Raw genomic sequence first — 68450 nt, 5'->3', positions numbered from 1 at the left:
TGAAACGGGGTGGGAGGCCGGAGGGAAGTAGAGGCCAGAAAATAGTGGAGGCCAAAATGGGGTGGGAGGCTGAAACGGGGTGAGAAGTTGGAGTGCCGTACAGGCCAGAAAATAGTAGAGGCTGAAATGGGGTGGGAGGCCGGAGGGAAGTAGAGGCCAGAAAAAAGTGGAGGCCAAAATGGGGTGGGAGGCTGAAACAGGGTGGGAGGCCAGAGGGAAGTAGAGTCCAGAAAAAAGTGGAGGCCCAAATGGGGTGGGAGGCTGAAACAGGGTGGGAGGCCGGAGGGAAGTAGAGGTCGGAGAAAAAAGTGGAGGCCGAAATGGGGTGGGAGGCCGGAGGAAGTAGAGGCCAGAAAATAGTGGAGGTCAAAAAGTGGTGGGAGGCTGAAAAGGGGTGGGAGGCTGGAGAGAGGTAGAGGCCAGATAAAAGTGGAGGTCAAAAAGGGGTGGAAGACGGAAAAGGGGTGGAAGACTGGTGGGAAGTAGAGGCCAGAAAAAAGGGGAGGCCAAAATGGGGTGGGACGCTGAAACGGGGTGGGAGGCCAGAAGGAAGAAAAGGCCGGAGAAAAAAGTGGAGGCAGAAAGGGGTGGGAGGCTGAACGGGTTGGGAGGCTGGAGGGAATTAGAGGCTGTTGAAAAGTGGAGGCGAAATGGGGTGGGAGGCTGAAATGGGGTGGGAGGCCGCAGGGAAGAACAGGCCAGAAAAAAGTGGAGTCCGAAACGGGGTAGGATGCTGAAATGGGGCGGGAGGCTGGAGGGAAGTACAGGCGGGAGAGAAAAGTGGAGGCCAAAACGGGGGGGGACGCTGAAATGGGGTGGGAGGCCAGAAGGAAGAAAAAGCCAGAAAAAAAAGTGGAGGCCAAAATGGGGTGGGAGGCTGAAACGAGGTGGGAGGCCGGAGGGAATTAGAGGCCGCATAAAAGTGGAGGCTGAAAAGGGGTGGGAGACGGAAAAGGGGTGGGAGACTGATGGGAAGTAGAGACCAGAATAAAGTGGAGGCCAAAATGGGTAGGGAGGCTGAAACGGGGTGGGACGCCGGAGGGAAGTAGAGGCCAGATAAAAGTGGAGGCTAAAATGGAGTGGGAGGCTGAAAAGGGGTGGGAGGCCAGAGGGAAGTAGAGGCCAGAAAAAAGTGGAGGCCAAAATGGGTAGGGAGGCTGAAAAGGGGTGGGAGGCAGGAGGGAAGTAGAGGCCAGAAAAAAGTGGAGGCCAAAATGGGTAGGGAGGCTGAAAAGGGGTGGGAGGCCGGAGGGAAGTAGAGGCCAGAAAAAAGTGGAGGCCAAAATGGGGTGGGAGGCTGAAACGGGGTGGGAGGCCGGAGGGAATTTGAGGCCAGAAAAAAGTGGAGGCCGAAAATGGGGTGGGAGGCTGAAACGGGGTGGGAGGCCGGAGGGAATTAGAGGTTGGACAAAAGTGGAGGCTGAAAAGGGGTGGGAGACGGAAAAGGGGTGGGAGACTGGTGGGAAGTAGAGGCCAGAATGAAGTGGAGGCCAAAATGGGGTGGGAGGCTGAAACGGGGTGGGAGGCCGGAGGGAAGTAGAGGCCAGAGAAAAAAGTGGTGACTGAAACGGGATGGGACGCTGGAACGGGGTGGGAGGCCAGAAGGAAGAAAAGGCCAGAGAAAAAAGTGGAGGCCAAAATGGGGTGGGAGGCCGAAACGGAGTGGGAGGCCGAGAGAAGTAGAGGCCGGAGAAAAGTGGAGGCTGAAACGGGGTGGGAGGCGAGAAGGAAGAAGAGGCCGGATAAAAGTGGAGGCCAAAATGGGGTGGGAGGCAGGAGGGAAGTAGAGGCCAGAGAAAAATGTGGTGACCGAAACGGGATGGGACGCTGAAACCAGGTGGGAGGCCAGAAGGAAGTAAAGGCCAGAGAAAAAAGTGGAGGCCAAATTAGGGTGGGAGGCTGGAGGGAATTAGAGGCCGGATAAAAGTGGTGGCTGAAAAGGGGTGGGACACCGAAAAGGGGTGGGAGACTGGTGGGAAGTAGAGGCCAGAAAAAAAGTGAAGGCCAATATGGGGTGGGGAGGCTGAAACTGGGTGGGAGTCCGGAGAGAGGTAGAGGCCAGATAAAAGTGGAGGCTGAAATGGGGTGGGAGGATCACAAGGGGTGGGAGGCCAGAGGGAAGTAGAGGCCGGAGAAAAAAGTGGAGGCCGAAATAGGGTGGGGGGCTGAAATGGGGTGGGAGGCTGGTGGGAAGTAGAGGCCAGAAAAAAAGTGAAGGCCAATATGGGGTGGGGAGGCTGAAACTGGGTGGGAAGCCGGAGGTAATTAGAGGCCGGATAGAAGTGGAGGCGAAAATGGGGTGGGAGGCTGAAACGGGGTGGGAGGCTGAAACGGGGTGGGAGGCTGAAAAGGTGTGGGAGTCCGGAGAGAGGTAGAGGCCAGAGAAAAAAGTGGAGGCCAAAATGGGGTGGGAGGCCGAAACGGGGTGGGAGGCTGAAACGAGGTGGGAGGCTGGAGGGAATTAGAGGCCGGATAAAAGTGGAGGCCAAAATGGGGTGGGAGGCCGGAGGGAAGTAGAGGCCGGATAAAAGTGGAGGCCAAAATGGGGTGGGAGGCAGGAGGGAAGTAGAGGCCAGAGAAAAATGTGGTGACCGAAACGGGATGGGACGCTGAAACCAGGTGGGAGGCCAGAAGGAAGTAAAGGCCAGAGAAAAAAGTGGAGGCCAAAATAGGGTGGGAGGCTGAAACGGGGTGGGAGGCTGGAGGGAATTAGAGGCCGGATAAAAGTGGTGGCTGAAAAGGGGTGGGACACTGAAAAGGGGTGGGAGACTGGTGGGAAGTAGAGGCCAGAAAAAAAGTGAAGGCCAATATGGGGTGGGAGGCTGAAACTGGGTGGGAGTCCGGAGAGAGGTAGAGGCCAGAGAAAAAAGTGGAGGCCAAAATGGGGTGGGAAGGCAGAGGGAAGTAGAGGCCGGGGAAAAAAGTGGTGGCCGAAACGGGCTGGGACGCTGAAGCAAGGTGGGAGGCGAGAAGGAAGAAGAGGCCGGAGAAAAAAGTGGAGGCTGAAACGGGGTGGGAGGCTGAAATGGGGTGGGAGGCTGGTGGGAAGTAGAGGCCAGAAAAAAGTGGAGGCCCAAATGGAGTGGGAGGCTGTAATGCAGTGGGAGGCCAGAGGGAAGTAGAGGCCGGAGAAAAATGTGGAGGCCAAAATGGGGTGGGAGGATCACAAGGGGTGGGAGGCCAGAGGAAGTAGAGGCCAGAAAACAGTGGAGGCCAAAATGGGGTGGGAGGATCACAAGGGGTGGGAGGCCAGAGGGAAGTAGAGGCCGGAGAAAAAAGTGGAGGACGAAATGGGGTGGGGGGCTGAAACGGGGTGGGAGGCTGGTGGGAAGTAGAGGCTAGAAAAAAGTGGAGGCCAAAATGGGGTGGGAGTCTGAAACGGGCTGGGAGGCCGGAGGGAATTAGAGGCTGGATAAAAGTGGTGGCTGAAAAGAGGTGGGAGATGGAAAAGGGGTGGGAGACTGGTGGGAAGTAGAGGCCAGAATGAAGTGGAGGCCAAAATGGGGTGGGAGGCTGAAACGGGGTGGGAGGCCGGAGGGAAGTAGAGGCCAGAAAATAGTGGAGGCCCAAATGGAGTGGGAGGCTGTAATGCGGTGGGAGGCCGGAGGGAAGTAGAGGTCGGAGAAAAAAGTTTAGGCCGAAATGGGGTGGGAGGCCGGAGGAAGTAGAGGCCAGAAAATAGTGGAGGTCAAAAAGTGGTGGGAGGCTGAAAAGGGGTGGGAGGCTGGAGAGAGGTAGAGGCCAGATAAAAGTGGAGGTCAAAAAGGGGTGGAAGACGGAAAAGGGGTGGAAGACTGGTGGGAAGTAGAGGCCAGAAAAAAGGGGAGGCCAAAATGGGGTGGGACGCTGAAACGGGGTGGGAGGCCAGAAGGAAGAAAAGGCCGGAGAAAAAAGTGGAGGCAGAAAGGGGTGGGAGGCTGAACGGGTTGGGAGGCCGGAGGGAATTAGAGGCTGTTGAAAAGTGGAGGCGAAATGGGGTGGGAGGCTGAAATGGGGTGGGAGGCCGCAGGGAAGAACAGGCCAGAAAAAAGTGGAGTCCGAAACGGGGTAGGATGCTGAAATGGGGCGGGAGGCTGGAGGGAAGTACAGGCGGGAGAAAAAAGTGGAGGCCAAAACGGGGGGGGACGCTGAAATGGGATGGGAGGCCAGAAGGAAGAAAAAGCCAGAAAAAAAAGTGGAGGCCAAAATGGGGTGGGAGGCTGAAACGGGGTGGGAGGCCGGAGGGAATTAGAGGCCGCATAAAAGTGGAGGCTGAAAAGGGGTGGGAGACGGAAAAGGGGTGGGAGACTGATGGGAAGTAGAGGCCAGAATAAAGTGGAGGCCAAAATGGGTAGGGAGGCTGAAACGGGGTGGGACGCCGGAGGGAAGTAGAGGCTAGATAAAAGTGGAGGCTAAAATGGAGTGGGAGGCTGAAAAGGGGTGGGAGGCCAGAGGGAAGTAGAGGCCAGAAAAAAGTGGAGGCCAAAATGGGTAGGGAGGCTGAAAAGGGGTGGGAGGCAGGAGGGAAGTAGAGGCCAGAAAAAAGTGGAGGCCAAAATGGGTAGGGAGGCTGAAAAGGGATGGGACGCCGGAGGGAAGTAGAGGCCAGAAAAAAGTGGAGGCCAAAATGGGGTGGGAGGCTGAAACTGGGTGGGAGTCCGGAGGGAAGTAGAGGCCAGAAAAAAGTGGAGGCTGAAAATGGGGTGGGAGGCTGAAACGGGGTGGGAGGCCGGAGGGAATTTGAGGCCAGAAAAAAGTGAAGGCCGAAAATGGGGTGGGAGGCTGAAACGGGGTGGGAGGCCGGAGGGAATTAGAGGTTGGATAAAAGTGGAAGCTGAAAAGGGGTGGGAGACGGAAAAGGGGTGGGAGACTGGTGGGAAGTAGAGGCCAGAATGAAGTGGAGGCCAAAATGGGGTGGGAGGCTGAAACGGGGTGGGAGGCCGGAGGGAAGTAGAGGCCAGAGAAAAATGTGGTGACCGAAACGGGATGGGACGCTGAAACCAGGTGGGAGGCCAGAAGGAAGTAAAGGCCAGAGAAAAAAGTGGAGGCCAAAATAGGGTGGGATGCTGAAACGGGGTGGGAGGCTGGAGGGAAGTAGAGGCCAGAAATAGGTGGAGGACAAAATGGGGTGGGAGGCTGGAGGGAAGTAGAGGACAGAAAAAAGTGGAGGCCGAAATGGGTTGGGAGTCTAAAACGGGGTGGGAGTCTGGAGGGAAGTAGAGACCAGAATAAAGTGGAGGCCAGAATGGGGTGGGACGCTGAAACGGGGTGGGAGGCCGGAAGAAAGTAGAGGCCGGAGAAAAAAAGGGAGGCCGAAAAGCGGTGGGAGGCTGAAACGGGGTGGGAGGCCGGAGGGAATTAGAGGCTAGAAATAGGTGGAAGACAAAAGGGGTGGGAGGATCACAAGGGGTGGTAGGCCGGAGGGAAGTAAAGGCCAGAAAAAAGTGGAGGCCGAAATGGGGTGGGAGGATCACAAGGGGTGGGAGGCCAGAGGGAAGTAGAGGCCGGAGAAAAAAGTGGAGGCCGAAATAGGGTGGGGGGCTGAAATGGGGTGGGAGGCCGGAGGGAATTAGAGGCCAGAAAAAAAGTGAAGGCCAATATGGGGTGGGGAGGCTGAAACTGGGTGGGAAGCCGGAGGTAATTAGAGGCCGGATAGAAGTGGAGGCGAAAATGGGGTGGGAGGCTGAAACGGGGTGGGAGGCTGAAACGGGGTGGGAGGCTGAAACGGGGTGGGAGTCCGGAGAGAGGTAGAGGCCAGAGAAAAAAGTGGAGGCCAAAATGGGGTGGGAGGCCAAAACGGGGTGGGAGGCTGAAACGAGGTGGGAGGCTGGAGGGAATTAGAGGCCGGATAAAAGTGGAGGCCAAAATGGGGTGGGAGGCCGGAGGGAAGTAGAGGCCGGATAAAAGTGGAGGCCAAAATGGGGTGGGAGGCAGGAGGGAAGTAGAGGCCAGAGAAAAATGTGGTGACCGAAACGGGATGGGACGCTGAAACCAGGTGGGAGGCCAGAAGGAAGTAAAGGCCAGAGAAAAAAGTGGAGGCCAAAATAGGGTGGGAGGCTGAAACGGGGTGGGAGGCTGGAGGGAATTAGAGGCCGGATAAAAGTGGTGGCTGAAAAGGGGTGGGACACTGAAAAGGGGTGGGAGACTGGTGGGAAGTAGAGGCCAGAAAAAAAGTGAAGGCCAATATGGGGTGGGAGGCTGAAACTGGGTGGGAGTCCGGAGACAGGTAGAGGCCAGTTAAAAGTGGAGGCTGAAATAGGGTAGCAGGCTGGAGGGAAGTAGAGGCCAGATAAAAGTGGAGGCCGAAAAGGGGTGGGAGGCCAAAAGGGGGTGGGAAGGCAGAGGGAAGTAGAGGCCGGGGAAAAAAGTGGTGGCCGAAACGGGCTGGGACGCTGAAGCAAGGTGGGAGGCGAGAAGGAAGAAGAGGCCGGAGAAAAAAGTGGAGGCTGAAACGGGGTGGGAGGCTGAAATGGGGTGGGAGGCTGGTGGGAAGTAGAGGCCAGAAAAAAGTGGAGGCCCAAATGGAGTGGGAGGCTGTAATGCAGTGGGAGGCCAGAGGGAAGTAGAGGCCGGAGAAAAATGTAGAGGCCAAAATGGGGTGGGAGGATCACAAGGGGTGGGAGGCCGGAGGAAGTAGAGGCCAGAAAACAGTGGAGGCCAAAATGGGGTGGGAGGATCACAAGGGGTGGGAGGCCAGAGGGAAGTAGAGGCCGGAGAAAAAAGTGGAGGACGAAATGGGGTGGGGGGCTGAAACGGGGTGGGAGGCTGGTGGGAAGTAGAGGCCAGAAAAAAGTGGAGGCCAAAATGGGGTGGGAGTCTGAAACGGGCTGGGAGGCCGGAGGGAATTAGAGGCTGGATAAAAGTGGTGGCTGAAAAGAGGTGGGAGATGGAAAAGGGGTGGGAGACTGGTGGGAAGTAGAGGCCAGAATGAAGTGGAGGCCAAAATGGGGTGGGAGGCTGAAACGGGGTGGGAGGCCGGAGGGAAGTAGAGGCCAGAAAATAGTGGATGCCAAAATGGGGTGGGAGGCTGAAACGGGGTGAGAAGTTGGAGTGCCGTACAGGCCAGAAAATAGTAGAGGCTGAAATGGGGTGGGAGGCCGGAGGGAAGTAGAGGCCAGAAAAAAGTGGAGGCCAAAATGGGGTGGGAGGCTGAAACAGGGTGGGAGGCCAGAGGGAAGTAAAGTCCAGAAAAAAGTGGAGGCCCAAATGGAGTGGGAGGCTGTAATGCGGTGGGAGGCCGGAGGGAAGTAGAGGTCGGAGAAAAAAGTGGAGGCCGAAATGGGGTGGGAGGCCGGAGGAAGTAGAGGCCAGAAAATAGTGGAGGTCAAAAAGTGGTGGGAGGCTGAAGAGAGGTAGAGGCCAGATAAAAGTGGAGGCTGAAAAGGGGTGGAAGACGGAAAAGGGGTGGAAGACTGGTGGGAAGTAGAGGCCAGAATGAAGTGGAGGCCAAAATGGGGTGGGAGGCTGAAACGGGGTGGGAGGCCGGAGGGAAGTAGAGGCCAGAAAATAGTGGAGGCCAAAATGGGGTGGGAGGCTGAAACGGGGTGAGAAGTTGGAGTGCCGTACAGGCCAGAAAATAGTAGAGGCTGAAATGGGGTGGGAGGCCGGAGGGAAGTAGAGGCCAGAAAAAAGTGGAGGCCAGAATGGGGTGGGAGGCTGAAACAGGGTGGGAGGCCAGAGGGAAGTAAAGTCCAGAAAAAAGTGGAGGCCCAAATGGAGTGGGAGGCTGTAATGCGGTGGGAGGCCGGAGAAAAAAGTGGAGGCCGAAATGGGGTGGGAGGCCGGAGGAAGTAGAGGCCAGAAAATAGTGGAGGTCAAAAAGTGGTGGGAGGCTGAAGAGAGGTAGAGGCCAGATAAAAGTGGAGGCTGAAAAGGGGTGGAAGACGGAAAAGGGGTGGAAGACTGGTGGGAAGTAGAGGCCAGAAAAAAGGGGAGGCCAAAATGGGGTGGGACGCTGAAACGGGGTGGGAGGCCAGAAGGAAGAAAAGGCCGGAGAAAAAAGTGGAGGCAGAAAGGGGTGGGAGGCTGAACGGGTTGGGAGGCCGGAGGGAATTAGAGGCTGTTGAAAAGTGGAGGCGAAATGGGGTGGGAGGCTGAAATGGGGTGGGAGGCCGCAGGGAAGAACAGGCCAGAAAAAAGTGGAGTCCGAAACGGGGTAGGATGCTGAAATGGGGCGGGAGGCTGGAGGGAAGTACAGGCGGGAGAGAAAAGTGGAGGCCAAAACGGGGGGGGACGCTGAAATGGGGTGGGAGGCCAGAAGGAAGAAAAAGCCAGAAAAAAAAGTGGAGGCCAAAATGGGGTGGGAGGCTGAAACGGGGTGGGAGGCCGGAGGGAATTAGAGGCCGCATAAAAGTGGAGACGGAAAAGGGGTGGGAGACTGGTGGGAAGTAGAGGCCAGAATGAAGTGGAGGCCAAAATGGGGTGGGAGGCTGAAACGGGGTGGGAGGCCGGAGGGAAGTAGAGGCCAGAGAAAAAAGTGGTGACCGAAACGGGATGGGAGGCTGAAACGGGGTGGGAGGCCAGAAGGAAGAAAAGGCCAGAGAAAAAAGTGGAGGCCAAAATGGGGTGGGAGGCCGAAACGGAGTGGGAGGCCGAGAGAAGAAGAGGCCGGAGAAAAGTGGAGGCCAAAATGGGGTGGGAGGCAGGAGGGAAGTAGAGGCCAGAGAAAAATGTGGTGACCGAAACGGGATGGGACGCTGAAACCAGGTGGGAGGCCAGAAGGAAGTAAAGGCCAGAGAAAAAAGTGGAGGCCAAAATAGGGTGGGAGGCTGAAACGGGGTGGGAGGCTGGAGGGAATTAGAGGCCGGATAAAAGTGGTGGCTGAAAAGGGGTGGGACACCGAAAAGGGGTGGGAGACTGGTGGGAAGTAGAGGCCAGAAAAAAAGTGAAGGCCAATATGGGGTGGGAGGCTGAAACTGGGTGGGAGTCCGGAGACAGGTAGAGGCCAGTTAAAAGTGGAGGCTGAAATGGGGTAGCAGGCTGGAGGGAAGTAGAGGCCAGATAAAAGTGGAGGCCGAAAAGGGGTGGGAGGCCGAAAAGGGGTGGGAAGGCAGAGGGAAGTAGAGGACGGGGAAAAAAGTGGTGGCCGAAACGGGCTGGGACGCTGAAACAAGGTGGGAGGCGAGAAGGAAGAAGAGGCCGGAGAAAAAAGTGGAGACTGAAAAGGGGTGGGAGGCTGAAACGGGGTGGGAGGCTTGTTGGGAAGTACAGGCCAGAAAAAAGTGGAGGCCCAAATGGAGTGGGAGGCTGTAATTGGGTGGGATGCCGGAGGGAAGTAGAGGCCAGATAAAAGTGGAGGTCAAAATGGGGTGGGAGGATCACAAGGGGTGGGAGGCCACAGGGAAGTAGAGGCTAGAAAAAAGTGGAGGCCGAAACGGGCTGGGATGCTGTAACGGGGTGTGAGGCGAGAAGGAAGAAGAGGCCGGATAAAAAACTGGCGGCTGAAACGGGGTGGGAGGCCGGAGGGAAGTAGAGGCCAGATAAAAGTGGAGGCCGAAAAGGGGTGGGACGCCGAAAGGGGGTGGGAGGCCAGAGGGAAGTAGAGGCCAGATAAAAGTGGAGGCTGAAAAGGGGTGGAAGACTGGAGGGAAGTAGAGGCCAGAAAAAAGGGGAGGCCAAAATGGGGTGGGATGCTGAAACGGGGTGGGAGGCTGGAGGGAAGTAGAGGCCAGAAATAGGTGGAGGACAAAATGCGGTGGGAGGATCACAAGGGGTGGGAGGCCACAGGGAAGTAGAGGCTAGAAAAAAGTGGAGGCCGAAAAGGGGTGGGAGGCTAAAACGGTGTGGGAGGTCGGAGAGAAGTAGAGGCCGATAAAAAGTGGAGGCCGAAAAGGTGTGGGAGTCCGAAACGGGTTGGGAGTCCGGAGAGAAGTAGAGGCCAGAAAAAAGTGGTGGCCGAAACAGGGTGGGACGCTGAAACGGTGTGAGAGGCCGGAAGGAAGAAAAGGCCGGAGAAAAAAGTGGAGGCCGAAAGGGGTGGGAGGCTGAACGGGTTGGGAGGCCGGAGGGAATTAGAGGCTGTTGAAAAGTGGAGGCAAAATCGGGTGGGAGGCTGCAGGGAAGTAGAGGACAGAAAAAAGTGGAGTCCGAAACGGGGTAGGATGCTGAAATGGGGCGGGAGGCTGGGGGGAAGTACAGGCGGGAGAGAAAAGTGGAGGCCAAAACGGGGTGGGACGCTGAAACGGGGTGGGACGCCGGAAGGAAGAAAAGGCCGGAGAAAAAAGTGGAGGCTGAAAGGGGTGGGAGGCTGAACGGGTTGGGAGGCCGGAGGGAATTAGAGGCTGTTTAAAAGTGGAGGCCAAAATGGGGTGGGAGGCTGAAACGGGGTGGGAGGCCAGAGGGAAGTAGAGGCGAGAAATGGGTGGAGGACAAAATGGGGTGTGAGGATCACAAGGGGTGGGAGGATCACAAGGGGTGGGAGGCTGGAGAGATGTAGAGGCCAGAGAAAAGTGGAGTTGAAAAGGGGTGGGAGGCTGAAACGGGGTGGGTGGCCGGAGGGAAGTAGAGGCCAGAAAATAGTGGAGGCCGAAATGGGGTGGGACGCTGAAACGGGGTGGGAGGGCGGAGGAAAGTAGAGGACAGAAAAAAGTGCAGGCCGACATGGGGTGGGAGGCTTAAACGGGGTGGGAGGCCGGAGGGAAGGAGAGGCGGGAGAAAGAAGTGGAGGCCAAAATGGGGTGGGAGGCCAAAATGGGGTGGGATGCCAGATGGAAGTAGAGGCCGGAAAAAAAGTGGTGGCCGAAAAGGGGTGGGAGGCTGAAACGGGATGGGAGGCTGGAGGGAATTAGAGGCCAGAAATAGGTGGAGGACAAAATGGGGTGGGAGGCTGGAGGGAAGTAGAGGACAGAAAAAAGTGGAGGCCGAAATGGGTTGGGAGTCTAAAACGGGGTGGGAGTCTGGAGGGAAGTAGAGACCAGAATAAAGTGGAGGCCAGAATGGGGTGGGACGCTGAAACGGGGTGGGAGGCCGGAAGGAAGTAGAGGCCGGAGAAAAAAAGGGAGGCCGAAAAGCGGTGGGAGGCTGAAACGGGGTGGGAGGCCGGAGGGAATTAGAGGCTAGAAATAGGTGGAAGACAAAAGGGGTGGGAGGATCACAAGGGGTGGTAGGCCGGAGGGAAGTAAAGGCCAGAAAAAAGTGGAGGCCGAAATGGGGTGGGAGGATCACAAGGGGTGGGAGGCCAGAGGGAAGTAGAGGCCGGAGAAAAAAGTGGAGGCCGAAATAGGGTGGGGGGCTGAAATGGGGTGGGAGGCTGGTGGGAAGTAGAGGCCAGAAAAAAGTGGAGGCCAAAATGGGGTGGGAGGCCGGAGGTAATTAGAGGCCGGATAAAAATGGAGGCCAAAATGGGGTGGGAGGCTGAAAAGAGGTGGGAGGACGGAGGGAAGTAGAGGCCAGATAAAAGTGGAGGCCGAAATGGGGTGGGAGGCTGTAATGCGGTGGGAGGCCAGAGGGAAGTAGAGGCCGGAGGAAAAACTGGAGGCCGAAATGGGGTGGGAGGCCGGAGGGAAGTAGAGGCCCGAAAATAGTGGGGGTCAAAAAGGGGTGGGAGGCTGAAAAGGGGTGGGAGGATCACAAGGGGTGGGAGGCCGGAGGGAAGTAGATCCCGGAGAAAAAAGTGGAGGCCGAAAAGGGATGGGGGGCTGAAACAGGGTGGGAGGCCGGAGGGAATTAGAGGCCAGAAATAGGTGGAGGACAAAATGGGGTGGGAGGATCACAAGGGGTGGGAGGCTGGAGGGAAGTAGAGGCCAGAAAAAAGTGGAGGCCAAAATAGAGTGGGAGGCTGTAATGGGGTGGGAGGCCAGAGGGAAGTAGAGGCCGGATAAAAGTGGAGGCCAAAATGGGATGGGAGGCTGAAAAGGGGTGGGAGGCTGGAAGGAATTAAAGGCCAGATAAAAGTGGAGGACAAAATGCGTTGGGAGGATCACAAGGGGTGAGAGGCCGGAGGGAAGTAGAGACCAGAAAATAGTGGAGGCCAAAAAGGGGTGGGAGGCTGAAACGGGGTGGGAGTCTGGAGAGAAGGAGAGACCAGAATAAAGTGGAGGCCAGAATGGGGTGGGAGGATCACAAGGGGTGGGAGGCCAGAGGGAAGTAAAGGCCAGAATAAAGTGGAGGCCGAAAAGGGGTGGGAGGCTAAAATGGGGTGGGAGGTCAGAGAGAAGTAGAGGCCAGAAAAAAGTGGAGGCCGAAAAGGGGTGGGAGTCCGGAGAGAAGTAGAGTCCAGAAAAAAGTGGAGGCCGAAACGGGGTGGGACGCTGAAACGGGGTGGGAGGCCGGAAGGAAGAAAAGGCCGGAAAAAAAAGTGGAGGCAGAAAGGGGTGGGAGGCTGAACGGGTTGGGAGGCCAGAGGGAATTAGAGGCTGTTGAAAAGTGGAGGCAAAATGGGGTGGGAGGCTGAAATGGGGTGGGAGGCCGCAGGGAAGTAGAGGCCAGAAAAAAGTGGAGGCGAAATGGGGTGGGAGGCCGGAGTGAAGGAGAGGTCAGAAGAAAGTGGAGGCCAAAATGGGGTGGGAGGCTGGAGGGAAGTAGAAGCCAGAAAAAAGCGGAGGACAAAACAGTGTGCAAGGACTAGAAGGGGTGGGCAAAAAGTCCGGCAAATAGCCAAACACCTGAGCCCTGCTTACAGGGAGGTCACCTGGCACAAAGCCGGCCAGGGCACCAAAGATCCTGGCGACACCCTTGCGCGACCGCAGCCCCGGTGACAGGGAGTTCCCGTTGCCCAGAGTGTCCTTCTCTTGCCTCCACTTGTTGCCCAGACTTCCTCCACTCCTACCCCCACTCTTACCTTTGCAGGTCCTTTCGCACACGGTGTTTGTCTCTTCCTTTTTCTCCACCACCAGCTGCTGCAAGGCCAGGACACCGCCATCGGGTCTGAGAGGGACGCCGGCCCCCGGACAGAGCTTGCCACAGCACCACCCGAATCCTGGCTGCCCTCCCACCCGCAACTCTCTATACCCTAACACCCCCCAACGCCCTCCCACCAAAAAACCTCACAGATCAGCTTTTCTCATCCAATCGGTGCTCCGGGGCTGCCACGCGTGCAGTCCCAGCTGGCACTGGAGCTGGGCTCAGAGTCAGGCACTCTGGACAAATCGGAGCTGGGCACACAAAGCGGTGGCCAAAGAAGCTGCACCCCTGCTTACAGGAGGCTCGAGCCGCTGCCGGCACTGCAGAGTGCCCGGGCCTGCAGGTCACTGGCCAGCCCCGGACCTACAGGGCAGCCCCAGACTTATAGGGTAGCCCCTGCTGGCTGCCTACAGCAGCCTGCCCAGCCCTCATTACAGGGCGGCCGAGCGGCTCCTGGGGACAGAGGGCTCCACAGCTCGTGGCACTCGCCCTGAGTACAGGGCGGGCACGCTGGCAGGTCGCCAGCCAGGACAGGCGGCCACCCAGGCAGAGACCCGGGCCCTGACTACAGGCGGGTCGCACGTTGGCCGCGCTACAGCCACGCGGCATTGCTCTGTCCTTGGAAAGGAGGGGCAAGCCGGGACTCGCCCTCCGCTCACGGGCTCAGAGGGGACCGACCCCCTGTTGCTGCACAGAGCCCTTCTTTCCCTCCCGGGAAGTTTAAGCTAAGTACGCTGCAGTGATTTCAACAGGGGCCTAAACGAGAAGCTCATTCGCTCGCTCACTCGCACCGACGCAGACACAGGCAGGCACACACACACAGACACACACAAGGACAAACAAAACTTCCCGGAAGAGAGAGCGAGCTCTGCGCAGCCAGTGTCTGGGGAGCCATCCCTTCCCACGAGCAGGAGAGCAGAGCCCCAGACCTGTCCCCCAGGATGCACGGAGGCCACAGGGACTCAACGTGCCATGGGGCTTCACGGGTGGCCAAGGGACAAATGCCGTGACACGCCCCAACTCCAGGGGGCCACGCTGGCCAGGCTGCCAGCAGCCAGAAAGCCACCAGGGCCGGGGACACAGCCCTCCCCTGCTTACAGGGTGGGCGTGGGGTCTGGAGAGCCCCACTTCCCTCTCGGCACGGAGACAGCGCCGCTCACTCTCCTGACAGGGCCGCCCTTCTCTCCGGGCAGCCAAACCGTGGGGCAAGGTGGCAAAAGACCAGAGACCCGAGCCCTGCTTACAGGGAGGTCACCCAGCGCAGCGCCGGCCAGGGCACCAGAAGTGCCGGCAACGGTCTCGTGCGACCGCAGCCCCGGTAACAGGGAGGTCCCCTTTGCCCAGAGCTCCCTTCTCTTGCCCCGCTCCTCCCTTCAGCCCGCCACTCCTCATGATGCCTCGTCTTTCTTCTCCAGGAGCTGCTGCTCGGAAGGAGGGTGCAGTCAGGCAGCAGCTCCCCCACCCAGAGCACAGAGGGAAGCCGGCCCCCGGAGGGAGGTCCCCACAGCACTCCGTGCCCCTCCCCATACCCCCCCCCCCAGCCAAAAAAAACCTCACAGATTGGCTTTTCTCACCTAGTTGTTGTTTCAGTGCTTCCTGCAGGGACGACTGTGATGGGCACTCATCTGCTCCAGGCTCCTGGCTGCGTCCAGCGGGGCCTTGGACCCTCCTCAGCCCCTGAGGCGACGGCGCTCCCCCCCCCAGGCAGCTCCAGTCCTCCCCCACCCTGCCCCGCGGTGACGGTGCTCCCCTTCCCCTCAGGTGGCCGCTCCGCCCCTCACAGTGGCGCTTTGCCCAGAGTGCCCTTCTCTTTCCTCCACTTGTTGCCCAGACTTCCTCCGCTCCTCCTGCCGCTCTCTCTTGCCTTGCGGATCCTTCCGCACGCGATGTTTGTCTGTTCTTTCTTCTCCACCACCAGCTGTTGCAAGGGTAGAAGGACGCCGTTGGGTCTGAGAGGGACGCCGTTGGGTCTGAGAGGGACGCCGTTGGGTCTGAGAGGGACGCCGTTGGGTCTGAGAGGGACGGCGGCCCGTGGACAGAGCTCATCACAGCACCACCCGAATCCCGGCCGCGCCGCCGCCGCCCTCCCCCCCCGCGCCCCAAAAAAACCTCACAGATCAGCTTTTCCCACCCAGTTGGTGCTCCAGTGCTTCCCGCAGGGACAACTGCGACGGGCACTCATCTGCTCTGGGCTCCTGGCTGCGTCTGGCAGGGCTGGACCCGCCCCCTTCCCCTCAGGCGGCCACTCCGCCCCTCACAGCCACTTTCCCGCCCTTTGCCCTTCCCACAGGCAGGTCCCGCCCCCTTCCCCTCAGGCGGCCGCTCCGCCCCTCACAGCCACTTTCCCGCCCTTTGCCCTTCCCACAGGCAGGTCCCGCCCCCTTCCCCTCAGGCGGCCGCTCCGCCCCTCACAGCCACTTTCCCGCCCTTTGCCCTTCCCACAGGCAGGTCCCGCCCCCTTCCCCTCAGGCGGCCGCTCCGCCCCTCACAGCGACTTTCCCGCCCTTCGCCCTTCCCACAGGCAGGTCCCGCCCCCTTCCCCTCAGGCAGCCGCTCCGCCCCTCACAGCCACTTTCCCGCCCTTTGCCCTTCCCACAGGCAGGTCCCGCCCCCTTCCCCTCAGGCGGCCGCTCTGCCCCTCAGCGACTTTCCCGCCCTTCGCCCTTCCCACAGGCAGGTCCCACCCCCTTCCCTTCAGGCCGCTCTGCCCCTCACAGCGACTTTCCCGCCCTTCTCTCTTCCCACAGGCAGGTCCCACCCCCTTCCCCTCAGGCGGCCGCTCCGCCCCTCACAGCCACTTTCCCGCCCTTCACCCTTCCCACAGGCAGGTCCCGCCCCCTTCCCCTCAGGCGGCCGCTCCGCCCCTCACAGCCACTTTCCCGCCCTTCGCCCTTCCCACAGGCAGGTCCCGCCCCCTTCCCCTCAGGCGGCCGCTCCGCCCCTCACAGCCACTTTCCCGCCCTTCGCCCTTCCCACAGGCAGGTCCCGCCCCCTTCCCCTCAGGCGGCCGCTCCGCCCCTCACAGCCACTTTCCCGCCCTTCGCCCTTCCCACAGGCAGGTCCCGCCCCCTTCCCCTCAGGCGGCCGCTCCGCCCCTCACAGCCACTTTCCCGCCCTTCGCCCTTCCCACAGGCAGGTCCCGCCCCCTTCCCCTCAGGCGGCTGCTCCGCCCCTCACAGCGACTTTCCCGCCCTTCCCTCTTCCCACAGGCAGGTCCCGCCCCCTTCCCCTCAGGCGGCCGCTCCGCCCCTCACAGCGACTTTCCCGCCCTTCGCCCTTCCCACAGGCAGGTCCTGCCCCCTTCCCCTCAGGCGGCCGCTCCGCCCCCCACACCCACTTTCCCGCCCTCACAATCTATTACCTGGGCTACAGTACTTCATTTCTTGTGGCTCTTCTGAGATGTAAGCTGTATGCGTCAGGAATCTTTTTAGAGCCAAAGGCACCTTCACACACACCAATAGCGAGCAAAACTCCAGGAGATGAGAAATTTAGAGCAATGCAGGTTAAGGAGATAAGAGAGAACATTATTACACAGCCACAACTGTTGCGAGTGCAGTGGAAATCATATGTCAAAGAGTGAGCCAAAGTCAGACAAGTAGCATAATGACAGCTGGGAAAAGCCCTGCAAAAGACACCGAGGACGAGATGATTGCTTTGTCTCCCCAGATCGGTGTGTTGCTCGGGGGAATGTGGGTGGAATCACACCTAGCACCAAGCAGCCCAACAAGGAGGAGCGGGGAGGGGTAAGAATTGCACCACCACAATCCACCCCGTGACTGAAGTCAATTTATCTTGTCCAGAGAGTGGCGGTGTGGTTGCCTCTTGCCTCTATGCCTATAAACAGATGATGCCATAATCCAATTATAACTGAAGGCAAGTTTGTGTTTTATTAGCTTCTATTAAAAAAAAAATATTTTAGGGAAGTATACACACAGGGATACTTTTGTAACTGAGTGATCTGTTTAACCATCCTCCAAATCTTAATATACAATACTATTAGAAGTAGTAAACATAATAAAGTTAGAATTAGGAAAATCAGACCGAGTCCTGTTGGTGGTGGTGACCATCCAAATAAGCTTTCCCACCATCGATGTTCTTCAAGGAAAGAAAAGAGAACTGTCTCGGGGCGGGGGGGCGGCGGGGGGAAGACTTATTTACTTGTAGAAAACTGCTTAGACAACTTGTTTACTTCTAGCAAGTTATAGTATTACTTATAGTATTTTTTAATATTGCTAACAATCCTGCTTGCCCAGACTATTCTGTGGAATTTTACCAAGGACTACTGTGTTCATCAAAACAAAGCAGTTTACTGTGAAAATCTACCAAGAACTGCAGTGTTCAGCAAAATATCATGGCTTTGTCTTTGAGGATCAGGTGTGCTCTAACTAGTTGGGCCTCGGCAATGAGTAAAGATAGACATATACGGATGGTAGAAGTTTCATCGCTTCCCTTAAATAAGATAGCATGAGTAAACCCACTGAAAAACATTTTTGTTGTTCAAGAAATTAGCTAAGAGAATCTGCGCATGCTCCGGGGAAAACACAAGGTGAGAAAGACTACGAGCCTTCCTCCCAAAGACCCCGAAGACGCCCCCCAGGAGGCAATGCGCAGGTGCAAAGATAACATAAACTGCTGACACCAGCCTCTAGAACTAACCCAGCCTTACTCATGCATATGTATGTTTGTGTTATGTAATCCAGTGAATATGTATTTCCACACTCTGTAAGTTTTTGGTAAAATGTGCTGTTGATGTGCAAGCTTTGTGGAAAAATCCTCTCGCACCCCGGCCAGAGTAAAACATACCTGCTTTATAACTCCATTTCGAGTTGTAGAGTCTTTTTCCGCAAATCAAAGGCCACTGCAGATCCATTGCAAGCAGCAGGGAAAAACGACAGTACAGCGAGGCCTGTGCTGGTCATTATCAGCATCCCGTGGTGCTGACGGCTGCAGTCTCTGTTGTGGCATAACTTCGTCAGCCAGAGCTTTCTGGGGGGAGGCAGAGTAAAGTCCACGACCCCCACGGCTCCTGCAATGCTGACACAGCAGCTGAGGTACTGGCACCCATGGGCACACCGCCCCCCAGCCTGGGGCAGTCCCTTGCCAGCTCTAACCCCCCGCTTTCCTGCCTCCCTCCACCCTGCAAGAGCATTTCAGACACCCTCTCAGACTGTCCCTTCAAACCACACAACCACGCAACCCACTGAGCACGACCACTGAGCCCTAAAAGCCCTGACCACTGCAAAATTACCTTCTCCTCTTCTTCAGGAGCGCTGCGGCTGGAGTAAAGCAGCAGGCGCTCGGGATGGCCTTGAAGCCTGGGGCAACTTTCTCACGCCTGTGGTAGCTCACCGCCCTGGATGTGACAGCTGTGACTCCAGAACTGCAGAACGGTTTGAGGTGGGAAGGAAACTCTTGCAGGTCATCTGGTCCAACCACGCCACAGCGAACAAAAGAGGGGACGATTTAAAAAGACAGAGAGGGCATTAAGGAAAGAGAAGAACTCATTAAAAAGACATTGAAGGGAAAAAGAACATTTTAAAAGCAACAGGCATTGGTGAAATAAAGGAAAAAATGATCACACAGGGACACCGAACTAGAACAGAGGTACAGAAAAGAAAATTTAAAAAGCGACGGCCCTAAGGAAACACGAAATAGTGACAGCAAACTAAAAGACGTAGAATGAAAATTTAAAAAGCGACGGCACTAAGCACAGAGACAGAAGATGAAAAAAAGGAGGGAGAGGCAGGACAAAAGCGCAGAGAGAAATGAGAAAAGGGAGCAGTAGGACAAGAGAGAGAAAGTGAGAAAGGAAGGACGGAGGAGCAGGACAGAAGAATAAAGGAGAGGTATAGGAAAGGTCGGGGGGGGGGGGGGGGGGGGGGGCAGAAATAACAGCAGCATGGAAAAGAGAGAGGTCCAGGAGAGGGGCAGGAAGGGACCAGGACGCACAAGACGGGTGACAGGGCCCCGAAGGCCCAGGACTCACCGCAGCTCTCGCTCTCGGCACTGCCGGGAGAATTTGATGGGTCAGATGCTTCTTTCTCCTTCCTTCCTCCTGCCCCTCTTCTTCTTCTGAAAATCCAGTCGCCTGGCTGTCCTCCCCCTCAAAGAATACGCGGGTGTCTCTCACCTCTTACAAGACCAGGCTTCCGACACACACAGCCTCACTCGCTCGCACACTACGCGGCCGTACCACGCTTGGGGTGACGCACGCAGACCCTGGGTGCACGCTGGCGGCCTGGCCTGCTGCGGACTGTGAAGAGGGCTCCTTCCTCACCCAGAGAGGCAGGCTCTCTCTTCCTGCACTGGGAGGCGGGTGCTGCCCACATAGCCTTGATTTTCTCCTTCTTTCCCTTTCTCTGGCCTCTCCAGCTTCAGCTGCGGCAGCTCCTGGCCACGGTCCACAGCCGGGAAGGGCTCCGCCTGTCCCTTTTTGCCCCCGTGCTGTGAGAAGCACAAGGCCAGGCAGAGACACCCCACACAAGCCCGAGGTGGGTGCAGCGAACAGCATTCCCAGGACAGGAACAGACCAGCGCGGCCTCAGCACGGTCTCTGGAAGAGGGAAAGAAGCAGCACTGACCATTACTACCTTAGATCGCCCCTGGCTGGAGTCCCACCTTCCACAGGGGCTTCTGCAGATGCACCGAGGGCCAGCCTGCTGCCCTCACCACAGGGCTTGGCGGTGGCCTGGGGCTACGGGACAGGCTTCAGAGCAGGTGCTGGAGCTCGAGGCAGCTGCACCGGGTGAGCGGAGCCAGAGCCGGCTCAGAGGGAGCTCTGGCGAGTTGCGGAGACGCCCGGCAACTGCCCCTCTTCCCCTCTACCAGCTCTCGGGGAACTGCCCGGGGCTGCCCCGGCGCCTCACCTCCAGCGGAACGGGACCCTGCCGCAGCGGTGGAGTGAAGCTTCCCGTCCCGCCCCCGCCAGGCGGCCGGCGGGCAGCAGACACCCCCGCCCCACCACTCCCCTCGGCCCTCACCCGCCGCCAGCAATCTCACCCCTCCAGCCGCCATATTGCAGCGGCAGCACCGGGGCGCCACTGCGCATGCGCACTGCCGGGCCACGGGCACACCGGTCCTCAGGGAGCCGCGGGCAGCCCGCGGGAAACCGCACGAGCCCGCCACAAAACCGCCCCTCGCGCTGCGCCGCGGGGCCGCGCCGGTAGCGAGGACTGTGCCGTGCCGCGCGCCCCCGGCAGCGACGCAGCTGCCGGGCAACAGAGTGCGCGAAAACTACAGCTCCCGCCGAGCCCCGGGGGACAACATGGCCGACCGGAAGCCCCGCTCACGTGACTACAGCACCCCCGACACACACCGCCACAGGCGGCCGTCCCGCCTTTCTGACCCTGCGGGGACACCGTCCTTCCCACCCCCACCCCAACCCCCCACCGTCGCCCACGCACCCGGAAGCCCGGCCGAGCGCGGCCCCGCGCGGCTCCGGGAAGCGCCGCTGCCGCCCGGCCCCGACCCGGAGCGGCTTCTGCCGCCGGTCCCGCCGCACCGCGCGGCACCCCCCGTCGCGGTTTTTCCCGGCAGCCGCCAGGCAAACGACCGCGCGGCCCCGCTCACCTTCTCTCTGCTGCTCCCTCGGCTCGCACCGGCTCCTCCTCCAGCACCGCCCCGGACAGGGAGGGGCCTCTGCCCGCAGCCTCACTGCCCGCCCCGGGGGCTCCTCCAGCCCGGCCCACGCTCCCCCCCCCGCGGTAACTATAGCGACCAACACCGGGATTAACCGCGGCCGCTGGCAAGTGCAAAGCGCTTGGTAGCAATTCCCCCCCGAGAGGCTTACCCTGTTGTAAACAACGCAAGGCTCACACCGTTCTTTTCTAGGTTTTTTGTCTCCAAAGCGCCATACGCTGAATTAAGCAACAAGTTCCAATCATCAAGAACTGACGCTCAATACCATCTAACAGAAGCGCTCATAAACTTCCGAAGACTTCAATCTCCAACTCTGATGTCCATCCTTAGCACAGGTTAAATTCTCTGTACAAACAGGTTAATACGGCTATTCTCCCCACACTTGTAAGGATACAAACCAGAGATATTCTTTGTGTACAACCTAGATGAACCAATGTTTCAGCAGCATTGCAGGTGAATTTCCAAGGTCCCTTAGGTACAGACGCCCCAGCCCAGGAGGTGTTTCCTTTACCCTCGTGTCATGGACCCAGGGTTCCGCTCGTCCCAGCTTCACAGCAGCGCTCGCGGTTAGCAACACTCGATAGGGTCCCTTCCGCTGTTCATCAAGGGGATCGTCCTTCCACGTCCGTAGGCAGACCTGATCTCTGGCACAGAAAGAGTGTGCCGGGAAATCAAGGGGTACAGGTGCTCTTAAAAGGACACATTTGTGGATGGACCTCAATAACGTATTCGGTTCATACCTTTTCCCCTACGAGATGCAAGCGTTGGGCCCTCCCTGTCAGACTGACGTTAGAAGGTTTGCCGTATAGACTTTCACATGGGCTTATCCTTCCTCTAGTTCTAGGAGTCACTCTAATCCTCAGCGGGGCAAGTGGCAAAGCTTCAACCCATTTTCCTTGGACTTCCTGGCATAATTTAGCAATTTGTCAGTTTCGTGTTTGATTCATTCTTTCTACCTGTCCACTGGATTGGGGCCCCCGGGGGGGTGTGTCGGTTCCACCCCATCCCTAGTATTTTGCTCATATTCTTGACAACCTCAGCTATAAAATGTGGACCTCTGTCAGAGGACATTCGTAAAGGAACCCCAAACCTTGGAATAATTTCTTTTAGTAAATGCTTTGTTACCTTGCTGGTTTGACATGGGAAAGCTTCAGGCCAACCGGAGAAGGCATCCACCAGTACCAATAAACATCAGTACTGGTTACACCTTAGCAATTCTGAAAAATCTATTTGCCAATACTCACCAGGAGTTATGCCTTTTCTTATCTCTCCCGGAGGGTGTCGGGCTTGTATCTTTGGATCATTCCTAAAACAAATTTCACAGGGGTTACTCACACTTTTGGCAGTGAGCAACATTTTGACCCCGACTGCATAACGTCTTCCTGATCCGACCGCTGCTTCTGCTCCCACATGTGTTTCTTCACGGGTTTTAGTCGTTAACCTTTTCATGTTTTCAGGAGTCACTACGCATTGCCCGTGTGGGGTAATCTACCACCCTCCACCGTGCTTCTGTGCTTTAGTAACTCAGCCAATTTATTTTCTTTCTCTTTAGACCTCGGGGGTTCTACTTGCATTTCCCTTGATGGAATTAGAACACAAGGAGCACTGAGCGTCACTGGTTTTGCAGTTTCATCTGCCCTCCAATTTCCTTGGATTACATCCGCATTTCCTCTCTGATGTGCTTTACAATGTATCACGGTGACTCCTTCGGCTTCTGTACTGCTTCCAGCAAGTTTAAAATCTCTGCTCTGTGCTTTATAGGTGTGCCACTGGCAGATCAAAGTCCTCATTCTTTCCAAATAGCGCCATGGGCATGAACAACCCCAAAAGCATATTTAGAGTCTGTATAAATACTGACTCTTTTTCCTTTGGCTAATTCCAAAGGCCTGGTTGAGGCAATTATTTCAGCCTTTTGTGCAGAGGTATTTGGAGACAATGCTTTAGCTTCCCAATCCTCAGTTAGTGTCACCACAGCACAACCAGCCCTTCTTATTCCTTTCACAACGCAACTGCTTCCATCAGTATATACAGTTCCTCAGCTGGAGTTTGGAGGGGAGCATCTCTCGGGTCTGGTCTGCTGGCATACGCCTGTTCAAACACTTGTAAACAATCAAGGTTAGAGTCATTTTTCTTCTCTGTCGGCATTAAAGATGCAGGATTTAGTACCGTACTTTTTTCTAAGGTGATGTCGTCTTGCTCCAATAACAGGGCTTGATACTGTAACAAACGACTCGGCGCAAGCCAGTAACGTCCTTTGTGTTCCAGTGCAGTAAGTACAGCATGAGGGACGTGCATTGTTATCTTCTGCACCATAGTTAATTTTCTTCTTGCATAATGAGAACAGCAGCTGGGACTGCCCGCAGACAGCCCGGCCATCCTGAACTCACTTGATCTAATCAGCTCCACATACAACACACCCTGGCAAGGCCGGAGCAATTTCAACTCCTCAAATCACCAGCAAGGCCAATCGATACAATCCCGAGCACATTCTGCCCATAAAAGCAAATGCTCTTGGTGGTGTTGGAATGTCTCATCCCGTCCTGTGGTGGTTTAGCCCCTGCCGGGGTCTGAGACCATGCGGCCGCTACCCCTCCCCCACAAAGGGAGTGAAATACAAAGCCCCAAGACTGAAATAAGGAAAGGTTTAATACAACAATGCAATAGCAACACAACCAACAACAACAGTAATAGTGATAGCAATGAACAGAGCAAAATAGCTACCAAATACAGCAGTTTGAAGCACGATGTACAAAACCACGAGTGCACCGCGCTCCGCGCCAGGAAAAATGTGACCTGCCAGGATGTGACGTCCGCATGGTATCTGAATAACCCAGCTAGAGCTCCCCCCCACTGCTGGGGAAACTTAACCCTACCCTGGTTAAACCAGGACACGTCCTTACAGCAGGGCTGCAGGGAGGGAACCCTGCAAGGCCACAGGACGAGGTCGTACCGTCATCACAACCTACGGCTGATGGATCCGCCACGACAGCCGCAGCCCTTGCGCTGCTGCTGCTGCACATCCTGCTTGCTGGGTCAATAAAATCAGAAGTGAAGTGTAAAACTTTAAAGGGTAAAACAAACAATAAAGCTCAGTCCTTCACTCTTTAGTATAAAGGTGGGCATATGCTTATAGAAATGTTTTTATTAGATGTATAAGTATTTGATTTTCCTTTTGCATTCCCTGAACTTGCCCAGCTGTGAGCTGATACCATTAGAGTGTCTATCTCCAAAATACACCCGTACAACTTGACGAGGGGGGGGTGTGTTCCATAATTAGCAGGGATGTCGGGCCAGCTGCACCACCCAAGAGTACTACTGCCAAATACATCATCTCTGAAGATCCACTCTGATGGAGAGTTCATAAAATGAAACTTCCTTGAGAAAGGTTTCCATTTTGTAAAGTCTCTTTCTAACTGAAGTCAAGATTAGACATTGTAGGGCAGCGGTCCCTGATCCCTCAACTCAGCTTTCAGAGGGACAGGGGTCTGAATCCATCCTCAACAAAAACCACATCAGCTAACCGGGACATTCCTGCAGCTGCCAGGTTCCTCTTCATCATATGCAAAAAAAACCAGTGCCAGCAGTCAGCATCACGTCAGCTGACACACCTCTGTCACAACACCCTCCACCTCAACAGCCACGGGGCTTTCTGCTCAGCTGCTCTGCGCAGAGTCCAGTGTTGGATGCTGCGGCCAGCGTGGCCCGTGGCACCTACGATACCAAAAGACAGAGAGCTACCACTGTGCTTGCAAGAAATCACCAGCCCCGTGCTCCTCCTCTCTACTACCCAGCTCACCTCAAATGCTCATCCGATTCCAAAGGCAGCCTGCCCGGCTCCTGCAAAACCAAAGAGAAATGCTTCATCGAGCTGCCACGTGATTCTCTGCACGAAAACCCTGACCCAGCCGACAACTGCCTCGCTGTCCTGGACTGCTCAGCAGCACGCAGCTTCGCCCCTCCAGCCTACATGTGGCACCTGCATAAACCAAAGCGAGAGGCACAAGCTGAACCTGCAGCCTGCCCACACCGACTGCCATCTCCTGCCCCGTTACCTTGGCCGCTCACCCACCCTGCCTCTGACATTTACCGGTCGCCACGTCGAGGCCTGGGTACCACCTGTAAGACACAGACAACAGGAGATGCTTCTAGTTTCACCAACAGTACGACACATGAAAAATAACTGAAAAATAACTCAGCCGACTCATCTCACCTTGCCCGAGTCACCTCCGGTGCCGATATCCTGCTTTGCACCTTCAAAACAAAAAAAACCCCAAACCGATAAGCCAGTCATGTAGCAACCAGTCACGTCTTCTCCTCCGACACCACACGCTGACCCACCTTCTTACAGTGCCCTGCTCGCTGCCTCTGTCACTCTTTGGTGCATATATTGTCCCTCTGGATCTGAAAAAAACTTTTAAGCAGGTCACCTGGATGCTGAGTGACAGCTTAACAATTCCAGAGTTCTTGACTCCATGTAGGAACACCGTCTAGGGTGTCATTACAGCCTGCCATTAAAAAAAAACATAAAAATAAAACAGCATTAAGCCCTACACACAACGAGCCTTAACACCTTTGAGATTCCATCTGTTCAACTACCACTCCCGCAGCCTCTCCCAGATAGCTCCGGTCATCCCCGTGACATCCTTGCCTGCTGCTGAGGGCTGCTTGCTGCAAGGGGGCTGTACGGGGTGTACCTAAACAGTTCAGGCAAATCAACATTAACTACAGACTCTTAGTGCTATTCTTCCCCTGACCGACATCGCTGTGCCCCAGGCAGGGCAGTTCCAACCCACATACGTGTGCAGGCTGACACACCAGAGAGTAAGAGAAGAGTGCTCTGAAGAGCGCCAAAAAACAAAATCCAAAGGGAGCTGAAGTGCCACAAGAGCGCGGTGGAGTACGCAAAAGGACTCGGAAGACACTGTTATACAGAGTAGAGGAGTTAGGAGGAAGCACGGTAAGAAAAGAAGCCTTGCAGACACAGCGAGGGCCCTGGAGTCTCAGGAGGGCATCTGGGCAAACTACAGATGACTGAGAGAACAACCAAACGGAGACACCCTTGATGGCAGAGAGAAAGAAAAAGGAGCGCTGCACAGCAAAGAAAGGAGTGAGGCTCTGACAGAATGAGAGAGAGAGAAAAGGAGATCGAGTGCCTCAAGGGGCTGCGGAGATCGAGGGAGGTCTCAGCAGGCACTGCAACTGTGAGGAGAGGGATCGTGGGGGCGGGGTTAATGGATAAACGAAGGCTGAGGGACAACCAGGAGGAACTCGGGTGATCACCTGAGCAGAGTACAGATGGTCTTGGGTGGCTGGGAACTAAACACAGGAATCCTGGCTAGCACAGAGGAACAAATGAGTTCGTGTGCGGCTCAAAGACGGCCCCACCTAAAGTGCTACAGGACGGAACCAGACCACAAGGAAGGTCTTGGGAGGCATCGTGACTGGGAGGAGAGACAGAAAAAGGACCGGGGACATGACGATTAAATCCCGAGGGGATCTGAACCAAGGAAACACGTCATCAGAGGCCCAGGGAACGAACAGAGGCACGGCTAGAGGGAAGAGAGGACAGACTGACTGGGCTGGGTCACAGATAGCAGGAACACTCGGGAAGCCCTCTGAGAGAACGAGATGGCTGCGAGGTCTGCTACAAAGCTAGAAGTCTGCTAGGGGCAACCTTGAAGGCATCGATAGGCATCATGACACCCTTAGAGAGGTCCTGATTGGGCCAAAGACACCAAAGAAGGCTCAGGGACATGAGAAGGAAGTCTGGAGGGGATTTGAACAGTACAGATGTCGTCGGGAGGCCGGGACCAAATGGAGACACCCTAGATGGCACAGAAGATGATTAAGAGTGCTCTGAGGTACAAACACACCTGAGGATGGGTTTCTGAGGGCATGAGAGAGAGTCCAAGTCCACTACAGAGCTAAAACAGGGCTGTGGTACACAAAGAAGGTCTGAGGAGGCATCCTAGGTGGCATAAAGAAGAAAAAGAATGCTCTTTTTTGGCAACAGAGATCTTAGCAGAGGTGCTATTGCGACAAAACAAGTCCAAAGGAGACTTACAGGGCTAAAAGTGTGCTGCAGGGATCATCCAAGACCTCAGGAGGCATCATGACAGCAGCAGAGGAGGACAGCCAAAAGAATGCTCAAGGACATGACGAAGAAGTCCGGAGGGGATTTGAAGAAACTGCAGGTGTCCTCAGGGGACCAGGTAGGTATCTTAGCTAGCACAGAGGACAACGCGAGCGTTCTGCAGATGAAAGGTGGCATCAGGAAAGGGTCTCAGGGAGGAAGGAGGGTGCAGAGTGCGCCACGGTGCCAAAAGAGGGCTGCGGGGCACGAGGTTGGCCTCAGTAGGCGTGGTGACAGCAGGAGCAGGGTGCTGAGACTGAAAGAGAGACAGAAGGCGGCTCTGGGACACGGTGTAAAAGTCAAGGCGTTCCAGCAATGTACAGATGTCCTCAGGGGATGAGCAACTGAATGGAGACATCCAAGACAGCAGTGAAGACTGTGAGAGAGCTCAGGGGCACAGAGAAAGCCTGAGGAAGGGTTCTGTCTGAGTAAGAGAGACACCGAACCCCCCGCTGGGCTTCTTTTTAAACACAATTTTAAAAAAATGTTTACTATCTCAACATTAAATACAACCTGAAATGGAAAAACCTTCACACACACAGTTAGACACATTCAGAAACTGACGCTCATTCAACAGCCACTCGATCCACCCCTCACTCCAAACATCCGTTCCACTGCCCACCTGCCACAGTGGCAGATCACCCCCATTCTAAACCCACCCCTGGAACTGCCTCATCGTGCGCCTCGGCAGCGTCGCTGCTCCACACACCCCCACGGTGTCAGCCTTCCTAACTGGGAGCCAAGGAAGATGTTTCGCAACGGACCCCGCTCCCGCTCCTCCTTCTCTTGCGTTTGTACACTCCGGCAAACCTCACTCGAGGATCTGCTCTGGGGATCCAGATGGCCCTGCGTCAGCTGCAGAACACAAAGCCCTGCAAAGCAAGGCGTAGTCAAAACCGACAGCGAGTGCTGCAGTGCAATACACAACCAGAACAACCGACGTGGGAGGAGCCGGGCTTTAAGGCCGAGGCCCACAAGGACACGGGGGGTGAAGTGCTGTAGGGGAGGGACCTCTATGGAAACAGAACTCTGAAGAGCACAGCTGTCATTCTGGCCCAGATCTCCTCCACAAAGGCAACCCTCCACAAACATCTGTGATGCAAAAGACGCCATAAGCTCCACTCATGAGACGGGGAGTGCTCAACGGGCTCTTTTCCAAAGCAGCAAGGCATCCGAGACCCTATGGACGCCTACCAAGGTGCATGCGCCATGCAGAGAGCCCACGGGTTACCACAGAGACGTGGGGAAGGCACTGCATACAAGACAGAACACAGACACCACAAATGACATGAGTACACTGACACAGGCCAGAACATGCACGTCCTGTGGGACAGACTCTGCTCTCTTCCCCCAGACTTAAGGAAGCCTAAATAGCCCTCTCCACAGCCCTGATGGCAGAGCCTCTGCCGGCCCCACCCTACCCACGGCTTTTGCCCCTTGACTTACCTTTCAGAGAGCACACTCCAGAATCCATCCTCATCAGGAGCACATCATCTCACTGGGATGCTCCCGCATTCAACAGGTTCCTCTCCATCACCCGCAAGACAGAGCGCCGCCAGTCACCGACACGCCAGCCAGCACTGACCTCTACCGCAACAGCACCCTCCTGGGAAGTGCCGTGCTGCCCCCAAAAAGCAGGTGTTGCAGCCATCATCTCCCGTGGAAGCCAGAAAACCAGAGAGATAAAGCATCTGTTGTACTCAGAAGCAATCACTTGCTCTGTGGCTCCTGTCCGACTGCTCCTCTCTCTCCCACCAACTCACCTCAAATCCTGCGCTCTTTGAGGAGCCTCCGCCGTCGAGCCAAGGGGTGCTGCAGCCAGTCGACAGTCCGGCTGCAGCTCCTGCTCCTCACAGCCGCAGAGAATTGTGGCTCTGGCTAATGCCGGCTCCAGACAGCGGACACCCTGTCTCATTCCAGCTCCTGCTGGCTACAGGTCTGGCTCGGTGACGCTTCAGCTCTGCACTGAAACTCCGCTTGATTTCAGCTCTTTCTCCTCACAGGCTCCAGCTACCGGCAACAGCCTGGGCTTTGACAAGGCTGTAAATCAATCACTGTCAGAGCTTGAGTATTAGGAGTGAACATCCGCCTTGTACATTCGCTAAGCATTCATTACTTTGTATTATTAATCAGGCCATAATTATTCTAAGGAGCGTACAAAGAATTGCTGAACCCGAAGAAGGCACGTAGGGTCTGAAAAGCGCATTTCCCCCCCGAGATCACCTCAGACATGGAGTTTGGTCTGGTGCATGCCGGCCTCCCAAGCTTCGGGGTCCCATGCCACCCCAAACCCCACCCCCTCCTTTCCCCCGTAGCCCCCAGGGCCCTCCCACACCCCTCCACCTCTCACCTGCCTGCAAAACCAGCCAAACTGCATTCTGCTTTTGGCCCCCAAACCAGCTGCCTTAGTGCCTCTTTCTGAGCTCAAAAACCTGCCTGCTGAGCCGCTTCTCAAGTCCCAAAAATTCACGACTTGACTTCTGTTTCTGAGCCCAAACCCACACAACTCCGTCTGTTTCTGAGCCCCTCAATCAGCCACACGCATCTGTTCTCAAGCCCCAGGAAAGCAAAACGTTGCCTCCATTTCTGGCCCACGGCACAGCTCACCCCGTCTGCTCTCTGACCCCCTCCGCAGTCCCCACGGGCGATGCCGAGGGTTGGGGGGGTGGGGTGAATGCAGCCACCCCACAGCCCTGCACTCCCAGAGCCCCAAGGGCAGGTTTGGGGAGCGCTTGGGGATTGCAGCACTGCCGGGGGCCGCCACCGCGCATGCGCACTGCCGGGGCACGGGCACACCGGTCCTCGGGGAGCCGCGGGCAGCCCGCGGGAAACCGCACGAACCCGCCACAAAACCGCCCCTCGCGCTGCGCCGCGGGGCCGCGCCGGTAGCGAGGACTGTGCCGTGCCGCGCGCCCCCGGCAGCGACGCAGCTGCCGGGCAGCCGAGTTCACGAAAACTACAGCTCCCGGCGTGCCCCGGGGAGCAAACATGGCCGACCGGAAGACCAGCTCACGTGACTACAGCACCTCCCACACCGCCACAGGCGGCTGTCCCGCCTTTCTGACCCTACGGGGACACCATTCTTCCCACCCCCACCCCCCGTCGCCCATGCACCCAGAAGCCCGGCCGAGCGCAGCGCCGCGCGGCTCCGGGAAGCGCCGCTGCCGCCCGGCCCCGACCCGGAGCGGCTTCTGCCGCCGGTCCCGCCGCACCGCGCGGCCCCCCCCCGTTGCGGCTTTCCCCGGCAACCGCCAGGCGACCGACCGCGCGGCCCCGCTCACCTTCTCTCTGCTGCTTCTCTCTGCTGCTCCCTCGGCTCGCACCGGCTCCTCCTCCAGCACCGTCCCGGACAGGGAGGGGCCGCTGCCCGCAGCCTCACTGCCCGCCCCGGGGGCTCCTCCAGCCCGGCCGACGCTCCCCCCCCCCACCCCGCGGTAACTATAGCGACCAGCACCGGGATTAAGGCCAGGCAGCGTGTCCTCAATGCAGCCTCTGGAAGAGGGCAAGAGGCAGAAGCACTCACCGTTATCGCCGTAGACCAGCACCGGCGCTGCCGTTCCGCGCTTTGCGCCCCGAGCACCCGCCGACAGCGCGCACGTGGGGGGGGGGAGGGGGCGGCACTTCCCGAGCATGACCATCGGCACGGACATGCGCGGGGAAGGTGCAATCCCGAATAGGGTCCGCACATAAACAGTGACCCGCGGCAGGTGCAACCCCGAATAGGGTCCGGGCGGGAACAGTGACCCGCGGCAAGGTGCAACCCCGAATAGGGTCCGGGCGGGAACAGTGACCCGCGGCATGTACAACCCCGAATAGGGTCCGGGTGGGAACAGTGACCCGCGGCAAGGTGCAACCCCGAATAGGGTCCGGGCGGGAACAGTGACCCGCGGTAAGGCGTAACGCCGAATAGGGTCCGGGCGGGAACAGTGACCCGCGGCAAGGCGCAACCCCGAATAGGGTCCGGGCGGGAACAGTGACCCGCGGCAAGGCGCAACCCCGAATAGGGTCCGGGCGGGAACAGTGACCCGCGGCAAGGCGCAACCCCGAATAGGGTCCGGGCGGGAACAGTGACCCGCGGCAAGGCGCAACCCCGAATAGGGTCCGGGCGGGAACAGTGACCCGCGGCAAGGCGCAACCCCGAATAGGGTCCGGGCGGGAACAGTGACCCGCGGCAAGGTGCAACCCCGAATAGGGTCCGGGCGGGAACAGTGACCCGCGGCAAGGTGCAACCCCGAATAGGGTCCGGGCGGGAACAGTGACCCGCGGCAAGGTGCAACCCCGAATAGGGTCCGGGCGGGAACAGTGACCCGCGGCAAGGTGCAACCCCGAATAGGGTCCGGGCGGGAACAGTGACCCGCGGCGAGGTGCAACCCCGAATAGGGTCCGGGCGGGAACAGTGACCCGCGGCGAGGCGCAACCCCGAATTGGGTCCGGGCGGAAACAGGGACTTGGGGGACATAGTGTGGGAGGGGTGGGTGTAACTGCTGTGGTGGGGTCGTGCTTGGGCTGTGAGTTTTCAGCTGTGAAGGGAGGTGAAGTTTTGTAGAGGGGGCTTGTTTGGGGGTGGTTCAGTCTGTAGTGGTGCAAGAGTTATGTATGGAAAAGAAAAAATAGTAAGTCCTGGGCCATGGCCAAAATGCCTAGGACTAATCAGTTTTATTTTTAAAAGCAAAATTTTATTTATTTCATTACTGCTAGGCAACAACCATGTTCCAGTGCTGCTAATTCCCTCTTAACTAACTAGACTAAGGGAGCCAGCCAGACACGGAGGGGCGGAGCCAGCCAGACACGGAGGGGCAAAGCCAGCCAGACACGGAGGGGCAAAGCCAGCCAGACACGGAGGGGCAAAGCCAGCCAGACACGGAGGGGCAAAGCCAGCCAGACACGGAGGGGCAAAGCCAGCCAGACACGGAGGGGCAAAGCCAGCCAGACACGGAGGGGCAAAGCCAGCCAGACACGGAGGGGCAAAGCCAGCCAGACACGGAGGGGCAAAGCCAGCCAGACACGGAGGGGCAAAGCCAGCCAGACACGGAGGGGCAAAGCCAGCCAGACACGGAGGGGCAAAGCCAGCCAGACACGGAGGGGCAAAGCCAGCCAGACACGGAGGGGCAAAGCCAGCCAGACACGGAGGGGCAAAGCCAGCCAGACACGGAGGGGCAAAGCCAGCCAGACACGGAGGGGCAAAGCCAGCCAGACACGGAGGGGCAAAGCCAGCCAGACACGGAGGGGCAAAGCCAGCCAGACACGGAGGGGCAAAGCCAGCCAGACACGGAGGGGCAAAGCCAGCCAGACACGGAGGGGCAAAGCCAGCCAGACACGGAGGGGCAAAGCCAGCCAGACACGGAGGGGCAAAGCCAGCCAGACACGGAGGGGCAAAGCCAGCCAGACACGGAGGGGCAAAGCCAGCCAGACACGGAGGGGCAAAGCCAGCCAGACACGGAGGGGCAAAGCCAGCCAGACACGGAGGGGCAAAGCCAGCCAGACACGGAGGGGCAAAGCCAGCCAGACACGGAGGGGCAAAGCCAGCCAGACACGGAGGGGCAAAGCCAGCCAGACACGGAGGGGCAAAGCCAGCCAGACACGGAGGGGCAAAGCCAGCCAGACACGGAGGGGCAAAGCCAGCCAGACACGGAGGGGCAAAGCCAGCCAGACACGGAGGGGCAAAGCCAGCCAGACACGGAGGGGCAAAGCCAGCCAGACACGGAGGGGCAAAGCCAGCCAGACACGGAGGGGCAAAGCCAGCCAGACACGGAGGGGCAAAGCCAGCCAGACACGGAGGGGCAAAGCCAGCCAGACACGGAGGGGCAAAGCCAGCCAGACACGGAGGGGCAAAGCCAGCCAGACACGGAGGGGCAAAGCCAGCCAGACACGGAGGGGCAAAGCCAGCCAGACACGGAGGGGCAAAGCCAGCCAGACACGGAGGGGCAAAGCCAGCCAGACACGGAGGGGCAAAGCCAGCCAGACACGGAGGGGCAAAGCCAGCCAGACACGGAGGGGCAAAGCCAGCCAGACACGGAGGGGCAAAGCCAGCCAGACACGGAGGGGCAAAGCCAGCCAGACACGGAGGGGCAAAGCCAGCCAGACACGGAGGGGCAAAGCCAGCCAGACACGGAGGGGCAAAGCCAGCCAGACACGGAGGGGCAAAGCCAGCCAGACACGGAGGGGCAAAGCCAGCCAGACACGGAGGGGCAAAGCCAGCCAGACACGGAGGGGCAAAGCCAGCCAGACACGGAGGGGCAAAGCCAGCCAGACACGGAGGGGCAAAGCCAGCCAGACACGGAGGGGCAAAGCCAGCCAGACACGGAGGGGCAAAGCCAGCCAGACACGGAGGGGCAAAGCCAGCCAGACACGGAGGGGCAAAGCCAGCCAGACACGGAGGGGCAAAGCCAGCCAGACACGGAGGGGCAAAGCCAGCCAGACACGGAGGGGCAAAGCCAGCCAGACACGGAGGGGCAAAGCCAGCCAGACACGGAGGGGCAAAGCCAGCCAGACACGGAGGGGCAAAGCCAGCCAGACACGGAGGGGCAAAGCCAGCCAGACACGGAGGGGCAAAGCCAGCCAGACACGGAGGGGCAAAGCCAGCCAGACACGGAGGGGCAAAGCCAGCCAGACACGGAGGGGCAAAGCCAGCCAGACACGGAGGGGCAAAGCCAGCCAGACACGGAGGGGCAAAGCCAGCCAGACACGGAGGGGCAAAGCCAGCCAGACACGGAGGGGCAAAGCCAGCCAGACACGGAGGGGCAAAGCCAGCCAGACACGGAGGGGCAAAGCCAGCCAGACACGGAGGGGCAAAGCCAGCCAGACACGGAGGGGCAAAGCCAGCCAGACACGGAGGGGCAAAGCCAGCCAGACACGGAGGGGCAAAGCCAGCCAGACACGGAGGGGCAAAGCCAGCCAGACACGGAGGGGCAAAGCCAGCCAGACACGGAGGGGCAAAGCCAGCCAGACACGGAGGGGCAAAGCCAGCCAGACACGGAGGGGCAAAGCCAGCCAGACACGGAGGGGCAAAGCCAGCCAGACACGGAGGGGCAAAGCCAGCCAGACACGGAGGGGCAAAGCCAGCCAGACACGGAGGGGCAAAGCCAGCCAGACACGGAGGGGCAAAGCCAGCCAGACACGGAGGGGCAAAGCCAGCCAGACACGGAGGGGCAAAGCCAGCCAGACACGGAGGGGCAAAGCCAGCCAGACACGGAGGGGCAAAGCCAGCCAGACACGGAGGGGCAAAGCCAGCCAGACACGGAGGGGCAAAGCCAGCCAGACACGGAGGGGCAAAGCCAGCCAGACACGGAGGGGCAAAGCCAGCCAGACACGGAGAAAGACAGAGGAGCAGAGTCAGACAGAGGTAGAGAGAGAGACCAAATCACACATCCAAAAAAACCACACTGGAGCCAACCCCACCAACTACACCTTTTTTAAAGCTACATTACAAAACAGCTTTTACTTCTTTATTAGAGTTAGAACCAAGAGCACATACGCTTTCATTGAGCCTACATTGCTCATAACCCTTTATTTACTTTGGAAACCTTACAAGCACTGCAAGCACCTTCACTACATGCACATTACAAACCACCTTTTACATACTGATTAAACCTTGGAACCAACAGCAAATACAACTTTATTGAACCTACCTTACACAAAAACTTATGGACTTCAAAACCCCTACAACCATGATGAGTGCTTTACCTACCACTATTACCTCTCACAGCATTTATGGTCATTTCACACATGCCCATTAGCATCATGTCTTCACTAACTAGATTCATAACTGTTTAGAGACTATGACATACGTGACTCCAGGAACACCATTCCCAAGGACCACACAAAACCACCCTGCCTGCAAAAATGCCATCCCTAGACTGCTCCATGTCAAAACATGGGCAACAACTGTCACCTCGCTGAGTGGCTAGGACCCGGGTGAAAAATAAAATCCCCCAGTTAGGGTATTTTACTTTTTTCCTTAACTACTCAAAAAAACACCACCTGCAACAAAAAAACCCCACATTACATTACGCAGTCATGCACAGGCAAACACATTCTAAACACACCACGCATTCAGCTACCCCACTAACCACCCCTGCCCTCAGCAAAGCCACCCCACTCCCTGACCGCCACAACACGCCCTCAGCCCGTGGCTCCATGGCTCCTCAGGAATGCCGTTCCCGGGGGCCTCCAAAACCGCCCTGCCTGCAAAAACCCCATCCATACACCGCTCTGCATCCAGACATTGGCGACGACCGTCACCTTGCAGAGTGGCTGGGACCGGGGAAAAAAAAACCCAGCCAGGGGAAAAAAAAAAAAAAATCCCCCAGCTGGGGTTTTTTTATTTTCTACCTACTCAAAAAACACCATCTGCAACAAAAAAAAACCCAGTTACATTAAACAGTCATGCATAGGCAGACACATTCTAAACACACCACTCATTCAGCTACCCCACTAACCACCCCCTGCTCTCAGCAAACCCACCCGGCCATCTGACCCCCACAACACTTCCTTGCCCCACTGCTGCGGCACTCCTCAGAACTTGCTTCCTGAAGGCCTCCAAAATCACCCTGCCTGCGAACACCACGGCCTGAGCCTAACATCCACCCAAACGCTGGCCATGAACATCACCTGACAGAGCAGCCAGGACTAAGCGACAATAAACCAGGTCAGGGAGATAAAGAAATCCCCCTGCTCAACAGTTTCTTCACTGTTTTTAAAAGACGCATTAACTCTCGCTACATTCAATATACCCTGAAATGAAAAACATCCTCACATACAAGGATAGACACCTTCTGATACTAACACTCATTTAACATCTACTCTATCTAACCATCACCTGTCAGTGGGGCAGATCACCCCAATACCATAACCATGCCTGGAACTGCACCATCATACACCTCAAGCCATCACAACCGCTTCACGTGATTCCACACCACAGGCCCTCATAGTTGGAAGACGAGGAATATGTTTCCCTCTGTGTACCTCTCCCGGTCCTTCTTTGCTTCATTTTGTGCACTGCGGCAAACTTCATGGAAGGATTTGCTTCTGGAATCCCAGTGGCCCTATTGTACCTGCAACAGACAAAAGAAGGAACTCTAGAGCCTGCTTACTGATAACTACTGGCCATCTCCAAAACCAACCTACATCACCTCCACCCCAACAGGCCACATTCACCAGCACATTATCATCCCCTTCTGGGACCTTTCCACCCCATCGAGAATGGCTACAAACACACAAATCAGCACCACCTCAAACACACACATCTACATGCTCACAAACATGGCCTAAGGATGCAACAGTACCACACAGGGTAGACTTAATGCCAGTCCAAAAGACACAGCCTGACAGTACACGCAACGATGCCGAGGTGACGTGACACAGACACCCCCGTGTGGCCTGCCGTGTGAGAATGCCAGAACACTGAATGATATATGAGCGATAACCCCCCAGTGAGCAGTTGAGACAAAATGCTGTGAAAGACTAAAGACTACAAAGACACAGGGAAGACTCCCTTGGAAGACCTCACAAGAAAGAGTCACAGAGATGAGACCTGGTGGTTTAGCCAGAGACTAAGTTACATGAAAGACCAACCAAATACATCTACAATGTTAAACTGGATCAGTAACATTGAGCTTCTATATCACACTGACTACCAAGACAGAATGGGCACTGTGCCAATAACTCAAGGCTGCAAAATGCAATGGATGGTGACTGCACGCAGAGTAGGATGTGAGTATGCCAGACGGTCCTCAACAGTGAGGGTCAAGACAAACATTGACACATCACATAACTAAGGCACACTAGGCATACTACACAACTCTACCAACTCATCTCAGAGCTGCTTTGCCAGTATCACTCACCATTTCTAGTTTCTTGCCACAAGGTGCCTGCAAGAAAAATATGAAAGCTATTGCTGATGTAGAGGCTTCCCTCGTGCTACCTCACAATTCAGTTGAGATCTTCTCAGCTCCCACTCACATGAACACTGGCTTGACAAGGTCACACAATACAGATATAGAGCTACGCAATGCTCTTGCCACTTTAATGCCATACAGCGTAACACTCACATCAGACAAAACCAAACAGAACGCCCAGAGACGCACGCACTGCCATACACAGGCCCCAGGCCCACTATCTGCCCCCAATTTAACAAAACCTCAAGAGCCCTCCCACTGACCCTGATGTCATACCCCCTCTTCTCGCCCCACCCCACCCACTGAAAGGTAAGTCAAGGGACCAAAGCAGAGAGCACAGTCCATAATTCATCCTCATCGGGAGCACATTATCTAACTGGGGTTTCCCAGCATTCACCAGGTTCATCACCTGCAAGACAGAGCACCACGTGTCACCGACACGCCGACCTGTATCAACCTCTACCACAATGACACCCTCCTCAGAAGAGCCGCACTGCTCCCAATAACTGTATGCTGCACCCCCCCCCATCTCTCATGGAAGCCACAAAACTGGAGAAATGCTGCCACCATCCTACTCAGGAGCAATTGCCCACTTGGCATCTCCGAGCCTGCTGCTCCTCTCTTCCACCAACTCACCTCAAATCCCCTGCTGTTTGAGCAGAGACTTCACAATGCATGCAAAAGCAAAGAAAACGGTCATTCGAATTGCCACGTGATCCTCAGCAATTCAGGTCTGATCAGACCGATTAACAACTCTCTCACCTTTTCTGAAACTGCCCTTGACTCTGCAACGTCAACCCTCTGGGAACGAGAGTGGCACATGCAAAATAAACAGACGAAAAAGCATGGAGTGAGATGCGGCCCGAATCCTCAGCTGGCTCACGGTGCTTCCTCTCCCCTGCTCATTTACCTCAGCCACTCAGAGATGGATTCTTCCATCTGCTGTGCCAAGGCCTGATCACCACCGAAAGAACTAAAACAGGATATGATTTTAGCTACAACAATATTATGACACCTCAAAAAACTGCTGCATCAGCACACAGGTCATCACTCACCTTGCCAGAGTCCAAGGGTGCAGGTATCCCACTTCGCACATCGATTCACACCTAGAAAATAAAACCAGAGTAAGCCCATCAGAGCCACCGGTCACACAGATGCTCTGATATCTTCCACCACCCTCCAGGAAGCAGCTTCTCGCTTTGCGCCTAAACAACCCAAACGACATAAGGCAAGCCACCTCGTTGTTAACCAAGACTTTTATGAGACCAAAGCTTTGTCCTCCATTTCTGTCTCCCTTCTAACTACTACCAAAATACCCAAAACCCTAAATATTGAGCCCCACATACAAGCTAAGAGTCATTCGATGTTCAACCCACTCAACTACTGCACAAACTGTCACTCCCAGCAAGTCCACCCTCCGGCACCTGCCAAACACAAGGAGATTAACTCTGTGGCAGCTGTCTACAGCTACTTGCCCGGAGATGGACTGTATGATCTTTGCCAAAAGCATCTGTGCAGATCCAGGTATTACTACACAACTACAAACCTACACTCCCGTCATCTTTACTACGGCTAAACTCCTGGGCAGGACAGCTGCACCCCTGGCACAGACCTACACCGCACACAGACACCACAAGTGAAGCGACTGTGAGACACAAGAAGACCACAAGCGAGAAGAACGATGACCGTAGGGAAGATGCTGCCGGCAGAGAAGCCCTACAGCACCATGATGGCACAGACGCATTGAAGCGGCCCCAAAATGAGAGTCGACCGCTGCAGCCTGTGAGACAAAGCTACCATTGAAACCAGAACAACGGATACAGGAGAAGCCGGGCTTCAAGGCCTAAGACATGGGGATGAAATCCCAGAAGACTACCACGTGCCAAAAGAACTCTCAAAAACACACAGCTGCAGGTGCCATCTAGCTCGCCCACGCTAGAGACCACTGCTCAAAAACATCCTTGATGCAACACGCACCTGATGAATCCACACTTCGAGTTACAATTGCAAGACAAGAAAGGCTCGACGGGCACTAAGCCGATGAGTTGATGCACATGAGACTCTTGGGAGGGCTATTGAGATGCCAGCTGATCATAAAGAGCTACACAGACATCAAGACCTGAGAACTGCATGGTATAAGATACATAATACACAACACAGACACAGGCTGGAACTGCCCTGCCCAGCACACAGTATTCTGGTGCTGAGAATTAACTCGCTCCCTTTGTGGGCACAAAGGGCACTGCTCCTGCACAGTCCTCTCCCCTACGCTAACATGAGAAGGCCTCCCTGCAATTCCCAACCCTGTCCCTTCCACCCAGACCCTTCCCAGCCCTGGACCCTCAACTTAGCTTTCAGAGGACCAGGGGCCAGAGTCGTCTTCCACAATAACCACATGGGCTAACTGGGATGTTCCTGAGCCACCAGGTTCCTCCGCATCATCTGCGGGACACCCACAAAGAGTGCGACCAGTCAGCGTCGTGCCAGCCGATGGCAACCTCTTTCATAACACTCTCCTCAGAAGCGCCGCTCGCCTCCTCGTTCCAGAGTCAGACACTGCGGCCATCGTTGCTTGTGGTACCTAAGATACCAAGAGACACAAAATCACCGTTGCACTTCTGACAAGTCACCCGCCCCTGCTCCTCCTTGTTACCGCCCCACCTCACCTCAAATGCTCATCCAACTCCAAAGGCTGCCTGCACAGCACCTGCAAAACCAAAGAGAAACATTTTGCTTAGATGTCGTGGGACGCTTTAAACGCAGACCCGGCCGATGCCGCCTCACCTTCTCAGACCGCTCGTCGAGCATGCGGCTTCACCCTTCCAAGGCTACGAATGTCACCTGCAAAAACCAAAGTAACACTTGGTGGGATACTGCCCAAAACTACAGCCCACCCACACCAATAACCCTCTCCCACTCCTTCACCTTGTGTGCTCACCCACCCCACCTCTGCCAGTCACGGGTTCTCCTGTGGAGACTTGGATACCGCCTGTAAGACACAAACAACAGGGGATGCTTCTTACTTCACCAACAATATGATGCCTGAAAAATAACTGATATTTGAGCACACTGGTCATACCACACCTCATTCGACTCGCCTCTGGTGCCGCTGTCTTTCTTCACACCTTCAAAACAAGACATGCTTATAGCCTACTCACATAGACACCGGTCACGTCATCCCTCTGACACCACACGTCGACCTACCTTCTCACGGTGCTCCGCTCACCTCCTCTGTCACCCTTTGTCCCACGGGTCACCCCTCTGCATCTGAAAAAATAGCATCGAACAAGTCACCCGGATGCCGAGTGACGGCTTAACAATTCCAGAGGTCTCCTTTAGGTATGCCATCTAGATTGTCATTGCAGCCTGCCATTAAACACAACCTGGTCATCCCCAGCATCTCTGCATAACACTACAGAGAAAAGTTTTACGCCTGCTGCATATATGGCTACTTGCTCTGAAACAGACTGCACACCTTGGCCTACAAAATCTAGGCTTATCACCCTATTAACTATAGATTCTTATTGCTATTCTTTTGTTGGCTATCACTGCTGTGCCCCCAGGCAGAGCAGCTCCAACCCAGACATAAACAGGCACAGACCAACACTGCACACATACAAGACAAATGCTGTGACCGACACATTAAAACAAGCTCTCTAAGAATGACCCCTCGGCCACAGACAGTGCCAGATGAGAAGACCTAGGGGGCCAAGAGCCAGAATCCATGGCAGGCTGAGAAGAGCCAAACACTGTGGCCCAAGACAAAAACAGATGGGAGCAACTGGGATGAGTCATATGCAAGACAGCTTACTTCAAGACCTAAGCATAGAAAGATGCAGGGAAGAACATCCAGAAAAGGTCTTTGCAATGATGGACCGCTCGAGATCAAAGATGTTAATGCAGCCTAGAACAATGCTACAAAAGCAGACCGACCTGAAACTTCCGAGACCTATCCATGCTTTAGGCTTGTAATGCAATAAAAGAAGCACCCGACCGGCATTCTGCCGATGACTCCGGGCATTCTAGACCCTAGGGATGGTGCCTGAAGCGCACGCTGCGCTACTTCGGCACAAAGAGCAACAAGGATGTCGTGACCCGAGGAAGCTCTAGGACACATAAAACAGAAACACAAACTACACAACAACATAGCCATAGGCTAGAACTGCCCTGCCTGGCACATGGCAGTCTTGGGCAGAAAGTTAACCTGCTCCCTTTCCCTGCCCAAAAGGCACTGTTCCTGGACGGTCCTCTCCCCTACGTTAACTTGAAAACCCCTCCCTCCCATTCCCAACCTTGGCTCGCCCCAGAGCCCTCTCCCAAACACCAGTCTCTCAACTTAACTGGGGGTCTGAAGCCATCTTCAACAGCAACCGCATCCGCTAACCCAGATATTCCTATAGACGCCAGGTTCCTCTTCATCAGCTGCACAAAAACAGCACCAGGAGCCAACATCGTGTCAGCTCTCGCGACCATCTCCCACAAAGAGCTCCTCCTCAAAAACATCAGACTTTCTGCTCACCAGCTCCATGCCAGTTTGGGTGTTGGACACTACAGCCATCATCACTTGTGACACCTATGACACCAAAAGACCAAACAGTGTAGTTGTGTTTCTGTGAAAACACCTGGCCCTCCTCTCTACTATCCTGACTCACCTCAAACACTCATCCTATTCCAAAGGCTGCCTAGACGGCACCTGCAAAACAATACGTTGCTCTGCGGACAACTGGGAAAACACTATGAGCCATCCCATATCCTGAAAGACACTGTGCCTTACATCCATGCTACTTTCTTAAGCAATGCTAAAACCCTATATACAGATACATACAAGATGCTCACTCTAACCCTTGCTCCATCACCTCAGCATTAGTCCTATTTAGACAGATAATATCAACGACTTCCAATGTATCCAGTAATACTAGGGAAAAAAACAAGATCCCATCTTCATTAAAGACAGAAAAAGCCAGGAAAATGCAGTGCCTCTAGAAGGAAAAGAAAAACTGTAAGTGTACACTATTAAACCATTTTACCCACCCCACCCAGTCAATACAAAAGTACTTACCTGAAAATAGACCTCTACAGACCAGTGTATTTCATATTATGTACACTGCTGAACCTTAACTGATCCTGAAACTCTTACCTCAGGGACATCTCTTTCTGGGATGATCAAAACACACCTACCTAAAGAGCTTCAACACCTCAATATCTGCCACTAACTTAAGGAACACCAGAGCACTGACCTCAGAGATGCCCAAAAGCAGAAAGACCTTGCTGAGGAGAGGCTGTGGCTCATATATCCCAGGCCCCACCCACCACCCTGACCACAATCACCTGGGAAAGGGGAGGGGTGAACCACCAGAAGGCATAAAAGCAGCCAGGGGAGCAGCAACAAGTTTTCTCACCTGCCTTAAGTTTACAACCTGCAAAATACTGATTGAAGAAAGCAACCTTTATTGGAAACAATATCTGCTCTTTCACTACATCTATTGCATCAGTCACGTGACTACAGCACCCGCCACGCCGTCACAGGCGGCTGTCCCACCTTTCTGACCCTGCAGGGACACCATCCTCCACCACCACCCCCCCCACCCCACCCCTCCACCTCTCACCTGCCTGCAGAACTAGCCAAACTGCATTCTGCTTTTGGCCCCCAAACCAGCCGCCTTAGTGCCTCTTTCTGAGCCCAAAAACCTGCCTGCTGAGCCTCTTCTCAAGTCCCAAAAATGCACAACTTGACCTCTGTTTCTGAGCCCAAAGCCACACAACCCCGTCTGTTTCTGAGCCCCTCAATCAGCCACACGAGTCTGTTCTCAAGCCCCAGGTACACAATACGTTGTCTCCATTTCTGGCCCACAACACAGCTCACCCCGTCTGCTACCTGACCCCCTCTGCAGTCCCCACGGGCGATGCCGAGGGGTGTGTGGGGGGGGAATGCTGCCACCCGACAGCCCTGCACCCCCAGAGACCCACGTGCAGGTTTGGGGAGCACTTGAGAATTACAGAGGGCCCAGCCCCACCTCTCTGCGGGGCAGCACCCGCACAGGCAGGGCATCACTTCCTTAGTGCCGCTTCAGGTTTTCTTTCTCCAGCACTGTCAGCACCGCACCCCAAACCCCCCAAGCTGAAGGACTCCCGTGGGGAGCCGTGCCTGGCCACGTCCCCTCCAAGCCCAGCACAGCCCGGCCCCTCTCCACGGCCATTTTCCCAGGGCCACGTTTCCATTTTTCCCACAGGCCGAGTCTCCCCTCGGTGCCCGGTCACCCCCGTTCCCTGCACAGTACAGCCCCCAACACGCGATCCCCCTACTCACACAGCCTCGCTCACTCACTCACTACGCAGCCTCACCGCGCCGGAAAAGGGAAAGAGGCGGCAGCAGCACCGGCCATTGTTGCCGCAGATGGCACGCAACCGGAGCCCCACCGGCCACCTCCCACCGCGCATGCGCACTGCCGGGCCACGGGCACACCGGTCCTGGGGGAGCCGCGGGCAGCCCGTGGGAAACCGCACGAACCCGCCACAAAACCGCCCCTCGCGCTGCGCCGCGGGGCCGCGCCAGTAGCGAGGACTGTGCCGTGCCGCGCGCGCCCGGCAGCGACGCAGCTGCCGGGCAGCCGAGTGCGCGAAAACTACAGCTCCCGCCGTGCCCCGGGGAGTCAACATGGCCGACAGGAAGCCCCGCTCACGTGACTACAGCGCCCGCCCGTCGCCCACGTACCCGGAAGCCCGGCCCCGCGCGGCTCCGGGAATCGCCGCCGCCGCCGCCCGGCCCCGACCCGGAGCGGCTTCTGCCGCCGGCCCCGCCGCACCGCGCGGCTTTCCCCAGCAGCCACCAGGCGAACGACCGCGCGGCCCCGCTCCCCTTCTCTCTGCTGCTCCCTCGGCTCGCACCGGCTCCTCCTCCAGCACCGCCCCGGACAGGGAGGGGCCGCTGCCCGCAGCCTCACTGCCCGCCCCGGGGGCTCTTCCAGCCCGGCCCACGCTCCCCCCCCTCCCAGCGGTAACTATAGCTACCAGCACTGGGATTAACCGCCTGACATGCCCCTCAGGCCCCCGAACTTGCGCTCTATGAGCTGCCAGTCCTCCAGTCCCGGGACTGCCACCGCGCATGCGCGGGGGGGTGGGGGGGTGGGGGCGGCGGGTGTGTGTGTGGCCAGCCGCAGCGAGCAGGCGGAGGCGTGGCCAGCAGCCGCGAATGCGCGGTGGGCGGGGGCGTGGGTCTCCCCGCCAACAGTCAGCCAGTCGCTCCGGACAGGGCGTTACAGCCATCCCATCTGGGTCGCCAAAAAACTGTTATCCCAAAACAGGATTCATGCCCGGCGGGCAATAAACCCATCTGAACACGCTCAGGAGAGATAGCGTATTTATTCAGGCCTGGCTGCTTGGGGGACTTTTCCACAAATCACGTACACCAACAGCAGGTTTTCATGCTTCTTTTACACACAAAAATCAGATCTTAGTGCTTTTCCAAACACACCTATTAGATATTGATTGCTAGTGATTAACATGCATTTAGAATATGGCTTACGTAATGCTTCTATGACTACACATGCTCAGGGAAAGGGTCTTAACCTGGGCAGAGTTTTCATTCTTATAAGGAAGGTAGTTCACTGTCAGGACACTCAAAAATTAGTTTCATTGTCAAGTTAATTAATTGATTAGTCTGTTTGCCAGGTTGTCAAATAACTCATCCTCAAAAGTGCAGACAGAAAAAGAAAAGGGAACACCAGGATGAGAGAGAGAAAGTGAGAGAGTAAGGGGGAGCAGGACAGAATAATAGAAAGAAAAGGTATAGAGAAGAAAAAAAAAAAAAAAAAGAATGGGGAAGAGAGGGGCAGGAATGGACCGGGACGCACAAGACGGGTGACAGGGCCCCGAAGGCCCAGGACTCACTGCAGCTCTCGCTCTCGGCACTGCCGGGAGAATTTGACGGGTCAGATGCTTCTTTCTCCTTCCTTCCTCCTGCCCCTCTTCTTCTTCTGAAAATCCAGTCGCCTGGCTGTCCTTCCCCTAAAAGAATAGGCGCACGATAATGGACAACACCGTGTGCTGCAGCCCGTGATTGGCGCATGCGCACTAGCGCCGCCGCTTTCGTACTCGTTGCTGCCACCCTGTGGCCAGAATCGGGTACTGCAGCCCGTTTTTGGCACATGCGCACTGGCCGCCGCTTTCATGCTCGTTGCTGCCGCCAGGTGGTCGAAAGGGGGTACTGCAGACCGTTGTTGGCGCATGCGCACTAGCGCCGCCGCTTTCGTGCTCGTTGCTGCCACCCTCTGACGAGAATCGGGTACTGCAGCCCGTGATTGGCGCATGCGCAGTAGCGCCGCCGCTTTCTTGCTCGTTGCTGCCACCATGTGGCCAGAAGGGGGTACTGCAGATCCTTTTCTGCGCATGCGCACTGGCGCCGCCGCTTTCTTGCTCGTTGCTGCCACCCTGTGGCCAGAATCGGGTACTGCAGCCCGTGATTGGCACATGCGCACTAGCGCCGCCACTTTCGTGTTCACTGCTGCCACCCCGTGGCCAGTATCGGGTACTGCAGCCCGATATTGGCGCATGCGCACTGGCCGCCGCTTTCGTGCTCGTTGCTGCCGCCACGTGGTTAAAAGCGGGCACTGCAGCCCAATTTTAGCGCATGCCCACTAGCGCCGCCGCTTTCGTGTTCACTGCTGCCACCCTGTGGCCAGAATCGGGTACTGCAGCCCGTGATTGGCACATGCGCACTAGCGCCGCAACTTTCGTGTTCACTGCTGCCACCCTGTGGCCAGAATCGGGTACTGCAGCCCGTTTTTGGCACATGCGCACTGGCCGCCGCTTTCATGCTCGTTGCTGCCACCATGTGGCCAGAAGGGGGTACTGCAGACCCTTTTCTGCGCATGCGCACTGGCGCCGCCGCTTTCTTGCTTGTTGCTGCCACCCTGTGGCCAGAATCGGGTACTGCAGCCCGTGATTGGCGCATGCGCACTAGCGCCGCCGCTTTCGTGCTCGTTGCTGCCACCCTGTTACCAGAATCGGGTACTGCAGCCCGTTTTTGGCGCATGCGCACTGGCCGCCGCTTTCGTGCTCGTTGCTGCCGCCACGTGGTTAAAAGCGGGTACTGCAGCCCAACTTTAGCGCATGCCCACTAGCGCCGCCGCTTTCGTGCTCGTTTCTGCCACCCTGTGGCCATAATCGGGTACTGCAGCCCTGTGATAGGCGCATGCGCACTAGCGCCACCGCTTTCTTGCTCGTTTCTGCCACCCTGTGGCCCGAAGTGGGTACTGCAGCCCGATATTGGCGCATGCGCACTGGCCGCCGCTTTCGTGCTCGTTGCTGCCGCCACGTGGTTAAAAGCGGGTACTGCAGCCCAATTTTAGCGCATGCCCACTAGCGCCGCCGCTTTCGTGTTCACTGCTGCCACCCTGTGGCCAGAATCGGGTACTGCAGCCCGTGATTGGCACATGCGCACTAGCGCCGCAACTTTCGTGTTCACTGCTGCCACCCTGTGGCCAGAATCGGGTACTGCAGCCCGTGATTGGCACATGCGCACTAGCGCCGCAACTTTCGTGTTCACTGCTGCCACCCTGTGGCCAGAATCGGGTACTGCAGCCCGTTTTTGGCACATGCGCACTGGCCGCCGCTTTCATGCTCGTTGCTGCCGCCAGGTGGTCGAAAGGGGGTACTGCAGCCCGTTATTGGCGCATGCGCACTAGCGCCGCCGCGTTCGTGCTCGTTGCTGCCACCCTCTGACGAGAATCGGGTACTGCAGCCCGTGATTGGCGCATGCGCAGTAGCGCCGCCGGTTTCTTGCTCGTTGCTGCCACCATGTGGCCAGAATGGGGTACTGCAGACCCTTTTCTGCGCATGCGCACTGGCGCCGCCGCTTTCTTGCTCGTTGCTGCCATCCTGTGGCCAGAATCGGGTACTGCAGCCCGTTTTTGGCGCATGCGCACTGGCCGCCGCTTTCGTGCTCGTTGCTGCCGCCATGTGGTCGAAAGGGGGTACTGCAGCCCGTTGTTGGCGCATGCGCACTAGCGCCGCCGCGTTCGTGCTCGTTGCTGCCACCCTCTGACGAGAATCGGGTACTGCAGCCTGTGATTGGAGCATGCGCAGTAGCGCCGCCGCTTTCGTGCTCGTTTCTGCCACCCTGTGGCCAGAAGTGTGTACTGCAGCCCGTGATTGGCGCATGCGCACTAGCGCCGCCGCTTTCGTGCTCGTTGCTGCCACCCTGTGGCCAGAATCGGGTACTGCAGCCCTGTGTTTGGCGAATGCGCAGTAGCGCCGCCGCTTTCTTGCTCTTTTCTGCCACCCTGTGGCCAGAAGTGTGTACTGCAGCCCGTGATTGGCGCATGCGCACTAGCGCCGCCGCTTTCGTGTTCACTGCTGCCACCTTGTGGCCAGAATCGGGTACTGCAGCCCGTGATTGGCGCATGCGCACTGGCGCCGCCGCTTTCGTACTAGTTGCTGCAACCATGTGGCCAGAATCGGGTACTGCAGCCCGTTATTGGCGCATGCGCACTGGCCCCGCCGCTTTCTTGCTCGTTTCTGCCACCCTGTGGCCAGAAGTGGGTACTGCAGCCCGTGATTAGCGCATGCCCACTAGTGCCGCCGCTTTCGTGCTCGTTTCTGCCACCCTGTGGCCATAATCGGGTACTGCAGCCCTGTGATTGGCGCATGCGCATTGGCGCCGCTGCTTTCTTGCTCGTTGCTGCCACCCTGTTACCAGAATCGGGTACTGCAGCCCGTTATTGGCGCATGCGCACTAGCGCCGCCGCTTTCTTGCTCGTTTCCGCCACCCTGTGCCCAGAATCGGGTACTGCAGCCCGTGATTGGCACATGCGCACTAGCGCCGCCACCTTCGTGTTCACTGCTGCCACCCTGTGGCCAGAATCGGGTACTGGAGCCCGTTTTTGGCGCATGCGCACTGGCGCCACCGCTTTCGTACTAGTTGCTGCCACCATGTGGCCAGAATCGGGTACTGCAGCCCGTTATTGGCGCATGCGCACTGGCAGCCGCTTTCGTGCTCGTTCCTGCCGCCACGTGGTCAAAAGCGGGTACTGCAGCCCAATTTTAGCTCATGCCCACTAGCGCCGCCGCTTTCGTGCTCGTTTCTGCCACCCTGTGGCCATAATCGGGTACTGCAGCCCGTTATTGGCGCATGCGCACTGGCGCCGCCGCTTTCTTGCTCGTTGCTGCCACCCTGTAGCCAGAATCGGGTACTGAAGCCCTGTTATTGGCGCATGTGCACTGGCCGCCGCTTTAGTGCTCGTTGCTTCCGCCAGGTGGTGGAAACTGGGTACTGCAGCCCTGTTATTGGCACATGCGCACTGGCGCCGCCGCTTTCTTGCTCGTTGCTGCAACCCTGTGGCCAGTAGGGGGTACTGCAGCCCGTGAGTGGCGCATGCGCACTAGCGCCGCCGCTTTCGTGTTCACTGCTGCCACCCTGTGGCCATAATCGAATACTGCAGCCCGTGATTGGCACATGCGCACTAGCGCCGCCACTTTCGTGTTCACTGCTGCCACCCTGTGGCCAGTATCGGGTACTGCAGCCCGATATTGGCGCATGCGCACTGGCCGCCGCTTTCGTGCTCGTTGCTGCCGCCACGTGGTTAAAAGCGGGTACTGCAGCCCAACTTTAGCGCATGCCCACTAGCGCCGCCGCTTTCGTGCTCGTTTCTGCCACCCTGTGGCCATAATCGGGTACTGCAGCCCTGTGATAGGCGCATGCGCACTAGCGCCACCGCTTTCTTGCTCGTTTCTGCCACCCTGTGGCCCGAAGTGGGTACTGCAGCCCGTTTTTGGCGCATGCGCACTAGCGCCGCCTTTTTCTTGCTCGTTGCTGCCGCACTGTGGCCATAGTCCGGTACTGCAGCCCGTTATTGGCGCATGCGCACTGGCCCCGCCGCTTTCTTCCTCGTTGCTGCCACCCTGTTACCGGAATCGGGTACTGCAGCCCGTTATTGGCGCAGGCGCATTGACACCGCCGCTTTCTTGCTCGTTGCTGCCGCCCCGTGGCCAGAAGCGAGTACTGCAGCCCGTTATTGGCGCATGCACACTGGCGCCGCAGCTTTCGCGCTCGTTGCTTCCGCCTGTGGTCAAAAGACGGTACTGCAGCCCATTTTTTCGCGCATGCGCAGTAGCGCCGCCGCTTTCGTGCTCGTTGTTGCCGCCGTCTGGCCAGAAGCCGCTACTGCAGCCCGTGATTCGCACAAGCGCCAATCGCGGGCTGCAGTACCAGCTTTTGGCCACTTATCGGCAACAACGAGCACGGAAGCGGCGGCGAGACTGCACATGCACCAATAACGGGCTGCAGTACCCGCTTCTGGCCACAGGGCGGCAGCAACGAGCACTAAAGCGGCGGCGAGACTGCACATGCGCCAATAACGGGCTGCTGAACCTGCTTCTGGCTAGATGGCAGCAGCAACGAGCACGAAAGTGGCGGCGCCAGTGCGCATGCGCCAATAACAGGGCTGCAGTACCCGCTTTTGGCCACACGGAGGCAGCAACGAGCACGAAAGCGGCGGTGCCAATGCGCATGGGCCAATAACGGGCTGCAGTACCCACTTTTAACCACGGGGCGGCAGCAGCGAGCAAGAAAGCGGCGGCGCTAGTCCCCATGCGCCAATAACGGGCTGCAGTACACGCTTTTGGCCACAGGGCGGCAGCAACGAGCAAGAAAGCGGCGGCGCTACTGCGCATGCGCCAATAACGGGCTGCAGTACCGGCTTATGACCACATGGAGGCAGCAACGAGCAAGAACACGGCGGCGCCACTGCGCATGCGCCAATATCGGGCTGCAGTACCCGTCTTTGGCCACACGGCGACAGCAACGAGCACGAAAGCGGCGGCGCTAGTGTGCATGGGCCAATAACGGGCTGCAGTACTCACTTTTAACCACAGGGCGGCAGCAGCGAGCAAGAAAGCGGCGGTGCTACTTCCCATGCGCCAATAACAGGCTGCAGTACACGCTTTTGAGCACAGGGCGGCAGCAACGAGCACGAAAGCGGCGGCGCTACTCCCCCTGCGCCAATACCAGGCTGCTGTACCTGCTTTTGGCCACAGGGCGGCAGCAGCGAGCACGAAACCGGCGGCGCCAGTGTGCATGCGCCAATAACAGGGCTGCAGTACCCGCTTTTGACCACACGGAGGCAGCAACGAGCACGAAAGCGGCAGTGTCAATGCGCCTGCGCCAATAACGGGCTGCAGTACCTGCTTTTCGCCACAAGGCGGCAGCAACGAGCACGAAAGCAGCGGCGCTAGTGTGCATGGGCCAATAACAGGCTGAAGTACCCGCTTTTGACCACAGGGTGGCAACGAGCACGAAAGCGGCGGCACCAATAACGGGCTGCAGTACCCCTTTTGGCCACACGGTGGCACCAACGAGCACGACAGAGCCCGCGCCAGTGCGCATGCGACAATAACGGTCTGCAATAAGCCATTTTAACCACTCACCTGGGACAACCCCAACAGATGATCCACTCTGGAGAACTGTCCCTCACCACATAATTCACACCAGAGAACCCCCAGCAATGCCCCTCAAACAGCCGCCGTCTACACCCCAGATTTTCCCCAAATTGGGTCTGGCTTTTTTTTTTTATTTCTGTAATAGAAAGTGGAGGTTTGTGCTTTTCCAAAATACTCCACTTCGTTTTTTTTCAGCACTTCTCCACAACATCAAAATTGGTGATTTTTGGTTTTGTGCATGAAAAGGGTGGGTTTTCTGCTCTCCAGCTGCACCAAGCCAGGCAGGTTTGGCTTTCCCAGGAGCCCCAAATTGAAGCTTTTTTCCCAAAAAAACTGTTTTTTTTCCCTCCCATTACAGACCATGAATCAGGGTGCTTGGGGTATTTTTGTGCCGTGGCAGCGACACAGGGCTGGCCCCGTGGTCAGGGGGTTAACGGCCACCAGGCAAACCTGGCCGGGCGGACCTGTCAAGGATCAGAAGATGCTGACAACAACACACCTGAAAAACAAAAACCCCAAATCCTATTCCAGCATCTTGAAAAACTAACACAGAACAAAGTTCCGTCAGAACAAGGGACAGGATAGCAGTGGAGCTCGGGGAGGACTCTGCATGAACAGGTCAGCTCCACATACAACACACCCTGGCAAGGCCGGAGCGATTTCAACTCCTCAAATCACCAGCAAGGCCGATCGATACGATCCTGAGCACATTCTGCCCATAAAAGCAAATGCTCTTGGTGGTGTCGGAATGTCTCATCCCGTCCTTACAGCAGGGCTGCAGGGAGGGAACCCTGCGAGGCTGCAGGACGAGGTCATACAGTCATCACAACCTACGGCTGACGGATCCGCCGCGACCCTTGCGCTGCTGCTGCTGCTGCTGCTGCTGCACATCCTGCTTGCTCGGTCAATAAAATCAGAAGTGAAGTGTAAAACTTTAAAGGGTAAAACAAACAATAAAGAATAAAGCTCAGTCCTTCACTCTTTAGTATAAAAGTGGGCATACACTTATAGAAACGTTTTTATTAGATGTGTAAGAATTTGATTTTCCTTTTGCATTCCCTGAACTCGCCCAGCTGTGAGCTGATACCATTAGACTGTCTATCTCCAAAATACACACGGAAAACTTGACAAGGGGGGGGGCGGGTTTGGTGTGTTCCATAATTAGCAGGGACGTCGGGCCAGCTGCACCACCCAAGAGTACTACTGCCAAATACATCATCTCTGAAGATCCACTCTGATGGAGAGTTCATAAAATGAAACTTCCTTGAGAAAGGTTTCCATTTTGTAAAGTCTCTTTCTAACTGAAGTCAAGATTAGACACTGTAGGGCAGCGGTCCCTAATCCCTCAACTTTCAGAGAGCCAGGGGTCTGAATCCATCCTCCACAAAAACCACATCAGCTAACCGGGACATTCCTGCAGCTGCCAGGTTCCTCTTCATCATCTGCAAAAAAAACCAACAGTGCCAGCAGTCAGCATCACGTCAGCTGACACACCTCTGCCACAACACCCTCCACCTCAACAGCCACGGGGCTTTCCGCTCAGCTGCTCTGTGCAGAGTCCAGTGTCGGACGCTGCGGCCAGCGTGGCCCGTGGCACCTACGATACCAAAAGACAGAGAGCTACCACTGTGCTTGCGAGAAATCACCAGCCCCGTGCTCCTGCTCTCTACTACCCAGCTCACCTCAAACGCTCGTCCGATTCCAAAGGCAGCCTGCCCGGCACCTGCAAAACCAAAGAGAAATGCTTCATCGAGCTGCCACGTGATTCTCTGCACAGAAACCCTGACCCAGCCGACAACCGCCTCGCTGTCCTGGACTGCTCAGCGGCACGTGGCTTCACCCCTCCCAGCCTACATGTGGCACCTGCATAAACCAAAGCGAGAGGCACAAGCTGAACCTGCAGCCTGCCCACACCGACTGCCATCTCCTGCCCCGTTACCTTGGCCGCTCACCCACCCTGCCTCTGACATTTACCGGTCGCCACGTCGAGGCCTGGGTACCACCTGTAAGACACAGACAACAGGAGATGCTTCTAGCTTCACCAACAGTACGACACCTGAAAAATAACTGCTACTTCAGCCCACGCGTCTCACCTTGCCCGAGTCATCTCCGGTGCCGATATCCTGCTTTGCACCTTCAAAACAAAAAAAACCCCAAACCGATAAGCCAGTCATGTAGCAACCAGTCACGTCTTCTCCTCCGACACCACACGCTGACCCACCTTCTTACAGTGCCCTGCTCGCTGCCTCTGTCACTCTTTGGTGCATATATTGTCCCTCTGGATCTGAAAAAAACTTTTAAGCAGGTCACCTGGATGCTGAGTGACAGCTTAACAATTCCAGAGTTCTTGACTCCATGTAGGAACACTGTCTAGGGTCTCATTACAGCCTGCCATTAAAAATAACATAGAAACAAAACAGCATTAAGCCCTACACACACAAGCCTTAACACCTTTGAGATTCCATCTGTTCAACTACCACTCCCGCAGCCTCTCCCAGATAGCTCCGGTCATCCCCGTGACATCCTTGCCTGCTGCTGAGGGCTGCTTGCTGCAAGGGGGCTGTACGGGCTGTACCAAAACAGTTCAGGCAAATCAACATTAACTACAGACTCTTAGTGCTATTCTTCCCCTGACCGACATTGCTGCGCCCCCAGGCAGGGCAGTTCCAACCCACATACGTGTGCAGGCTGACACACCAGAGAGTAAGAGTGCTCTGAAGAGTGCCAAAAAACAAAATCCAAAGGGAGCTGAAGTGCCACAAGAGCGCGGTGGAGTACGCAAAAGGACTCGGAAGACATCGTTGTAGAGAGTAGAGGAGTTAGGAGGGTAAGAAAAGAAGCCTTGCAGACACAGCGAGGGCCCTGGAGTCTCAGGAGGGCATCTGGGCAAACTACAGATGACTGAGAGAACAACCAAGCAGAGACACCCTCGATGGCAGAAAGAAAAAGGAGCGCTGCACAGCAAAGAAAGGAGTGAGGCTCTGACAGAACGAGAGAGAGAGAAAGGGAGATCGAGTGCCTCAAGGTGCTGTGGAGATCGAGGGAGGTCTCAGCAGGCACTGCGACTGTGAGGAGAGGGATCGTGGGGGCGGGGTTGATGGATAAACGAAGGCTGAGGGACAACCAGGAGGAACTCGGGTGATCACCTGAGCAGAGTACAGATGGTCTTGGGTGGCTGGGAACTAAACACGGGAATCCTGGCTAGCACAGAGGAACAAATGAGTTCGTGTGCGGCTCAAAGATGGCCCCACCTAAAGTGCTACAGGACGGAACCGGACCACAAGGAAGGTCTTGGGAGGCATCGTGACTGGGAGGAGAACTGTCCCGAGGGAGCCAGAGAGACAGAAAAAGGACTGGGGACATGACGATTAAATCTCGAGGGGATCTGAACCAAGGAAACACGTCATCAGAGGCCCAGGGAACGAACAGAGGCACGGCTAGAGGGAAGGGAGGACAGACTGACTGGGCTGGGTCACAGATAGCAGGAACACTCGGGAAGCCCTCTGAGGGAATGAGATGGCTGCGAGGTCTGCTACAAAGCTAGAAGTCTGCTAGGGGCAACCTTGAAGGCATCGATAGGCATCATGACACCCTTAGAGAGGTCCTGATTGGGCCAAAGGCACCAAAGAAGGCTCAGGGACATGAGGAGGAAGTCTGGAGGGGATTTGAACAGTACAGATGTCGTCAGGAGGCCGGGACCAAATGGAGACACCCTAGATGGCACAGAGGATGATTAAGAGTGCTCTGAGGTACAAACACACCTGAGGATGGGTTTCTGAGGGCATGAGAGAGAATCCAAGCCCGCTACAGAGCTAAAACATGGCTGTGGTACACAAAGAAGGTCTCAGGAGGCATCCTAGGTGGCATAAAGAAGAAAAAGAATGCTCTTTTTTGGGAACAGAGATCTTAGCAGAGGTGCTATTGTGACAAAACAAGTCCAAAGGAGACTTACAGGGCTAAAAGTGTGCTGCAGGGATCATCCAAGACCTCGGGAGGCATCGTGACAGCAGCAGAGGAGGACAGCCAAAAGAATGCTCAAGGACATGACAAAGAAGTTCGGAGGGGATTTGAAGAAACTGCAGGTGTCTTCAGCGGACCAGGTAGGTATCCTAGCTATCACAGAGGACAACGCGAGCGTTCTGCAGATGAAAGGTGGCATCAGGAAAGGGTCTCAGGGAGGAAGGAGGGTGCAGAGTGCGCCACGGTGCCAAAAGAGGGCTGCAGGGCACGAGGTTGGCCTCAGTAGGCATGGTGACAGCAGGAGCAGGGTGCTGAGACTGAAAGAGAGACAGAAGGCAGCTCTGGGACACGGTGTAAAATTCAAGGCGTTCCAGCAATGTACAGATGTCCTCAGGGGATGAGCAACTGAATGGAGACATCCAAGACAGCAGTGAAGACTGTGAGAGAGCTCCGGTGCACAGAGAAAGCCTGAGGAAGGGTTCTGTCTGAGTAAGAGAGACACCGAACCCCCACCTGGGCTTCTTTTTAAACACAATTTTAAAAAAACATTTACTATCTCAACATTAAATACAACCTGAAATGAAAAAAACTTCACACACACAAGGTTAGACACATTCAGAAACTGACGCTCGTTCAACAGCCACTCGATCCACCCCTCACTCCAAACATCCATTCCACTGCCCACCTGCCACAGTGGCAGATCACCCCCATTCTAAACCCACCCCTGGAACTGCCTCACCGTGCGCCTTGGCAGCGTCGCTGCTCCACACGCCCCCACGGTGTCAGCCTTCCTAACCGGGAGCCAAGGAAGATGTTTTGCAACGGGCCCCGCTCCTGCTCCTCCTTCGCTTGCGTTTGTACACTCTGGCAAACCTCGCTCGAGGATTTGCTCTGGGGATCCAGATGGCCCTGCGTCACCTGCAGAACACAAAGCCCTGCAAAGCAAGGCGTAGTCAAAACCGACAGCGAGTGCTGCAGTGCAATACACAACCAGAACAACCGACGTGGGAGGAGCCGGGCTTTAAGGCCGAGGACCACAAGGACACGGGGCGGGGGGTGAAGTGCTGTACGGGAGGGACCTCTGTGGAAACAGAACTCTGAAGAGCAGAGCTGTCATTCTGGCCCAGATCTCCTCCACAAAGGCAACCCTCCACAAACATCTGTGATGCAAAAGACGCCGTAAGCTCCACTCACGAGACAGGGAGTGCTCAACGGGCTCTTTTCCAAAGCAGCAAGGCATCCGAGACCCCACAGACACCTACCAAGGTGCATGTGCCGTGCAGACAGCCCACAGGGTACCACAGAGACGTGGGGAAGGCACTGCATACAAGACAGAACACAGACACCACAAATGACACGAGTACACTAACACAGGCCAGAACATGCACGTCCTGTGGGACAGACCCTGCTCTCTTCCCACAGACTTAAGGAAGCCTAAATAGCCCTCTCCACAGCCCTGATGGTAGAGCCTCTGCTGGCCCCACCCTACCCACGGCTTTTGCCCCTTAACTTACCTTTCAGAGAGCACGCTCCAGAATCCATCCTCATCAGGAGCATGTCATCTCACTGGGATGCTCCCGCATTCAACAGGTTCCTCTCCACCACCCGCAAGACAGAGCGCCGCCAGTCACCGACACGCCAGCCAGCACTAACCTCTACCGCAACAGCACCCTCCTGGGAAGTGCCGTGCTGCCCCCAAAAAGCAGGTGTTGCAGCCATCATCTCCCGTGGAAGCCAGAAAACCAGAGAGGTAAAGCATCCGTTGTACTCAGAAGCAATCACTTGCTCTCTGGCTCCTGCCTGACTGCTCCTCTCTCTCTCATCAACTCACCTCAAATCCTGCGCTCTTTGAGGAGCCTCCGCCGTTGAGCCAAGGGGTGCTGCAGCTCCTGCTCCTCAGAGCTGCAGAGAATCGTGGCTCTGGCTAATGCTGGCTCCAGACAGCGGACACCCTGTCTCATTCCAGCTCCTGCTGGCTACAGGTCTGGCTCGGTGACGCTTCAGCTCTGCACTGAAACTCCGCTTGATTTCAGCTCTTTCTCCTCACAGGCTCCAGCTACCGGCAACAGCCTGGGCTTTGACAAGGCTGTAAATCAATCACTGTCAGAGCTTGAGTATTAGGAGTGAACATCCGCCTTGTACATTCTCTAAGCATTCATTACTTTGTATTATTAATCAGGCCATAATTATTCTAAGCAGCGTACAAAGAATTGCTGAACTCGAAGAAGGCACGTAGGGTCTGAAAAGCGCATTTCCCCCCCGAGACCACCTCAGACGTGGAGTTTGGCCTGGTGCACGCCGGCCTCCCAAGCTTCGGGGTCCCATGCCACCCCGACACCCACCCCCTCCTTTCCCCCGCAGCCCCCAGGGCCCTCCCACAACCCTCCGCCTCTCACCTGCCTGCAAAACCAGCCAAACTGCATTCTGCTTTTGGCCCCCAAACCAGCTGCCTTAGTGCCTCTTTCTGAGCCCAAAAACCTGCCTGCTGAGCCTCTTCTCAAGTCCAAAAAATGCACGACTTGACCTCTGTTTCTGAGCCCAAAGCCACACAACTCCGTCTGTTTCAGAGCCCCTCAATCAGCCACACGCGTCTGTTCTCAAGCCCCAGGAAGGCAAAACGTTGCCTCCATTTCTGGCCCACGGCACAGCTCACCCCGTCTGCTCTCTGACCCCCTCCGCAGTCCCCACGGGCGATGCCGAGGGGGGGGGGAGGGGGAGGGGGAAATGCAGCCACCCCATAGCCCTGCACTCCCAGAGACCCACGGGCAGGTTTGGGAAGCGCTTGGGGATTGCGGCACTTCCGGGGGCCGCCATCGCGCATGCGCACTGCTGGGGCACGGGCACACCGGTCCTGGGGGAGCCGCGGGCAGCCCGCGGGAAACCGCACGAACCCGCCACAAAACCGCCCCTCGCGCTGCGCCGCGGGGCCGCGCCGGTAGCGAGGACTGTGCCGTGCCGCGCGCCCCCGGCAGCGACGCAGCTGCCGGGCAGCCGAGTGCACAAAAACTACAGCTCCCGGAATGCCCCGGGGAGCCAACATGGCCGACCGCAAGACCCGCTCACGTGACTACAGCACCTCCCACAACGCCACAGCCGGCCGTCCCGCCTTTCTGACCCTACGGGGACACCATTCTTCCCACCCCCACCCTCCCCCCGTCGCCCATGCACCCAGAAGCCCGGCCGAGCGCAGCGCCGCGCGGCTCCGGGAAGCGCCGCTGCCGCCCGGCCCCGACCCGGAGCGGCTTCTGCCGCCGGTCCCGCCGCACCGCGCGGCCCCCCCCCGTTGCGGCTTTCCCCGGCAGCCGCCAGGCGACCGACCGCGCGGCCCCGCTCACCTTCTCTCTGCTGCTCCCTCGGCTCGCACCGGCTCCTCCTCCAGCACCGCCCCGGACAGGGAGGGGCCGCTGCCCGCAGCCTCACTGCCCGCCCCTGGGGTTCCTCCAGCCCGGCCCACGCTCCCCCCCCCTCCCCCCGCGGTAACTCTAGCGACCAGCACCGGGATTAAGGCCAGGCAGCGTGTCCTCAGTGCAGCCTCTGGAAGAGGGCAAGAGGCAGAAGCACTCACCGTTATTGCCGTAGACCGGCACCGGCGCTGCCGTTCCGCGCTTTGCGCCCCGAGCACCCGCCGACAGCGCGCACGGCGGGGGGGGGGGAGGGGGCGGCACTTCCCGAGCATGACCATCGGCACGGACGTGCGCGGGGAAGGTGCAATCCCGAAGAGGGTCCGCACATAAACAGTGACCCGCGGCAGGTGCAACCCCGAATAGGGTCCGGGTGGGAACAGTGACCCGCGGCATGTACAACCCCGAATAGGGTCCGGGTGGGAACAGTGACCCGCGGCAGGTGCAACCCCGAATAGGGTCCGGGCGGGAACAGTGATCCGCGGCAACGTGCAATCCCGAATAGGGTCCGGGCGAGAACAGTGACCCGCGGCAATGTGCAAACCCGAATAGGGTCCGGGCGGGAACAGTGACCCGCTGCAAGGTGCAACCCCGAATACGCTCCGGGCGGAAACAGTGAACAGCGGGAGGGTGCAACCTGGAATAGCGTCCGGGCGGAAACAGTGACCCGCGGCAAGGTGCAATCCCGGAATAGGGTCCGGGTGGAGACAGTGACTTGAGGGAGATACTGGGGGGGGGTGTGGGGTGTAAGAGGTGTGTTTGGGTTGTGATTTTTCAGCTGTGAAGAGAGGTGAAGTTCACCTTCACACCACCCCCCCCTCCGTCGCCCACGCACCCGGAAGCCCGGCCAAGTGCGGCCCGGGGAAGCGCCGCCGCCGACCAGCCCCGACCCGGAGCGGCTTCTGCCGTCGGTCCCGCCGCACCGCGCGGGCCCCCCCGTCGCGGCTTTACACGGCAGCCGCCAGGCGACCGACCACGCGGCCCTGCTCACCCTCTCTCTGCTGCTCCCTCGGCTCGCACCGGCTCCTCCTCCAGCACCTCCCCGGACAGGGAAGGGCCGCTGCCCGCAGCCTCACTGCCGGCCCCTGGGGCTCCTCCAGCCCGGCCCACGCTCCCACCCTCCCCCCTGCGGTAACTATAGCGACCAGCACCGGGATTAACCGCCTGAACTGCCCCTCAGTCCCACGAACTCGCGCTGTAGGAGCCACTCCCGGGGTCACCGCGGCGCATGCGCAGACAGTAAAACTGATTAACTTGACTATTTTCTTTCCCCAAAAGAGAATGAAATGCAGACATAGTATGAAGATCGTGAGCACTGCCAACTAACGAGGACAGTCCCTGCTCAGGCTGAACTGCCTCCACTGTTGTCAGTAACACGACAAGAAGCCATACGAGCATGTGATTTTGAACCGGGCAAAGACCCCAAAACTAGCGTGTGGCAACTACGAGTGCATGAACCTGAGAAAATACTTAAACAGAAATACAACAAACATGGGGAACCCGAGGGGTTACCTCAGGGATAAAGGACACTGTCGAACGCCTGCAAGGGGCAGAGGAAGAAACCAGAGAATACTGAAGAGCTGGTCGGAGCAGTGTAACCTTTACCACGGGAGCGCTAGTAACAGCACGCGCGCCTTTCTGCCTTGGCTCCCCAGCTGTCAAAAGGGTTTAACGACCCTTGTCTGGGTCTCGTGCATGTATGTCTTTAAGGACTTAGCACAGGGATGATCTCTGTAGGTGAGTCCATGTCAAATGGAACGTGGCACTGGTTTCCTCAGCGCTACCGCAATACGAATCGCAATTGGTATTTCTGAAGGGTAACTGAGTCTTCACCTGGGATTTTTAGCTACATACGAGATCTGAAGAAACTCTTGGAGAAAGACTGATCCCGGTGGAAGTGCAAGCTACTTCTCCACTGCGTTTGACATCATGAGGTGCTCGGGCAGCGGCCCGTCACTCACACCTGCAAGGCTCTCGGGAAAGAAGGAAAAAAGCCAGCCAGGCTCTGCAGCCTTTTAGGGAAAGAAAGCGTTAGCCTGACACGTGATTGTCGTTGGTTCCCGGGCATTCTCTGAGAGTTGCCCCCCGAGGGGGGATACTGCCCCCGGCCACCTCCACTCCCACTCGCCAGCACTCACCTGCCAACACAACTTCTGAGCTGCAGATGAGCACAACGGGGCTCCGTTGCCTCAAGTTTGGGCACAGGCAGGGCAAACCCTTCCTGAACCGCTCAAGTTTTATTAGAGAAAGTTCAGGAGAAAGGGAGGGAGTGGAGGAAAACACTCCATGGTTGTGGAGTGGCAGCTGCTGCTGCTGCTTCACTTCCTTCACGGAGCTCACGGGTGTGCTGCACTTCTTGGCAGCTCGCTCAGGCACGTTCCGGGGTCTGTCTCAACTTTAACGGCATTAAAATAGAAGGTTAAGAAGTGAAGCGGTCGTGCCGATCGTTTACACCTTTACCGGTAGCAGCACCTTGCATTTCTCAAAAGGAACCTTTTCTGCTTTTGCCCCCAACTGGGCAGCAATTTGACCCCAGTCCACTCCAACGAACACCTTCGCTGTGGAAGCGGCACTCAAACTCACAAGTTCGCGGCGGTGACGCTTTCTTTTGACTTTCCTAAGGCGCAGGTTTGCAGCGCTTCTCGGAAGGACATGGGAACACTGCAGTTACTGACGGCCTCCTCAGCCTCGAGATGCAGAAGGATGGAGGCCGAGACAGTCAGGGAGGGCCGGGGCCTTGTCCGCTCTCAGAAACCCTCCCCACTTTGCTCTGCACACCAGTCCCGTGCGGAACACGCGCAGCCGCGGCTCTGGCTGGCCCGAAGGCTCGCCCGTCCATCCCCTTGCCAGGAACTAGCGCCCCGCCGGCTACAGCTCAGCCCAAAGCCAAACCAACATAAAATCGCTCCTACGGCGAAACCGTCCCACCACCAACCTCGTCTCTGGAAACCGCCACCTGATCTCCCCCTGTTTTGCTGATTAGGGGTATCAATTAAACTCAGACACCAGAGTGAAAAGCGCAGGCATCTTTTACTAGAAATAACTAAATAACGTAACAGAATAATACAGAAAACATACAGTAAGAAAACACAGAATAGTGCACTCAAACAAACAGGAAAATACAGGGTAATGCATCAAATCATTACTACCCGAGAGAGAGGGAATAGCGATTAAGAAAGACCCATCACCACTTGCACCCGTTCCCATCATCCAGACCCGCAGGCGCTGGGCAGCCCCGGTTACAGCGAGGATTTGGAGAGCCTTTCCCGGCAAGTGGGAAGTCCTACGCGGTGCGTCCACCCGTAGGTGAGGCTTCCAAAGTCGCTGTGAGCGGGTCCAGCCTTATATACCCAAAAATCAGCAAGCCAGAATAGCTGGCACCTTTGATTTGAGCGGAAATATCTGGTTTCAATCTCACATTAGATTCCCCCAGAGCCTGGCCAGGGCTCAGGGGAGAAGCTAAGGGAGTTCCTCGGCTTATCTAATTGCATTAGGCGCAAGGTCTCGCATCAGGCCACAGCGACAGACAACGGTCTCCATGACCCTGTTGTTTTATCCACACACAAAGAAAGATAAATATACATTCAAGATAGCTACGTCTTCCATACGTATCTCGCTAATGATTACATACTGAGTTAGCAGCTTCGGCTCAGGGGCCTGCTGCTCAGGCTTCAACACTTCCACTTTTTACATCAGAACCGTGCAGGTGCTGAAAGAGAAGCATTCAGAACAGGGGAAACCACCTCCAAATCCCTGCTCCCGACTGCTCTTCCCCCGGCATGCCACACAGCCTCAAAGGACACTTCGGGTGGCTGCAGAGCCCTCCCTCTCCGCACAGCTGGTGCGGCCACACCAAACTAAAAAAAGGAGTTTCCTGACAACTTCAGGGAGTCGAGTCAACTTCAGGTGGATTTGGAGCAGTTTCTACAACTCTGGGGAACTGCCAAGAACCAAGTACCTGCTTGAGAGGCACAGAAAACATCCCCAAAGGGGCAGGGATGCTTGAGGACTGCTTTCTCTCGCTTCTTCGGCAGCCCACTGCCGCTCATCCCCCCGCTCGCTCTTACCTTTGCAGGTCTTTCCCCACGCGATGGTCGTCTCTTCCTTGTTCACCACCAGCTGCTGCAATGGCAGAAGGACGCCGTCGGGTCTGAGAGGGACGCCGGCCCCTGGACAGAGCTCGCCACAGCACCACCTGAATCCCAGACGCCCTCCCACCCGCAACCCCGTATAACCTAACACCACCACTCCCCCCCCCCCCCCCAAAAAAAAACCTCACAGATCGCCTTTTCTCACCCAATCGACGCTCCGGGGCTGCCACGCGTGCAGTGCCGGCCGGCGCTGGAGCTGGGCTCGGAGTTGGGAACTCTGGACAAAGGGGAGCTGGGCACACAAAAGCGGCGGCCAAGGAAGCTGCGCCCCTGCTTACAGGGGGCTCGAGCCGCTGCCGGCACTGCAGAGTGCCCGGGCCTGCAGGTCACTGGCCAGCCCCGGACTTACAAGGCAGCCTCTGCTGGCTGCCCGCCGCAGGCAGCCCGCCCAGCCCTGATTACAGGGCGGCCGAGCGGCTCCTGGGGACAGAGGGCTCCACGGCTCGTGGCACTCGCCCCGAGTACAGGGCGGGCACGCTGGCAGGTCGCCAGCCAGGACAAGCGGCCACCCAGGCAGAGACCCGGGCCCTGAACACAGGCGGGTCGCACGCTGGCCACGCTACGGCCACGGGGCTTCGCTCTCTCCTTCGAAAGGAGGGGCAAGGAGGGGCAAGCCGGGACTCGCCCTCCGCTCGCGGGCTCAGAGGGGACCGACCCCCTGTTGCTGCACAGAGCCCTTCTTTCCCTCCCGGGAAGTTTAAGCTAAGTACGCTGCAGTGATTTCAACAGGGGCCTAAACGAGAAGCTCATTCGCTCGCTCACTCACACCCACAGACAGAGACACAGACACAGGCAGGCACACACACACAGACACACACACACACACACACACACACAGGGACAAACAAAACTTCCCGGAAGAGAGAGCGAGCTCTGTGCAGCCAGTGTCTGGGGAGCCATCCCTTCCCACGAGCAGGAGAGCAGAGCCCCAGACCTGCCCCCCAGGACGCACGCAGGCCACAGCGACTCAACGTGCCACGGGGCTTCACGGGTGGCCAAGGGACAAATGCCGTGACACGCCCCGACTCCAGGGGGTCACGCTGGCCAGGCCGCCAGCAGCCAGAAAGCCGCCGGGGCCGGGGAAACAGCCCTCCCCTGCTTACAGGGCGGGCGTGGGGTCCGGAGAGCCCCATTTCCCCCTCGGCGCGGAGACAGCGCCGCTCACTCTCCTGACAGGGCCGCCCTTCTCTCCGGGCAGCCAAACCGTGGGGCAAGGTGGCAAAAGACCAGAGACCCGAGCCCTGCTTACAGGGAGGTCACCCAGCGCAGCGCCGGCCAGGGCACCAGAAATGCCGGCAACGGTCTCGTGCGACCGCAGCCCCGCTAACAGGGAGGTCCCCTTTGTCCAGAGCTTCCTTCTCTCGCCCCACTCCTCTCTTCAGCCCGTCGCTCCTCACGATGCCTCGTCTTTCTTCTCCAGGAGCTGCTGCTTGGAAGGGGGGCACGGTCAGGCGCCAGCTCCCCCACCCGGAGGATGGAGCAGAGGCCCCAGCCCTGCTTCCAGGGTGCTGGCCCAGCTCAAAGCACTGCCAGGCCTGCCCGGGCCGGACCTGGGCCCGGCTCGCAGGCACCGTTGCCTCGCAGCCTCCTGCCTTCCCCCGTGCCTCTCTTCCTCCCAAGCTGCTCCTGGGGCTGACAGCACACAGAAAGAGGGCTAGGGCTAGGGCAGGGCACGCCCAGCCCTGCACGTCTCAGCCCCACGCCTCTGAAAGGCCGGGGCCAGGGACACCGGCCTGCTCACAGGGGAGGGTCCCTCGTCCCTCCCAGCACCTCCCCTTAAGCACAGGGGATGCTCACGGCCTTCCTTACAGGGGGTTCTCCCTTGGCTCGGCACGCTCAACGAGCCCCGTGCACTTCAAGGCTCCCATCTACGCCCGAGTTATGGGCTGGCCGTCCTGACTGCAGCTCACCACCGCGGTGGGCTTTAGGAGCCCCGCTTCCCGCCTCGGCTGCGGAGACGGTGCTGCTCACCCCCCTCAGACGCTTGCCACCTGCCCGGGCAGCCGAACCATGGGGCAACGTGGCAAAAGGCCGGCAAAAAAACAAAGACCCGAGCCCCGCTTACAGGGAGATCACCCGGCACAAAGCCGGCCAGGGCACAAAGCCGGCCAGGGCACCAAAGGTCCTGGTGACACCCTTGCGCGACCAGAGCCCAGTGACAGGGTGGTCCTGTTGCCCAGAGCGCCCTTCTTTTGCCTCCACTTGTTGCCCAGACTTCCTCCGCTCCTCCCCCCGCTCTCTCTTGCCTTTGAAGGTCTTTCCGCACGCGATGTTTGGCTCTTCCTTCTTCTCCGCCAGCTCCTGTAATGGCAGAAGGACGCCGTCAGGTCTGAGAGGGACACCGGCCCCCGGACAGAGCTCGCCACAGCACCGCCCGAATCCCAGACGCCCTCCCACCCGCAACCCCGTATAACCTAACACCACCACTCCCCCCCCCCCCCCAAAAAAAAACCTCACAGATCGGCTTTTCTCACCCAATCGACGCTCCGGGGCTGCCACGCGTGCAGTGCCGGCCGGCGCTGGAGCTGGGCTCGGAGTTGGGAACTCTGGACAAAGGGGAGCTGGGCACACAAAAGCGGCGGCCAAGGAAGCTGCGCCCCTGCTTACAGGGGGCTCGAGCCGCTGCCGGCACTGCAGAGTGCCCGGGCCTGCAGGTCACTGGCCAGCCCCGGACTTACAAGGCAGCCTCTGCTGGCTGCCCACCGCAGGCAGCCTGCCCAGCCCCGATTACAGGGCGGCCGAGCGGCTCCTGGGGACAGAGGGCTCCACGGCTCGTGGCACTCGCCCCGAGTACAGGGCGGGCACGCTGGCAGGTCGCCAACCAGGACAAGCGGCCACCCAGGCAGAGACCCGGGCCCTGAACACAGGCGGGTCGCACGCTGGCCGCGCTACGGCCACGGGGCTTCGCTCTCTCCTTCGAAAGGAGGGGCAAGGAGGGGCAAGCCGGGACTCGCCCTCCGCTCGCGGGCTCAGAGGGGACCGACCCCCTGTTGCTGCACAGAGCCCTTCTTTCCCTCCCGGGAAGTTTAAGCTAAGTACGCTGCAGTGATTTCAACAGGGGCCTAAACGAGAAGCTCATTCGCTCGCTCACTCACACCCACAGACAGAGACACAGACACAGGCAGGCACACACACACAGACACACACACACACACACACACACACACAGGGACAAACAAAACTTCCCGGAAGAGAGAGCGAGCTCTGTGCAGCCAGTGTCTGGGGAGCCATCCCTTCCCACGAGCAGGAGAGCAGAGCCCCAGACCTGCCCCCCAGGACGCACGCAGGCCACAGCGACTCAACGTGCCACGGGGCTTCACGGGTGACCAAGGGACAAATGCCGTGACACGCCCCGACTCCAGGGGGTCACGCTGGCCAGGCCGCCAGCAGCCAGAAAGCCGCCGGGGCCGGGGAAACAGCCCTCCCCTGCTTACAGGGCGGGCGTGGGGTCCGGAGAGCCCCATTTCCCCCTCGGCGCGGAGACAGCGCCGCTCACTCTCCTGACAGGGCCGCCCTTCTCTCCGGGCAGCCAAACCGTGGGGCAAGGTGGCAAAAGACCAGAGACCCGAGCCCTGCTTACAGGGAGGTCACCCAGCGCAGCGCCGGCCAGGGCACCAGAAGTGCCGGCAACGGTCTCGTGCGACCGCAGCCCCGCTAACAGGGAGGTCCCCTTTGTCCAGAGCTTCCTTCTCTCGCCCCACTCCTCTCTTCAGCCCGTCGCTCCTCACGATGCCTCGTCTTTCTTCTCCAGGAGCTGCTGCTTGGAAGGGGGGCACGGTCAGGCGCCAGCTCCCCCACCCGGAGGATGGAGCAGAGGCCCCAGCCCTGCTTCCAGGGTGCTGGCCCAGCTCAAAGCACTGCCAGGCCTGCCCGGGCCGGACCTGGGCCCGGCTCGCAGGCACCGTTGCCTCGCAGCCTCCTGCCTTCCCCCGTGCCTCTCTTCCTCCCAAGCTGCTCCTGGGGCTGACAGCACACAGAAAGAGGGCTAGGGCTAGGGCAGGGCACGCCCAGCCCTGCACGTCTCAGCCCCACGCCTCTGAAAGGCCGGGGCCAGGGACACCGGCCTGCTCACAGGGGAGGGTCCCTCGTCCCTCCCAGCACCTCCCCTTAAGCACAGGGGATGCTCACGGCCTTCCTTACAGGGGGTTCTCCCTTGGCTCGGCACGCTCAACGAGCCCCGTGCACTTCAAGGCTCCCATCTACGCCCGAGTTATGGGCTGGCCGTCCTGACTGCAGCTCACCACCGCGGTGGGCTTTAGGAGCCCCGCTTCCCGCCTCGGCTGCGGAGACGGTGCTGCTCACCCCCCTCAGACGCTTGCCACCTGCCCGGGCAGCCGAACCATGGGGCAACGTGGCAAAAGGCCGGCAAAAAAACAAAGACCCGAGCCCCGCTTACAGGGAGATCACCCGGCACAAAGCCGGCCAGGGCACAAAGCCGGCCAGGGCACCAAAGGTCCTGGTGACACCCTTGCGCGACCAGAGCCCAGTGACAGGGTGGTCCTGTTGCCCAGAGCGCCCTTCTTTTGCCTCCACTTGTTGCCCAGACTTCCTCCGCTCCTCCCCCCGCTCTCTCTTGCCTTTGAAGGTCTTTCCCCACGCGATGTTTGGCTCTTCCTTCTTCTCCGCCAGCTCCTGTAATGGCAGAAGGACGCCGTCAGGTCTGAGAGGGACACCGGCCCCCGGACAGAGCTCGCCACAGCACCGCCCGAATCCCAGACGCCCTCCCACCCGCAACCCCGTATAACCTAACACCACCACTCCCCCCCCCCCCCCCCAAAAAAAACCTCACAGATCGGCTTTTCTCACCCAATCGACGCTCCGGGGCTGCCACGCGTGCAGTGCCGGCCGGCGCTGGAGCTGGGCTCGGAGTTGGGAACTCTGGACAAAGGGGAGCTGGGCACACAAAAGCGGCGGCCAAGGAAGCTGCGCCCCTGCTTACAGGGGGCTCGAGCCGCTGCCGGCACTGCAGAGTGCCCGGGCCTGCAGGTCACTGGCCAGCCCCGGACTTACAAGGCAGCCTCTGCTGGCTGCCCACCGCAGGCAGCCTGCCCAGCCCTGATTACAGGGCGGCCGAGCGGCTCCTGGGGACAGAGGGCTCCACGGCTCGTGGCACTCGCCCCGAGTACAGGGCGGGCACGCTGGCAGGTCGCCAGCCAGGACAAGCGGCCACCCAGGCAGAGACCCGGGCCCTGAACACAGGCGGGTCGCACGCTGGCCGCGCTACGGCCACGGGGCTTCGCTCTCTCCTTCGAAAGGAGGGGCAAGGAGGGGCAAGCCGGGACTCGCCCTCCGCTCGCGGGCTCAGAGGGGACCGACCCCCTGTTGCTGCACAGAGCCCTTCTTTCCCTCCCGGGAAGTTTAAGCTAAGTACGCTGCAGTGATTTCAACAGGGGCCTAAACGAGAAGCTCATTCGCTCGCTCACTCACACCCACAGACAGAGACACAGACACAGGCAGGCACACACACACAGACACACACACACACACACACACACACAGGGACAAACAAAACTTCCCGGAAGAGAGAGCGAGCTCTGTGCAGCCAGTGTCTGGGGAGCCATCCCTTCCCACGAGCAGGAGAGCAGAGCCCCAGACCTGCCCCCCAGGACGCACGCAGGCCACAGCGACTCAACGTGCCACGGGGCTTCACGGGTGGCCAAGGGACAAATGCCGTGACACGCCCCGACTCCAGGGGGTCACGCTGGCCAGGCCGCCAGCAGCCAGAAAGCCGCCGGGGCCGGGGAAACAGCCCTCCCCTGCTTACAGGGCGGGCGTGGGGTCCGGAGAGCCCCATTTCCCCCTCGGCGCGGAGACAGCGCCGCTCACTCTCCTGACAGGGCCGCCCTTCTCTCCGGGCAGCCAAACCGTGGGGCAAGGTGGCAAAAGACCAGAGACCCGAGCCCTGCTTACAGGGAGGTCACCCAGCGCAGCGCCGGCCAGGGCACCAGAAGTGCCGGCAACGGTCTCGTGCGACCGCAGCCCCGCTAACAGGGAGGTCCCCTTTGTCCAGAGCTTCCTTCTCTCGCCCCACTCCTCTCTTCAGCCCGCCGCTCCTCACGATGCCTCGTCTTTCTTCTCCAGGAGCTGCTGCTTGGAAGGGGGGCACGGTCAGGCGCCAGCTCCCCCACCCGGAGGATGGAGCAGAGGCCCCAGCCCTGCTTCCAGGGTGCTGGCCCAGCTCAAAGCACTGCCAGGCCTGCCCGGGCCGGACCTGGGCCCGGCTCGCAGGCACCGTTGCCTCGCAGCCTCCTGCCTTCCCCCGTGCCTCTCTTCCTCCCAAGCTGCTCCTGGGGCTGACAGCACACAGAAAGAGGGCTAGGGCTAGGGCAGGGCACGCCCAGCCCTGCACGTCTCAGCCCCACGCCTCTGAAAGGCCGGGGCCAGGGACACCGGCCTGCTCACAGGGGAGGGTCCCTCGTCCCTCCCAGCACCTCCCCTTAAGCACAGGGGATGCTCACGGCCTTCCTTACAGGGGGTTCTCCCTTGGCTCGGCACGCTCAACGAGCCCCGTGCACTTCAAGGCTCCCATCTACGCCCGAGTTATGGGCTGGCCGTCCTGACTGCAGCTCACCACCGCGGTGGGCTTTAGGAGCCCCGCTTCCCGCCTCGGCTGCGGAGACGGTGCTGCTCACCCCCCTCAGACGCTTGCCACCTGCCCGGGCAGCCGAACCATGGGGCAACGTGGCAAAAGGCCCGCAAAAAAACAAAGACCCGAGCCCCGCTTACAGGGAGATCACCCGGCACAAAGCCGTCCAGGGCACAAAGCCGGCCAGGGCACCAAAGGTCCTGGTGACACCCTTGCGCGACCAGAGCCCAGTGACAGGGTGGTCCTGTTGCCCAGAGCGCCCTTCTTTTGCCTCCACTTGTTGCCCAGACTTCCTCCGCTCCTCCCCCCGCTCTCTCTTGCCTTTGAAGGTCTTTCCCCACGCGATGTTTGGCTCTTCCTTCTTCTCCGCCAGCTCCTGTAATGGCAGAAGGACGCCGTCAGGTCTGAGAGGGACACCGGCCCCCGGACAGAG

At 57.8% G+C, this 68450-nt stretch overlaps 2 protein-coding genes and 1 long non-coding RNA gene across 48 annotated transcripts; all 3 read right to left on the bottom strand.

Annotated features, from left to right (window-relative positions):
- Positions 1-17607: 17607 nt before the first annotated feature.
- Positions 17608-21212, bottom strand: LOC141939970 (uncharacterized). Of its 2 annotated transcripts, none has more exons than XM_074860746.1 (5): positions 20608-21212; positions 19013-19371; positions 18806-18922; positions 18068-18242; positions 17608-17805 (listed from the first exon to the last, which is right to left on the bottom strand). In XM_074860746.1, exons 2-5 carry the CDS (start codon positions 19146-19148, stop codon positions 17628-17630), a joined length of 606 nt encoding a protein of 201 aa, XP_074716847.1. In that variant the 5' UTR covers positions 19149-19371; positions 20608-21212; the 3' UTR covers positions 17608-17627. The 2 variants fall into 2 exon arrangements, with proteins under 2 accessions (XP_074716847.1, XP_074716845.1); XM_074860744.1 differs by lacking the exon at positions 20608-21212 and adding an exon at positions 20388-20444.
- Positions 21213-50900: 29688 nt separating this feature from the next.
- On the bottom strand, positions 50901-58324 carry LOC141939968 (uncharacterized). Of its 45 annotated transcripts, none has more exons than XR_012627833.1 (9): positions 57445-58265; positions 55142-55199; positions 54619-54814; positions 53872-54196; positions 52141-52307; positions 52013-52053; positions 51876-51922; positions 51602-51642; positions 50901-51361 (listed from the first exon to the last, which is right to left on the bottom strand). XR_012627833.1 is itself a non-coding variant. In XM_074860740.1 (7 exons), the coding sequence occupies exons 1-5, from the start codon at positions 57559-57561 to the stop codon at positions 52023-52025; spliced, it is 465 nt and encodes a 154-aa protein (XP_074716841.1). In that variant the 5' UTR covers positions 57562-58265; the 3' UTR covers positions 50901-51642; positions 51894-51922; positions 52013-52022. The 45 variants fall into 45 exon arrangements, 7 of the variants coding, with proteins under 7 accessions (XP_074716841.1, XP_074716840.1, XP_074716838.1 ...); XR_012627831.1 differs by having other exon boundaries at positions 50901-51516; positions 51894-51922; XR_012627828.1 differs by having other exon boundaries at positions 51894-51922.
- Positions 58325-60291: 1967 nt separating this feature from the next.
- On the bottom strand, positions 60292-61750 carry LOC141939967 (uncharacterized). The gene is made up of 2 exons (XR_012627817.1): positions 61577-61750; positions 60292-61402 (listed from the first exon to the last, which is right to left on the bottom strand). It is a non-coding gene; the product is annotated as an uncharacterized LOC141939967 (long non-coding RNA).
- Positions 61751-68450: the final 6700 nt, after the last annotated feature.

This window comes from Strix uralensis, chromosome 2 (genome assembly GCF_047716275.1).
Source record: "Strix uralensis isolate ZFMK-TIS-50842 chromosome 2, bStrUra1, whole genome shotgun sequence".
Taxonomy (NCBI): Eukaryota; Metazoa; Chordata; class Aves; order Strigiformes; family Strigidae; genus Strix; species Strix uralensis.
The sequence above is the reverse complement of the archived record's forward strand: the minus strand, read 5'-3'. Positions and strand labels throughout refer to the sequence as shown.

What these genes read in the sequence shown, in the direction of transcription:
- LOC141939968 (XM_074860736.1), bottom strand. Translation starts at nt 57,676, where the DNA reads ATGCCGCGGGTCACTGTTCCCACCCGGACCCTATTCGGGGTTGCACCT. An exon ending in GCCGGTCTACGGCAATAACG is followed by an intron (nt 55,200 to 57,444) that starts GTGAGTGCTTCT and finishes TCTTGTATGCAG; the next exon opens with TGCCTTCCCCACGTCTCTGT. An exon ending in TGCACGGCACATGCACCTTG is followed by an intron (nt 54,815 to 55,141) that starts GTAGGTGTCTGT and finishes CTTGCTTTGCAG; the next exon opens with GGCTTTGTGTTCTGCAGGTG.
- LOC141939970 (XM_074860746.1), bottom strand. Translation starts at nt 19,148, where the DNA reads ATGTGGGCAGCACCCGCCTCCCAGTGCAGGAAGAGAGAGCCTGCCTCT. An exon ending in CGTGCGTCACCCCAAGCGTG is followed by an intron (nt 18,923 to 19,012) that starts GTACGGCCGCGT and finishes GTATTCTTTGAG; the next exon opens with GGGGAGGACAGCCAGGCGAC. An exon ending in CTCCTGAAGAAGAGGAGAAG is followed by an intron (nt 17,806 to 18,067) that starts GTAATTTTGCAG and finishes GCCTCCCCCCAG; the next exon opens with AAAGCTCTGGCTGACGAAGT.